The 72,089-nt window shown below is 36.1% G+C and overlaps 4 protein-coding genes across 9 annotated transcripts; 3 read left to right on the top strand and 1 right to left on the bottom strand.

Moving 5' to 3' along the window:
* The first annotated feature begins 1,283 nt into the window (after positions 1-1,283).
* Positions 1,284-5,398, top strand: LOC107793504 (putative pentatricopeptide repeat-containing protein At5g65820). Of its 4 annotated transcripts, none has more exons than XM_075233685.1 (2): positions 1,284-4,163; positions 4,495-5,398. In XM_075233685.1, the coding sequence occupies exon 1, from the start codon at positions 1,422-1,424 to the stop codon at positions 3,276-3,278; it is 1,857 nt and encodes a 618-aa protein (XP_075089786.1). In that variant the 5' UTR covers positions 1,284-1,421; the 3' UTR covers positions 3,279-4,163; positions 4,495-5,398. The 4 variants fall into 4 exon arrangements, with proteins under 4 accessions (XP_075089786.1, XP_075089787.1, XP_075089785.1 ...); XM_075233686.1 differs by having other exon boundaries at positions 1,284-3,676; XM_075233684.1 differs by having other exon boundaries at positions 1,284-3,538.
* Positions 5,399-9,371: 3,973 nt separating this feature from the next.
* On the bottom strand, positions 9,372-14,819 carry LOC107793503 (2-Cys peroxiredoxin BAS1, chloroplastic-like). Its single transcript, XM_016615871.2, has 7 exons — positions 14,461-14,819; positions 12,942-13,016; positions 12,283-12,364; positions 12,085-12,164; positions 11,017-11,142; positions 9,798-9,911; positions 9,372-9,710 (listed from the first exon to the last, which is right to left on the bottom strand). The coding sequence occupies exons 1-7, from the start codon at positions 14,668-14,670 to the stop codon at positions 9,594-9,596; spliced, it is 804 nt and encodes a 267-aa protein (XP_016471357.1). The 5' UTR covers positions 14,671-14,819; the 3' UTR covers positions 9,372-9,593.
* A 10,055-nt stretch (positions 14,820-24,874) lies between these two features.
* On the top strand, positions 24,875-28,900 carry LOC107761928 (protein SEEDLING LETHAL 1, chloroplastic-like). Of its 3 annotated transcripts, none has more exons than XM_075233688.1 (2): positions 24,875-25,953; positions 28,702-28,900. In XM_075233688.1, exons 1-2 carry the CDS (start codon positions 25,003-25,005, stop codon positions 28,732-28,734), a joined length of 984 nt encoding a protein of 327 aa, XP_075089789.1. In that variant the 5' UTR covers positions 24,875-25,002; the 3' UTR covers positions 28,735-28,900. The 3 variants fall into 3 exon arrangements, with proteins under 3 accessions (XP_075089789.1, XP_075089790.1, XP_016435708.2); XM_075233689.1 differs by lacking the exon at positions 28,702-28,900 and adding an exon at positions 27,037-27,458; XM_016580222.2 differs by lacking the exon at positions 28,702-28,900 and adding an exon at positions 27,055-27,458.
* Positions 28,901-32,222: 3,322 nt separating this feature from the next.
* LOC107816179 (transcription factor E2FA) lies at positions 32,223-37,483 on the top strand. Its single transcript, XM_075233690.1, has 14 exons — positions 32,223-32,694; positions 33,725-33,917; positions 34,036-34,086; positions 34,196-34,281; positions 34,354-34,442; positions 34,560-34,614; positions 34,820-34,872; positions 34,954-35,004; positions 35,099-35,147; positions 35,272-35,337; positions 35,414-35,490; positions 35,615-35,846; positions 36,334-36,400; positions 36,478-37,483. Exons 1-14 carry the CDS (start codon positions 32,437-32,439, stop codon positions 36,603-36,605), a joined length of 1,455 nt encoding a protein of 484 aa, XP_075089791.1. The 5' UTR covers positions 32,223-32,436; the 3' UTR covers positions 36,606-37,483.
* Positions 37,484-72,089: the final 34,606 nt, after the last annotated feature.

Consider the following 72,089-nt stretch of genomic DNA (forward strand, 5'->3'; position numbering starts at 1 on the left):
GTCAAAAAGGATTTCAAATATGAAAATACTTTTATAGAAATAAAAAAACGCGTGAAGGAACTTTTGAGGAAATAAAATAGAATCCATTTAAGATTTATTTTTCTTAAGAAGTGATCGCATTATTTTAGGTCACGGAGCTAAAATTGAAAAGGATTCATTCAACCTTACTCTTATATAAAGCATCATATTGCTACTATAAAAGACTACTATTATTTCACACAAACACAAAATTTATTCAAGGCAAATTGCATTCATAGCAAGAATTGCTTTGAGAGAATTAAGTTGCTCTACTGAAGAACCACGTCCAAAAGTTATTTAGGTTTGAGTCAATTAATCTTTACTTATAACCTATATTGTATATTGAGAAGTGTGATCATAGGTAAATAAAACTGAAGAGTTTGTTTTGCTTTCTAGGTGTAATGACCCGGTCGAACGTTTTATGTATTTTTGACCATGTTTCCCCTATTTGATATTTCTCGTATGTGTATTTGATGTTTGATGACTTGTCCGGATGGTTGCTTTGGTTCCGAAAATATTTTGGAGTGAATTGGGACACTTAGTTTCATTATTAGAAACTTAACTTTTTGTTGTCAAGTTCATTATCTCTTATGTATGTTAGTGTTCCCTTATATATAATAGACTAAGTTAAAATTGATGTTACATTGCATATAGGTTGATTTTGAAAAAAATATGTTCATCATGTTACTGAAAAACTTAGATCCCCGAATAACTTATGTAATAGTACACATACAGAAGTTTTGACAATAACGTCATACATACAAATATTATGATACTGTTCAATGTGCTTCTCTTCCGAAACTAAAGAATATCTTTTTTAATTTGTGGAAAAATAATTTTCATTATGTTTATATTTTGTAATTATATAATAAATAAAACACAAGGACAAATATCATAAATATTGGACTATATTTAGAACAATATATTTTCTTGCACGAATAACTATATATTACATTTTGAAGAGGGATATCAATATCAACAACAAGAGTTCTGGTTATGGCCGAGCGACCAAAGCAATAGAAGGAAACATACATAAAAAAAACATCGTCTACAAAGAACTGTTTGCTAAGATATTATCACATTAAATACTTTTAAACTACAATACATAATTATTTAATTAACATGACTAAATTGATCATTTGTATAAGTTCGGATGATAATCTTTCATTTTGAATTTACGTATTATGCTAATATAAGTAATATTTTTCGGAACTTGGATGATTGTTGTATTATTATGCATAAAATAAATATTTAAACTATCACATGTCATACATACTAGTAATATACCAACCACCGTACATACACCATAACGGCGCTAATTGCCACCTCCCTCCACCGTGAACCTCCCACTCCCAGCGTTAATCCCAACCAAATTCCAAAACCCACCTAACAAAACCAATTTGATGTTGAGAAGTATCAGTCTTTTGCCTTCATCACTGAGCCTCCGTGCAGCATCTTCACTGCACATTCTACCGGAAATGGCCTCAAAGGGTAAATCTTTTTTACACTCTGAGTCAACCCTTTTAAATTCTTCCAATAATCATGATGAATTTTCAGCTGATGTAGAGAAGGTTTATAGAATTTTGAGAAAGTTTCACTCAAGGGTTCCAAAACTTGAGCTTGCTTTGCAAGAATCTGGTATCCTGGTACGTTCAGGCTTGACCGAACGTGTGTTGAGTCGTTGTGGTGATGCTGGGAATTTAGGCTACAGATTCTTTGTATGGGCCTCAAAGCAACCTGGTTATAGGCATAGTCATGATACATACAAATCAATGGTCAAGATTTTGGGGAAAATGAGGCAGTTTGGTACTGTATGGGCACTTGTTGAGGAGATGAGGAGAGAGAATCCTCAGTTTTTGACACCAGAACTGTTTATTGTATTGATGAGGAGATTTGCCTCAGCTAGAATGGTAAAGAAAGCGATCCAAGTGTTGGATGAGATGCCCAAATATGGTTGTGAGCCAGATGACTATGTTTTCGGGTGTTTGTTGGATGCTTTGTGTAAGAATGGTAGCGTAAAAGAGGCAGCTGTATTGTTTGACGAAATGAGGATTAGGTTTAGCCCTACCATAAAGCATTTTACTTCATTGTTATATGGTTGGTGTAAAGAAGGGAAGCTTATGGAGGCGAAAGTCGTGTTGGTGAAAATGAGGGAGGCAGGTTTCGAGCCAGACATTGTGGTTTATAACAACTTGCTCAATGGTTATGCAGTGTCTAGGAAAATGGCTGATGCATTTGATCTTCTGCAGGAGATGAGAAGAAAAGGTTGCAACCCTAATGCAACTTCTTATACAATAGTAATTCAGGCGCTTTGTTCGCAAGACAAGATGGAGGAAGCTATGCGGATATTCTTGGATATGGAGAGAAGCGGATGTGAAGCTGATGTTGTGACGTATACTACCTTGATAAGTGGATTTTGTAAGTGGGGAAAGATTGAAAAAGGTTATGAACTTCTGGATAATATGCTGCAGAAAGGGTATAATCCAAATCAGACTACTTATTTGCATATAATGTTAGCCCATGAGAAGAAGGAAGAGTTGGAAGAGTGTTTGGAACTTGTTAAGGAAATGGAAAATATCTGTATACCTCCTGACCTTAGCATCTATAATACAGTAATTCGGTTAGCTTGTAAATTGGGGGAAATTGATGAAGCTGTGCAAGCATGGAACCAAATAGAAGCGAACGGGATCAGTCCGGGGGTTGACACCTTTGTCATTATGATTAATGGTTGTGTTGATCAAGGGCGTCTAATAGAAGCTTGTGATTACTTTAAAGAAATGATCGGACGAGGTCTTCTGTCTGCTCCTCAATATGGTACTCTGAAGGACCTGTTGAATACTTTGTTACGAGCAGAGAAACTTGAACTAGGTAAAGATGTCTGGAGTTGCATAATGACCAAAGGATGTGAGCTTAATGCGTATGCATGGACCATTTGGATTCATGCATTGTTTTCAAATGGACATGTGAAAGAGGCTTGTTCGTACTGTTTAGATATGATGGATGCCGGTTTGATGCCTCAGCCAGACACGTTTGCTAAGCTTATGTGGGGTCTAAGGAAGCTTTATAATAGACAGATTGCTGCAGAGATTACAGAGAAGGTGAGAAAAATGGCCGCAGAGAGAAATATGACTTTCAAGATGTACAAGCGACGTGGTGAAAGAGACTTGACAGAAAAAGCTAAGGCAAAACTGGATGGGAGAAAGAGGAGAGCTCGTCGACGCCGTTGGGGTAGCCATCGTAGGCAGGCTAACACTTTATGATATGAGATATAAGTGAGGAGGATGCTACCATGTTGACACTGTTTGACTGCATATTACGTGGAGGGGGTAGCCCGGTGCACTAAGCTCCTGCTATCTGCGGGGTCCAGGGAAGGGTTGAACCACATTGGGTCTTATGTACGCAGCCTTACCTTGCATTTCTACAAGAGGATGTTTCCGCGGCTTGAACCCGTGACCTCCTGGTCACATGGCGGCAGCTTTTACCGTTGCACCAAAACTATGTAACTCACTTGATTCACCAAGTATGATCAACAAACTTTTAGCGTATTTACTTTAGTGTGCTTTAGTAGAGATGGTACTTGCCGAGCTTCCAATTGACGAAAGTCCTCTCTTTATCTGAAACACATTAATTTGGACTGTCATTGACACTGAGGGGGAAGGTTTGTTGCAAATATCACCAGACTTCTTATTGATGTACCAATAGGGCAAGTTTTTGTTCATTTATTTGTATGTTTCTTTACATAGTCTGTCGGCTGCTCCCTTCAACAAATCTTATTGAACTAATTCTGGGTCAAAGCATGTAAGCTTATTTGTGCGGATAGAAGTGAAACCTATCTAACTTTTGCTGTTCACTGAAGTATCAGTTATATTCTAGTTTGCTCTGTCCTTCAGTCAAGAGAGAAGTCTTACACAAACGCTTAGCAGCTTCCAGCTAAAATGTGCACCAAGGCAACCAAAAGATGTAATTACTACATAGCAAATCTCAGGTTTCATGGATGCTGATAAATTAGATGTTTCCTCAGAGTCATATACCTGGCATAAAAGTTGTTGTTGACTTTATGGATCAGTTATCTGATGTCTTATGCAAGGAACAGCTAAAAGATTATATACATTAATTTAGACGCACTGGAAGAGCAATGCTCCCTGGTAAATTCCTTGAATAGAAATACAAATTGTGTAAAAAGAAAATAAATACAAGAGTGAGATTGATTTTTGTCTCTTTTTCTATGTCATGATTTACTTTGCCTAATATTGTAAAATACCCAGTAGATATATGAGGATATACCCAGGAATAGTATATCTCGAGATTCCTTTACATGATATTGTAGAATATCAGTGTGTATCCAGGAATAGGATTTATAGAATTTATTTTACTTTAGTTTAGATGCTAGTGTAGATTGGGACAGAAAATGATGCTATGTCAGGTTATTGCATCTTTCTTTTCTTGTTTTTTTAGCTTATGAGTTGCTTTTAACAGGTCTTTCAAGAAGAGTGATAACTTATTGAAGACATTTCGTCTGTATTAGGAGCGAAAGATACAAGGACTCGGAAGTTCATTGCTCGTGCCTTAGTCCCAAGATTTAGGGGTGTCTGTGCGAGATGGAGTGGAGGTACATTTTTCTCATTTTTGTTTGCATCAGAGTGTAGCTTGGTTCCGTAGTTTTTTTTTTCCTTTTGATGTGGTTCAGTAGTAATAACAAAATATATAGATATCGATGGAGATGTTTTAATATGGTATCAGTCCTTTTAGTTGCATGTATATGTGCATGTGCAAGTGTTCATGCAATTAATACAGTGATTTGGAGACACGACATGCTTCCCTGCAATTAATATATGTCGAATTGATGCCTTCCTAAAAAGTGAGAAATATTCAGTGCGCTATTTTCTACACCTTGGATCAATTAGAAAGTGAAAGTAGAAAGATACTGTGGAGTTTTTCTTCGTGTAAACTGCATCTGTTTGTTGGCTGTGGAGCTTTTTCTACCTACTGCTTGTGACCTCTTTGAAGAATGGGCCCTATTCTTCCTTGCAAACAAAAGCGTATGTTATTCTCATATTCTGGCAGCATGGATTTGGAGTGTCCACATTTAGCAAATGAGCATCCAAGGCATGGTGGGAGTTCATTCAACAATACTGTTATAAAATTTGTAAATATTCTGTAATTACTGAATCTGATTATGGAATATTGTTTATCAATTAGGGAGGGGGAATAGACAAGATGACTTGGCACCTTTCTTTGGTCAAGGATCTTATTTATCTTTTTTCTCCTTTTTTTGGCATTTTTCTATTTCCCCCAGCTTTATTTAACTACTCAATATTGTAAAAAATCAAAGTCACTCATTTAACTATCTTAATTATGTTAAATGTGCTATGTTAATTAGTCAGTTACGTATTCCAATTTCCAAGATTGGTACAAAACAACAAAAACATAACGGTTAGAGATGATGGGCACGTTAAATTCTTACTATAAATTCTGTTGATTTTCCAAGCTGCAGTGTAGGTATCATTGTATCAACATTCAGTTGTCTGCAACGATTTTATATGTTATAAATTATATGCCATTTTCTTATTTGCATAGTGTTATATTGAAGTTTTTGTTGATCTACTCTTTCCCCATGACTTAATGTTGTCTTTCTTTAATTTTTGAGTATCCCTCTGGTGCTTCTTCCACTGTATCGTTGCTGAGCCTCTTTTACTTTACACTTGTGTTGGACCTCCAGGCCTTTTTAATCCTTCGAAGATGATCCTTTTTCTATGCAATCACTTCACTCCTCGTGCCAAGCTTTGGCAACTACAGTGCAACTCTTTCTGGAGATGAGTTGGAGAAAATATCCATGTCACCTTTATTCATTACTAGTTTTAGTGTACGTGCGTTGGACGTATTTACCGCGTCATTCAATAAAAATTATATGCGCCACACATGAAGTACGTGACTTAAAGAAATTACATAAATAGCTATAAAATAAATATCATAGGAAAAAGTGTAAATTCTTAAAAATGATCACTATTGATCTGATTTAGCTAAGCTTAATAAAGATTTCAAAGGATGAGGAGAATTTATTTTATATTTGGTCTAGTATAAAGATATCTTCTTTTTAAAGTCATTATATTCCGATTTCCTCCATAGTTTAACTAAAGAAATTAAGGAATTAGTAAAGAAAATTTTAACTGAATTCAAAGTTATAATGTTAAGATTTAGAGCCCGTTTGGACATAAAATTTGATGGAAGATTTTTCCAAAAATATTTTATTTTTTTTCGAAATCAGTGTTTGTTTATAAAAATTTTATTTTTCGCTTGAAGATGCATTTTGAAAAACTGCAAAAAGTTGTTTTTCACAAATTTCACTCACAAAACTTCAAAAACAACCCAAACTGAAATTTATGTCCAAACACAACTCTAAATTTCAAATATCATTTTTACTTGAAAATTTTTTTCACCATTTTTTCGAATTTTACAATTCATATGTCCAAACGCCTACTTAATTTATCTTTAAGCATAATGTTTTGTATCGAAAATTGCCGATGACCGAGGAGAAAGAAGGAAGATATCAAACATATTTAGAACGGAAGAATTGAATCAAACACGAAAAAGAAGTAAAAAACTTACCTAGATATTAACTGTTGGCTTTTGAAAACCAAGGAGGCTATCCTCCCTATAATAACCAAGAAAGAATGCAATAGTTGTCCCATAATATGCATACAAACAAAACCTAAATTTCTTAAAAGACAGAAACTCTATTACGTAATATGAAACGAAGAAACAAACCCAAATGTTTAATCAATCATGTCAATACATATAAAAGTTTAAGAAAAATAGAGCGTATTTTGTATTTTAATTAGATATAATACTTCAGCGTCTCTTTTTAAGGAAGTATGCACCGTTCTTTAAGGACAGAAAGAGGGAGTACTCTGAGTCTAGGACAGTTTAGAAAGGGTCTGAGAAGTAGAATTCACTTAGTATTAGAAGGTGAAAACTAAAAGTTAGAGTTCAACTCGGATATTAATGCTGTAAATTTATTTAGCTTATTATTAAAAGAACAAAATTGAAGGGGGAAAAAAAGCATCACGACTAAGGCTGCCCACCAGAAACCAAAAAATCATGCTCTCTTTGATTTAAATAGATTTTGAACGTTATTCTTGAGATTTTAGCCTATTACCTATAAAAAATAAAGTGACCTCGAAATTAAATATTCATCTTAATCATAATCAAGATAACAATTCAATTTTTGTCTGCCTAGATCTCTTTTTTTCTTTACTTCCATGTCGACACCTTTTCATTCTAGTTTACCGTTCTCCCTCAACCATAAAAATATTCATCTTAATCATAATCAAGATAACAATTCAATTTTTGTCTGCCTAGATCTCTTTTTTTCTTTACTTCCATGTCGACACCTTTTCATTCTAGTTTACCGTTCTCCCTCAACCATAAAAATATTCATCTTAATCATAATCAAGATAACAATTCAATTTTTGTCTGCCTAGATCTCTTTTTTTCTTTACTTCCATGTCGACACCTTTTCATTCTAGTTTACTGTTCTCCCTCAACCATAAAAATATTCATCTTAATTATAATCAAGATAACAATTCAATTTTTGTCTGCCTAGATCTCTTTTTTTCTTTACTTCCATGTCGACACCTTTTCATTCTAGTTTACCGTTCTCCCTCAACCATAAAAATATTCATCTTAATCATAATCAAGATAACAATTCAATTTTTGTCTGCCTAGATCTCTTTTTTTCTTTACTTCCATGTCGACACCTTTTCATTCTAGTTTACCGTTCTCCCTCAACCATAAAAATATTCATCTTAATCATAATCAAGATAACAATTCAATTTTTGTCTGCCTAGATCTCTTTTTTTCTTTACTTCCATGTCGACACCTTTTCATTCTAGTTTACCATTCTCCCTCAACCATAAATTTGGCTTCACTTGAAGATGCAGCAAAGAAAGAGAATTTTCAAATACCGACTCTCAAACTTTTCTATGCATGTGTTATGTGTATATAACAAAATGTCTTCTACTCATTTACTTACGCATAGTTATTCGATATCTCTATGCTCGTGGGAGATAATAGATTTGATAAACAATTAAGATGTGCGAACCAAACATATATATTAGATCGATCAATAATTTTTCTATAGAATAGATCATAGGCATGACTTGAAGAAAATCATCAGTATTAACATAATAAAAATCTGCCGATAATACTTCTCAAATAAATAAACAGCCTTAGAGCTAGACTTACCATAATAATTTAGACTGATTGAACTCAAACTTCCTTGTGAAAGCAAAAAGGCGGACTCGCTCTAATATTTTCTCCAAAAAAGTAAAACTTCATGAATTAATTACAAATATATTGTTGAAGTACAAAATTACAAACTTGATCCATTCTTGAAATACATACAAAAATATGGAATCAGTTTGTACAAAGAATTACGGAAGGATATAAATAATTTCAAACTTGGTTCATTCTTGAAATACTGTAATCAATCTCTGCGACATAATTTATGTGGAACCTCCTTGATCTATTGGTGTAAGAAAATAAACAAAATTAAAGAATACACCTAAACCTGCAAGGAATTCAAAGTGTCGAAATAGAATTGATTGGCTAATATTTAATAACAAACAAAGAGCCTCCAAAGCATAAACCTAAAATTTTATAACCAAAAAAAATAAAATTACTCCTAAACCTAAAAGGAGTTCAAAGTGCACGAAATAGATTGTTTGGTTAAAGTTCAATTACAAATTTGTTATATTATGTAGTTTAAACAAGGAAGAATTTGATACACAAAATATAAGTGATTTTAAAGGTCTAAATATTAGGAAAATATTTAAATGAAGACCTAAATATTAGTAAAGTAGCTTAAATTATAATTTTGCCTAATGTGAAATATATTTTTAAAGGGTAAAAAGATGAATAACATTTCGATAGGGACTTCGTGCTTTTAATATAATATAAATATAGATTATTCTTTAACTTGGTTATTTTTATGAAAATTTCCCAAGTGATTTTCACTATTCAAATATGCACATACTAAGACCGCCAAGAACTTGGTACTTCCTAGGGGACATGCAAGTTCGCGTGATGCCACAAATAATATAAAATGAGTAGAGTATCATTGGATTTGGATTTAATTAATTCAACTCAAGATTAAGCCCCAATTCCTTATCAAACAAAAGTTGTGGTTTGAAAGATTTACCTTAATTACTAAATAAAGTGAATAAGAAGCAAGAGATCAAATGTTGAGGAAGAAAGCCTAAGGTTATGGATTTTTTTGACACTATTGTTATGGCAGTAATTGATATAGATTAATGGATGGAATTTAGAAACTTCATAGATAGTAGAAGTTCGAATTTCTGGCTGAGAATAATAATCAACCCATCCTTCTATATGGTGTCATTATTGATCTATGATCTAAGTTCAGAAAATATGGATGACTTGGGCATAGATCAGGTGTGCAATTTATTCGGAAAAATGCTCAAATCTCAAAGCTGCAAGTCACGAAAAAAAGTTACAGAAGCTCTACAACCTCTCTAAACAACAAATGAACAGAGATATTGCACCATCCCATCCCCTTATATGGATGCAAAGTATTCTTTGCTGCCCTTAGGATCTGGCTTCATTGACTTGTCACCAGGCTTCCACCCTGCTGGGCATACTTCATCTGGGTTCTCCTGAACATATTGCAATGCCTGTCGCACGAGACCAAATTAATTATCACTCTAAGCAGCAGATTGTCTAATGATAGTATAATACGGGCGCCCAGATATGTCTATTACCTGAAGTGTCCTCAATGTTTCATCAACACTTCGGCCAATTGCAAGATTATTAATGGTGGAGTGTTGAATAACTCCTTCCTTGTCAATGATAAAAAGTCCTCTCAGTGCAATTCCCTAAAACAACATAAGAAACATCAGGGAGCTGATTCCACTTCAAATGATAAGGCTTTGCTTTCATGCTTATTTTGGAATGCTGAATCCATATGGAAGGTTCAGAGAAATATCTACTGAAAGATATCAGCAATGCTCATCACAAATAACAACTTCAAACATACTTTAAATAATTTTAAAGCAAAACTAAAAGTTGTTTTCCAGAAAGCCTCCTCAGTAAGAGGCAACATTAGAAGTCATTATCTGATGTTTAAGAAAGATGATGCAAAACAGCATAGAAGCAGATTTCCAGTCTGCCGGAATAAATCATAAAAACTGCTGACAGCCATGAAATTCATGGTATCAGGTTTAACAGAATTTAAGGTTAGAATAGCAAGAAAAGGCATAAGCTGTAGTTAAGTGAAATGGAGAAAAGTGCACACAAATCCAATCTAAATTGTAGAGTCTCTATTCTTGTCAACAAGTGCCAGATGTCACTTTAATCACAACAACTCACTCTATCTCATAACTGGTTGTTTTAAGGTATTATAGCAGAAAACATTTCATTAAGGCTCAGCTATTGTTGCTGTTACACTTACATTAGGTAAGGTGTTTGAGATACGTACGTTGGTGTAGGGATGAGTGTGAGACCTATTGAACTCTAATTTGCCTTAAAAGACACATCATTTACCACTATTGGAATAAAAAACAGAATGAATATAAAAGGTTCATATTGCTGACTCCAACTACTTTGGGATTAAAGCCTATTTGACTGATACATCTAGCAAAAAATTACTCGTTGCAGTTAAGTAAAAGCAATAACAGTACATGAAACTCTACAATTTGATTTCATAGTTCAAATTCTACTCCGAAACCCTTAAGCATGTTACCATTATAGATCCATTTTGATGGCACATGCGTGGACTTGATTCCATGATTGATTGCTTATGTCATAAAATAACAGCAGCCCTGCATAACTTCATCCAAGGCACTATTCCCAAACTTATATTTTTTTCACTTATATATCTAGCAGTTCAAAAAACGTAGACAAATAATTACAGGGATATGCCAAAACAATATCAACGAACAATTTTAAAAGCTACACTGTAGGAATCAACAGCAATCATACCTGATCCGGTATCAGTACATTGTAAGATTTTGAAATTGACTTTGTCACATCTGAAATTAATGGATAGTTCAGATCACCAAGGCCACCAGACTTCCTATCAGTTTGGACCCAGGCAAGGTGGGAAAACTACAAGAATACATGAGATCAACAATGTTAGGTAAAAATTATGCTAACGTGACCAGAGACAAAGACCATTACAGTTGAATAATGATATTTACTTCCCCTGTACTGAAACGATTTTTCAAGCATACATGATATCTTGATCTACAAGTAAATGCTATTAGTCTTTCTCAGTAAATTTACTTTAGCTATATTTATTCTTCCTTATTTTTCCTAGTAAACAAAAAATCCCCGAAAGGCAGTTGGCGCACGGTTCAAATATCAGTGGGTAAATGTTCCCCTCGACCCTTCTCAACTTAAGTACCAGGCTTTTGTGTACAGCACGGTTCGAACTCGTGATGTGTGCCTAATCCACACATCACGCACCACGCTCTACTCACTAGACCAAAGCCATGGACATCTGTACTTATTCTCTAGATTGCTTATGTCTTGTCAATGGTGTAGGCGTGTAGCATAAATAGCTATGCCAAGATCAAAATCACATTTCATAGTCTCTCATTGTCGTCAACATCCTATCTTAGGAATTCACTTCCTTACTTAAAATAATATTTATTTTTAACTACAAGTTCTTTAGTAATGTCTTCAGTTGGCATTTCGCTTGTCCTCTTCCAATTCACTATTATTCAACTTTTTCTCCAACTATTTCTGTATACTTCGATAATTTCTAAAGCTAGTTCCTCTGCCACTTCTTCATCTAAGACCTCATAGAACAAAGTTCAAAACAAGTGAAAAGGGCCTTTTTTAATAAGTTAAACGGGCTGTAGAAGAGCAACAGCACAATCTGACAAGGCACAGACCATTTAGGTATCCTAACTCATCGAAAGGTATTCTATTGAAAGTGACATTTACACTACTATATCACATTGGTTCAAACATATCATATGCACAAAACAAAAAGTAATCAACCAATTATTTTAGAAGAAATTTTTGAAGGAAAGAAAGACCTACCACACTGTCTACGGAGACACCCAATATTTCTGTGTTCACCTTCTGAAATTCTTCGTAACGATCACTGAAAGCAGTGATCTCTACAGTAGCAGGAATAGATGATATTGAAAAAATACATTAAGAAACCACCATAATCAGTTAAAATTCATTATAAGAAAGTGAAAGTAGCAACTGAGTTATTTTAGGATACAAGCTAACCTGTCGGGCAAACAAATGTGAAGTCTAGTGGGTAGAAAAAGAGAATCACGTATTTCTTCCCAATGTACTGAGAAAGTTTAACCTGCAGATAAAACATTGTTCAATTATAAAAGCCAAGAAACCCACCCATAATGACTGGATGTGCAAAGCTAAGCCTTGGGATTATTAAAGGGGGAAAGAAGTGAAAAGTAGTTCTAGGACAAAATTGTGACAAAATTTGATGTAACCAAAAATGAACGAGGAAAACATTTTATGTGAAGTTCTACTGCATTCCATTTCTTTCCATGTCCCAATTTCTCGTCTAATTGGGATTCAAAAAGGTTAGCCAACAAGTAACATGCCTTCATGAAGTGAACTTTACTCTTTTGTCAACCAAAAGAATAAGGTATTGTTCAACGATCTCCTAGCAACAAGATTCAAACTCTTGCAGCAAGCCACTGAAATCTCAGATTGTTTTTCTTTTCTTTTCTTTCTTTGTGCTTTTTTATGAAAGAAATGGCAGATCCTTAAAATCAACAAAAAGGGAGAAAGTCGAAAAGAGAAGAGAAAGATTTTCTTTTTCGATCAGCAGAAAAGGGAAACATACACACACATGCAGAGGATCTCAGACTAACAATTAGTATTGCCAATTCATTGAACATTGTTCATCAATATAATACCTTGATGAATTCTTGATCGAAAACAGCCTCAGCCTCAAAGTCTGGTGCTTTATTTCCAACAAGTGGAACTTCACTCTGTTAGGAGAAGAGTCAAAGATTAACATTAGAGAGATAAATCACTATCCAGATACAAGGAAAAAACTCTATCCAGATATAAAGTAGAGCAAAAGTAAATTGTAGGGAGGATGGGAATTCAACAACCTCAAATAGGAAACAGGAATATATGTTTATTTACCTTGGTCTTCTAATGTAATTTATCTATATATTTTTTATATAAAAGTATACTCACTCACATATGAAGCTTTTAAGATCTATCTTGAAACATCAGCACTAATGCAAATTCATTCAGATACCACCAGAAAGATATACTAATCCATCTAATCTAGGCTGTCCGAAATATTAGTCGAGCACTCGCTTCATCTTTTTCAAAGTCCAAAAACACTAGTGCAATGAATACTCTTCATAGTCATAAAATTAAGTCATAAACAAAAGCAATGTACAAGCCTGTATTGATGATATTCTGCAAAAATATCAATTGCACATAGAACTAAATCATTTTCACTTAAACAACGCTTTGGGATGTTAAAGATGATAATTTGTCAGTCTCAGAAATCAAACAGTAAACTCAACAAGTTTACAACAACTTCGATTCTTTGTTGTCATTAAAAGTTCTTACAATTATAAAAATAATCTTCGTTATTACCCTCAATTCTTCAGCTTCATTCTACGTTCAGTAATGCCGGGGTCATTATTGAGTAAAAAAGATAATTTTGTTAACTGTTATAGCATAAAGGGAACACTGATGCAAGTACATTTCCCCTCAGCAGTTAGTAACATCTTACATGGGCACTGATTCGTCAAATACTAAATTACTAATGGACATGGCATGTTTCAAACACTCAAAAGAGGCCATGAAGAAGAAATGGCATCTGGTAGTCAACATTGACTTGACATATTATTTGTGAATTGCATTGTCAGTCATACCTTAATGGTACATTTTCAAGTATAATATACCTCTTTATAGCTTTATTCAAATAATGTGTTTCGAAAACTTAGAAGGCATCTAATTCCTTTTGAAGCTGATATCAATGAGCATTTTTTCATGGTGCTGGTTTCCTCAACAGAATCTCCCCTGCAATCTTAATAGAACATTTATAATTTATCTTATTTGTTTAACTGAACTACACACAAGATCTGCATTTTTATCTACTCTCAACTTCGGTCTTCTAAGAACTACGCATTTTGCTTATGATTATATTTATTAGCAACAAACAACAGTTGACATTTCCAGAACCAAACTCCACATTCAAATATAGAAATTATCCACCTAGAACTAAAAACGCATAGATGCTCGGGAAATTAAATGAAAAAAAAATATCAATAGAAATTCCACTAAAAATTAGAGAGCACATCTCTAAAAAAACATACAAATTCCACTAAAAATTTATCACAACGCAATACAAAAGCATTTTAAAAAAATTCAAGAAAAGAAGGGAAAAGGGGCAAAAATGTAGCTTACAGAGGCGCGAACGAGGAAGGAGCGGGATTTGGAGTGAGAAACACGAGAAGAAACTGAAGGTGGGACACGAGAAACTAAAGGCTTACAGTTACGGAGTCCATTGAAAGATGAAGGAACAGTGGTTGACTGAGAAGGTGAAGGGTTGAAAGCAGAGAATTTGGGGGTTGGGTTTGAAGAAAGAAGAGCAGTGGAAGTAGCACTGCAAGCCATTGAAAATGGACAAAGAAAGAGGTTTTGTGGAGAAAGATTTGATAAAATGGATAAATAAATATATATAGAGAGAGAGATGAGTAGAAGAATCTGGAAGGTTTTTTGCTCCCCTATCTGTTGAAAATGAAATTGAAGGTTTAAGGTGGAGAGACGGTTGGTACAGCCTACAGGATAGTAGTAGCCTTCAGTAGAGTGATTCGTTTGGGGTGGGTGGGATTTGGGGGGGGGGGGGAGATTTTGTTTCACTACGCGTTTGGACTTTGGACAAACATTATTGCAGCAAATAGGAGTATTATTTTTAAATGTCTAAAAATCCTAGTTGCAGATAATATTTGTTATTATATTATATTATATTTCTAACTTGGGGTCCATTTAAATAGTAGTTGCAGAGATATTTGTTTCATATTATATTACTAAGAGATTTCAGAATCAAATGACGAATTTAGGATTTAATTTCCTAAAATACTTACATAAGAATTGTAAAATTTAAAAAAAAAAAGTGAAAAAAAAATTCAAGTGAAAATGGTATTTGAAAATTATAGTTGTATTTGGACATGAATATAATTTTGGGTTGTTTTTGAAGTTTTGTGAGTAATCTGAGTGAAAATTTTGAAAAATAACTTTTTGGAGTTTTTTAAAATTTCAAAAAATTCCAAAATGCATCTTCGAATGAAAATTGAAAATTTTATGAACAAACGCTGATTTCGAAAAAAAGTAAAATTCTTATGTCCAAACGGGCTCTTAGCATATCTGATTTCATCAAATCCATTTAAATCTGACAACATTTGATTTGATCACAATTAATCATATAATTGGATATCCACTTTAACATGTTTTGTTCTATCATGGTAAAATGAATTGTGTGCAATTAGAGGCAGAGGATTTCTAGAATATGGGTGCACCGCTAAAAAAGTGAGGAAAAAATAAAGCACTAAGTGAGAATCGATTCATGTTCCTTTGGATAAGCATTCAATCAGGTGCATCATTCAACATTGTTGAAGCATGGGGCCAACAACTAATATTAAATCAATTTTATAAAATATATACATAAAATACTTATTTTGGCGAAAAGACAATGGGTTCACGTGTACCGTAAAACCGGTATATATATACATAAATAACTTGTGTCGAAAGATATATATATATATATATATATATATATATATATATATATATATATATATATATATATATATATATATATATATATATAGAGAGAGAGAGAGAGAGAGAGAGAGAGAGAGAGAGAGAGAGAAAAGAGAAAAAGAAAATTTACAAACAATATATGATTTCTTTTAATTAGAATTTTAATAAATTATGGTATTTTTCTTAGTAATATTAAAAGTATATGTAAATATTTAATTTATATATATATATATATATATATATATATATGTGTGTGTGTGTGTGTGTGTGTGTTGTTATAGTCTAGAGTTAGTTCATTAATATTTTGTCTAAATAGTTCAATTAGTTTCTTCAAAAAAAAAAAAAAAAAAGCAACAAGCATTCACGTGACCTTTAAAGTTCAATAACAAATGTAATTTTCAAAAGAGATTCAATCCATCCATGATTCTTGCACAGTTACATTACTTTATTTTCGGATATTGTGCAGATTTTTACTCTAACCTCCTCCCTCTATCACCTCATGATCACACACACACACATCACACACATACACACGATCGACACTATTCATCTGCACATCCTCCATCCTCAACTCCTATACATGCCTATATAGTGACTTTTCTAGGAAAAAGAAAAGGGCACAGATATTCATAGCAAGCCACTGATTACATTCACAAAGAATTAAGTAAGAAGGATCAAGATAAAAGTTTTTTTTTTTTTTGGAAGAGATAAAGGTTTAGTTTCGAGTTTTGGATTCGCGCTACGGATGCTGCTTTTCATCAATTTCTTGCAATTGCTGGATCTTCTTTTATATTATTTAAAGCTTCTGCAAAGGTTCATATCCTCTATCTTTATCTTTTCGGTCTTCTAATTTTATATGTATTTGTGTGTTGGTAACGTTTAATGTGATCTTTATCTTATTTAGGATTGTTGTTTTTTTGTAGTTTAGTTCTTTCCTTAGCTTCTTTTTAATCTTGATATTTAATGCCATAGATAATACGTGCCAGTAACTCATATTTAGTTGAATGCCCATTTGCTACTAAAGTTAAAATTAATTATAAGAAGTATTTTAGTATATAAGCAGTAAGTTTTTGATCATTTTATCTTCTGTTGCTTTTTAACTATTTCACTAGTTTTCTTAGAGATTGTCAAGTGAAAAGAAAAAAATTTAATTAATTTTTGTCTTCTCATTGTATTGGTTATAGAATTTGCTAGTAAAATATTTAGTTAGAACTTCTATGTTGGATTCTTTTAAAATTTGCTTTATTAAGGGTTTGAAATAATCTTGTTAATATAAAAGTCTTTGAAGTTTTTTTATTAAGGATTTTTTTTGTTTTCACAAATATTAAGATTTAATATCTTCTAAAGTGAAAGTATGGTGGTATGGAGACCTGAGATTATTCATTTTTTTTTACTACTTGAGACGTGAATGGGATATCTCTAAGGTTATTTTGATTTTTTTTTTAAAAAGCTTTAGTCAACTTTCTGTGAGTATGTTCAATCATTTGACAGTTGGATGAGATTTGTATCTGTACCCATTTTATTTTCGTATGTATCTAGACGTTATTTTCCTAACTCTTATATAGTGTTCTTCAAGGGGTCCATGATCAGCTTTTAATATGTCTTGAAAATATTTTAAGTTTTAAACTAGCTTTAGGGACATGGAGTGCTTTGGTTTGGGACTTTTCTTGGATTTTTGTATCTATCTCCAAGGTTCAGTCAGTATGAATGTAAATATTTTTTTTTAACTTTGTCCCATTTCATTATCTATTTATTAATCCCATATTCAAAATATTTGTGTTAAGATTGGAATCTCTTTACATATGTTGAAATAGGGAGCGAGATGAGTTAGGAACTAATTCAAGACTCGTCGCAAAAGAGAAAGGAAAGAGTAAAATAAATAATTAATTAAAACAATATCTCAGATCTAAAAAGATAAATAAACAGAATACTTTGAATACGCTAGTATGCTTTAGGCGCGTGTTAACCAATCAATTATTGTGATTATGTACACGTTAGCGTGACATAATTATGATTTCCCAAATTAAAGGCAAAGTATGCGTTCGCGCGACTTTGACAAAACAATCTTAAAAATAATAAAGTGTTGTGTATACGTACGCGTGATACGATTCTTAACACACCAAACAAAACGAGTGCACGTACGCATGACTCGTTTCAAGATAATTTCATAATCACGCCATAATCAAGTAATTAAAAACGTTAAAAGGTAAATATACATAGGTTCTAAAAATACGTAATTAAACAAATTGGTTAAGCCAGGTATAATTATTAAAAGCGATCGTGCTAAAATCACGAAATCCAGGAGTGCCTCACACCTTCTCCCGGGTTAACAGAATTCCTTACCCGGTCTTTTGTGTTCGCGAATCATAATTCAGAGTCAAAACTTTCTCGATTTGGGATTTAAAATAAACCAGTGACTTGGGACACCATAATAATTATCCCAAGTGGCGACTCTGATTAAATAAATAATCTCATTTCGAATAATGTCACTTAAATTGGATAAACTCCCTATCCACGGGAAAAAGGGGAGGTGTGATAGCTCTGGCGACTCTGCTGGGGATAAGAACCTAGAACTTCTGGTTCAGGGTTCAGGATTCAGAATTCGAGCTTGTAATGTGATCTATACCTGGCTTTATTGATTTGATGTTATTACTGTATTTTTGGGCCTTGTGCTAATTGTCGCTTATTTACCGCTTTGATATTTTTTAAACTGTATTAAATTGTCTTTTTACGCCTCTCTTCTGAGTCTTCTGAATTTATGGTGCACACGTGCGCGTGACCCACTTTTCTGTTAGAATCATACCAATTAGAACGAGGCTGGGTCAGTAACTAGGCCGGGTAGACTTTCGTGCTCCCAGTATGTTGCCCCCACCTCGGCTCGAGTTGTCCGCGTGAGTAAACCAGGTCTAAAACACTCCCCTTAGGATTTAAACCTAGAATAACATAGCCTCATGCCAAATCCCTATTAGGAATGTTTGTTTGCATCACGTGCATTTGACTTTGGGGACTTAACACAAGGGTTGAGTCCGTCTAGGACAGGTGTACCCAATATAAAAGACCATCCTGATGCATTTTTACATGCTACTTGTGCATATGTTTATTTCGGTTTGTATTTTGACCGGCTTCTAGAATAGGGAAAGGAAACCAAGAAAAACTAAGAGTGAGCTAGGAGAGAGAAAAATTACCCGGTTTATGAAAAATTCAGGTATTTGAAACCCCCGAAACTCTGCCGAAATTTCAAAGAAAAAAAAAGAGAAAAAGAAAAAGCTATTTCAAAATGAGCCAATGTTTTCAAAAAGTCATATTTTTCTTGTTGTATCAAAACTAACAGAACTACGCGAGTCTGATTCTCATCGAATGTGAGATACGTAAGCAACCTTCATCGGGTCCGGCCCCTAATTCAAAAAAAAAAGATTTATTTTATTTCTTCTTTAGAAGTCTCTCTTTTAAAAATTCCCACAAAAAACAAAGTTGGTTTATTTAGTTTATTTTGATCTCCTGAACTACGTAATGATCCGATTCATGTTCAACATGATACGTAGGCAACCTCCAATGGGTTCGATCAAAATTCTTTTAAAACCACAAAAGAGTAAAAAAAAAAAAATGAAATGAGGAAAATGATTGAAAAAAACAAAGAATAAAAAAAAAGAGTGTTAAAGTCAAGATAAAATAAACCAATAAGTCGGGATGAAGCATAAAGCCTTTTAAACTCATTTTAGAAATAAAAATGGCATTAGGTGCATGGCATACAATGTGTGGCTAATATATGTAAAGTGTCTAACTCTAACACATTTGTTGTTTGTCATAAAAGATAAAATTAAACAAAAGTGGTTGGTTTGTGGTTTAAACTGGCGACTCACCCTTACAAGACCCCAAGTTTGATAATTACGATGGGCATGGTGATCTTGTGACCCATCTGAAGAGGTATTGTCTCCAATTGAGGGGAGCAGGAGGCAAAGAAGAATTGCTCATGGCCTATTTTGGGAAAAGCTTGACAGGAATTGCTTCCGAGCAGTACATGGATCAAGAGATCGCCCATTGGCATGTCTGGGTTGACCTAGCCACTTTGTCTGCCAGTTCCAGTACAACGTGGATATTGCTCCTGATAGTAATTCGTTGTCCAATTTGAAAAGGAAACCCACAGCATATTTTCGAGAGCAGGCCGCTAGGGTAAAGCCTCCAATGGATGAAGGGGAGATGGTTAAGGTCTTTTTGTAGGCCCAAGAGTCAGACTACTTCCAAAATATGATGTCCGACATGGGAAAGCAGTTCGCTGAGGCTATTAAAATTGGGGAAATTGTTGGAAATAGTTTGAACATGGGAAGAATACTAAGTCAGGTTGCCTTTAAGGCCACATCACAGGTTGTTCAGAATGGTTAGGGGGGTTTAACGAATAGGACAAAAAGAGAAGAGGGAGACATGATAATTTCAAGCTCGAGGGGGCCGCAGGTCATTCAACCAATCATATATGCCACCCAGAAGCCCGCAAACATTATTACCCGCACTATGATGCTGCATATGCCGTGGCAACGACACACTATATGGTGATAAATGCACAATCATACACCTGGCCACAAAACTACCCACAAAACCGAGCTCAACCTATCAGAAATGCATGTCCCTACCAAGTTCCATATAGTCCCGACAAATATTTTTCCAATGCAATCCTCGCCCAAGAGAGCCTCCCAGAAGGAATCATTTTACCCTTATTGGTGAATCATATTCAAGTTTGTTCCTAAAGCTAACCAGGCTAGGTCTGTTGCAGCCAGTGGCCTTGAACCGGCCAAACCACAAGCCCCCCTCGCACCGAGCTGATGTAGATGTGAATATCACTCTGGAATAGTGGGACATGATACTGAGCACAGTTGGACTCTCAAAAGAGCAGTGGAGGACCTCATTGAGGTCAAGGCAATAGTTCTTAGGGAAGAAAAGACCCATAATGTGACGACCAATCTTTTGCATACTCACAACAAAGGGCCAGTCATTGGAATGATTTGTGATGACAAGGAATTTGATGTGACACTAAAAGCCATTGTAGCCATGGCCATGATAGAAGAAAAAACTAAAAGCAGTCGCCAGACTTGAAAAGTTCCCTATCGGACGGGAGTCTCGGTAGCCGGTCTTACTGTCTTTTCTGCATTTTGGGTTATTTCAGGGTGTAATCCGAATATTTTTACTCTATTATCTTAGTTTCTGATGTAAACCCTTCTATCTTTTTTTTTAAAATAAATAAATTCAAATAAATGAAATTAATATTTCATCATCCATGAATGTCTCTTTTATTAATCTTGTCACCTTTCTTATTCTCTTTTCAGTTTTGTTAATCCAGATTTTAATAATATGACATGCTTGCGGACTTCATGCCCAGATCCTAAAATGATGTCAGACCTTGAAATAATGAATCAAGAAGTAGAATGTGTCGAAGATAAGGCTTGTAAGAAAATAAACAAAGAAGGGACAACAAGCCTAAACCAAAACCGCCCTTACTTGATTAGTTTATGGCATTGTAGCCATTATATCAGTAGAAGTTGAAATTCCTTCTCTTCGGATCATTGTTGAAACCGCATTTGAGGATGAAGATTGAGTCAAGACCCGATTGAAGAAAATGACTTTGGTTGATGAAAAACGATTGACTGCAGTTATACCAACAAAGAATGGCCCGTGCCTACAACAAGAAAGTGCGGCCCAAGAAATTTGAAGTAGGGAAACTCGTTCTGAGGCGTATTCTTTCGCATCACGAGGAAACTTAAGGAAAATTTGCCCCAAATTGGAAGGTCCATACATTGTAACAAAAGTGCTGCCAAAATGGAGTACTGTATTTGGGAGACATCGAAGGAAATGTTCTCGATACAACTGTCAATGCAGATACGGTCAAAAGGTACTATATTTGACACTTTACGCAGCTTTAATGCTCTCTGATTGGGATGTCGAAGGCTTTTATTCTCACTATCCAAATACTATTAACCCTTTGCTAACCCTTTGAGCCAGATGCTTTTTCCTTGGCCACCCTCTTTGGAACCTTTTATGTAATGAGAAAGAAAAAGAAAAAAAGAAAAATAAAAAAAAAACAAAAAAAAGAGAGAAAGAAAAAAAAAGGAAAAAAAATAGAAGCAAAAGAAAACAAAACAGAAGAAAAACAAAACAAAAATCAAAACAAGTTCAAGTTAATTGAACTACGTTCGACCTGATTCCGAAAGGATACGTAGGCAACTTCACTCTAGGGTTAGATCATACCAAAATAAAAATCCATATTCTCCCAAAAGTGAAAATTGGGGCAGATGTTACAATAGTTCGGCGATGATTTCTCCCAAAAGGTTCCAAAGTTGTAATTCAATCCAAATTCTTTTTACCCAAAACCTTTAAAGTCCTTCCGATCAATCGGCAAGAATATTCAAGAATTGGAGGATACGGTTATTTGGATCGGATGCAACCAAATGAGAAATAAAATGAGAGAGTCATGTTGGTGAAAACCCTCATGGGCACTGTAGGGCGATGATGAGTAGAGAAAATAAAAATGAGAGAGTCTTGTTTGTGAAAACCCGCAAAGAGCACTATAAGGCGATTGCGAGAAAAGAAATGAGAGAGATCAGCTAGTGAAAACCCGCAAAGGGCACTGTTGATCGAAAAGAGAAACCACGCAGCCATGGCATCAACAAAGTCCTGAGCAAGATTTTTCGATTTCAAGTCGAAAGTTGTGATGAGTTTCAAAGAGTCAGACAGTTTATACAGATTAGACATTCAGTCCAAAAGTCATGTCATGTTCATTGAAGTTCGCATGTACTCCCAGATAAGTTAGTCTTTCTATTCCCCGAAAAGGATACCTCTTGTTTTAAACACATTCTCTATTCCATTGTTTGTTTGTTTTTTCTTTGAATCCCTTTCGGTCTAACTTTGTTCTAAAAATAAGGCAAAGAAAAGATGACAATACTGATTTACAAGGTTCTCGTTTGAAGCGAGCTGATATATTCAAAAGGCGCCCAGCCTTGGCAAGGGCATCAAGTCGACCCCGACTGGCCATGATTGGCCGATGCTTTGAAATGGAAAACTTTGAAAGAAGCCAAAAGCAAAATGCCCACAAAGGCAAAATAAAGTTGAAAAAAGTTAAGTCCCATACGACCAACCGTCATGGAAAAGTTTGGAAATACCAAAGGTTCTCCGGGGTCAGAAATGCGGTTGGTATTCAGGAAATAATCAGTTGCAGTTGGAATCATTAAAGAAGATGAGCCTAGATCAAGAGATTGAAATAATCAAGGCCACAAATCGACATCCATTGTAAAACTAACAAATCTTTCTTTGTTTAGAACAAGAACACAACGATTTAAGAAACAGTTCGTGAAAAGATGAACACCACCAAGTGAAGTTCTCAAATCCTTGATTTTCTTCCAATATACATGTAAACATGTTATTTTTAGTTTTATTATAGGGAATCAATACCTTATCTTCAATACATGGTACTACATCCCCTGGTTGCATTACTTTCTGTCTACACAGAGTACGACATTCCCTAATAGAATCTTAGAGAGATAAGAGCCTCCTCTTAATTGCCAATATAAGGTACTACACCCCTTGGTTGCATTCCTTATTTCATACATAGGGTACAACATTCCCTAGTAGCATTCGAGAGTGCCACGAGCCTCACCTTATTGCCAACACAGGGTACTACATCCCCTGGTTGCATTACTTATTGCCAACATAGTATACGACATTCCCTAGTAGCATATCAGAGCGCCACGTGCCTCATTTTATTGCCAACATAGGGTACGACATTCCCTAGTAGCATCCCAGAGTGCCACGAGCCTCATCTTATTGCCAACACATGGTACTACATCCCCGAGTTGCATTACTTTCCGCCAACATAGGGTACGACATTCCCTAGTAGCATCTCAAAGCGCCACGAGCCTTATTTTTTTGCCAACACAGGGTACGACATTCCCTAGTAGCATCCCAGAGTGTCGCGAGCCTCATCTTATTGCCAACACAGGGTACTACATTCCCTGGCTACATTACTTTCTGCCTACATAGGGTACGACATTCCCTAGTAGCATCCCAGAGTGCCAAGAGCCTCACTTTATTTCCAACATAGGGTACTACATCCCCTGGTTGCATTTTTTATTGCAAACATAGGGTACGACATTCCCTAGTAGCACCCTAGAGTGTATCGAGCCTCATCTTATTGCCAACACAGGGTACTACATCCTCTAGGTACATTTCTTATTGCAAACATAGGGTACGATATTCCCTAGTAGCATCACAGAGTGCCAAGAGCCTCACCTTATTGCCAACACAGGGCACTACATCCCCTGGTTGCTTTTCTTATTGGAAACATAGGGTATGACATTCCCTAGTAGCAACCTAGACTACCACGAGCCTCATCTTATTGTCAACACAAGGTACTACATCCCCTGGTTACCTTCCTTCTTGTTGACATAGGGTACGACAATCCCTATGATAAAATATTATAAAATATAAAATAAAAAAAATCTCATTTCTTTTTCAATTTTTTATTTTGCAATAGAAAGATAGTTTATTGTATTTTCAATAACTCACAAAAAGTTTCTAGTGCAAACTGGGGCAGAAAATATTTGTTCGTTTTGTTTGTTTCTGATGGCTTGCAGGTTTTTCTGCAAAGTACGGATTGGATGTGCAAAAATAAGATTTCAGCTCTCGCCAGAGAAAGTGGAACGTTTGATCTCAATACCAGCCGAACCAGCTTTGACACTAATGCATGCAGAGATAGGATTTCAAGATCCATCTTCTCATCATTTGATTAAGAAACAGGCCTATGAGAATATTTCCTAGTCTGTTGCATCGAGAACATCAAGTTTCAGTCTAAAGTCAATGGGGGAAAGCGAGTCAAGAATCAAGACAAGACTCGAGATGGCATTTAGATAGGAATTTTATAACTCTTAGATTTCAAGAATATGTAATTTTCTTTGCATTTTGATGCTAACTCAGTTGGACCTATCACATAAATCCAGCCCATTGGGCCTAATATACATTATCCAATCCATTCTCCCTCTACCCGAAGGATTTTCAGATAACACAAAATCAGCAAATCCAGAAATGCCATCTCACTCGTTCCCTTATCCCTTCCCCACTTCCTCACCACACCACTGATACAATCAATACACATTTCCTCAGCACCACTTCTCCATTTTCCCAAAAAATAAACCATGTGAAATCACCATGCAAGAAACTCTACATCTTTCTTCTTATTCTACTTCATCTTTTTCCCTTCCTAAACCCTCCATTTCTCCGCCCAAAGCCCTCAAATCCACCACCATTTCTTTCCCTCCCCACCCAAAACCACCCACCCCCATCTCCCCTCAACTCTCCTCTGCCACTTCTCTCCCCCCACCCCCACCCCCTCCCCCACCGACCACCTCCCCTAACTTCCAGCTCCAAGAGAAACTCCTCTTCTTGGATTCTCTTGGTATAGACTCTTTCCATTGCCTCACTTCGCATTCCCTTATCATCTCCTCTTCCTTATCCGATCTCAAATCAATTATTGACTTTCTTTACTCCATCAATCTCACCATTCTTGATATCCGGCGCGTGCTACACATGTGCCCGGACATTTTAACCACACCACTTTCCTCCATCCTCCGCCCCGCCGTCACCTTCTTGCTCCGGGAAGCTCACGTCACCGGTGACAATCTTCCGTTTGTTCTCCGCCGCCGCCCCCGGCTGCTCACTAAATCCGTAGAACAGAATCTTCGACCCACCCTTTACTTCTTGCAGAGTACTATTGGTATTGAGGATGTTTCAAAGTGCGCAACTTTACTCTCTTGTTCTGTGGAAACTAAGTTTATACCCCGTTTGGATTACTTTCTGAGAATTGGGTTTTCGAGGAGAGATGCGAAAGTGATGTTTAGGAGGTTCCCATCGTTGTTCTGTTACAGTATAGAGGATAATTTGGAGCCGAAATTTGATTACTTTGTGGTGGAAATGGGGAGGGAGTTGAAGGAATTGACTGTATTCCCTCAGTATTTCTCGTTTAGCTTAGAGAAAAGGATAAAGCCGAGGCACAGGATGTGTGTTGAGAAAGGAGTGTGCTTGTCATTGCCTGTGATGTTGAAGTCACACGAATCGCGATTTCGTGATAGGTTGGATGTATGTTGTAGCTCTTCTATGCCGGTGAGAGCTTCTCCCTTTTGGTGTACAAAATTTGATCATAATGTGACATAGACTGTTGAACTTAAAAGGAAAAGGAAAATGGAAAGCCATATTGCCATTTTGTTTATAAAAATATATCTTTGATGATCATTTTATTCTTACCTATTTCCTGGTGGTATAAATTCTTGTTAGTTTTGTACTAGTCTAGTTTGTATATATTCAAATTTGCTTGGGATCGAAGCATAGTTGTTATTTGTGGTAAGTGTTGCGGTTTGATTGGATATGTGGTAATTGATAAGGTTCTATTAGGAGTCGAAGCCAGGTAGCTGCTGGATTCAAAGTCCAGAGTGCTAAACCACTAAACCATAGAACCAAGTTAATTAACTACCTGGTAAGTTAAAAGAGGGAGAGTAAATTTGTTTAGGTAAAAGATGTTTATTATGAAAGGCCAAGTTTTTTTTATTCTTCTACAGGGAGAAGGGCGGACAGTAATATCTATATGTTTGTTAGTATCTATTTGGAAAATTGTTGCCCGTTTATTGTATATGAAGAAACTAGTAACACAATAAGCATGGAGTTGAGATACATGGCAATTCCTTGATAAAGCAATACAAGCAAGTAAGGGTGTTAAGATGCTAGGATGAGGTGTTGATTTTAGGTTTGAAGCATTTGTTTTATTTCTCTTCCCTACAATTCGGCCCTTTCCTTACTTGGATGAAGTTGATAATTTTAGTTACTTTCCCATGTAATGGAAGGGATCAATTCATCATTTGCCAATTCCAGAATTTCTCTGATGAAATCCTATTGCTATTAGGAAGAAAGTTGCAATGATATTGGTCATTGGAGGAAAAAAATTCCTCTATACTTGGCCTTTACATCTGTGAGAAGCGGATTCAGTTAGCGAGTATATGAATATCTTTAATCTTTAGCACTTCACTTTCTCATTTTATTATGGCAAAACTGTTAGGTTATGTCTAATTGCAAACAAGTTGATAGATCTTATTAGATGCTTAGTGAACCATTTTTAAAAATTATAATTGATCTGATCTGTTTTTCTATCATTCCCCATCTTTTCGACCAAATAATATTGTATTGTGTTTTAAGTATCAAACATTGTCCTAGGGAACTTGAACTGGCTGGGAGTAGGATTTGAAAGAAGAACCAGTTATGAATACTGAAGAAGAGGGACTAATCTGAGCTGTTGACTACTTCCAATGAATTACAAATCACTCAGCTACAAAATCAATTTGTTGCGTGGATTGCTTATCATACCATTTATTTTAAAGATTTTCTCAGTCTTGTCATTATAATTCCCTCCAGTTTAAGGTGCGGAGGTCGAGCATTAGGGTTGTAGGCTAGGAGGTAGTCGAGCTTTTTTCTACTTCGAAGCGGGGGTGAGGCTAGTTTGATAGGGTTGATCTTAGACAGCTAGTGGTTAATGTTGTGTTCACATTATCCTTCTGTTTTATATAGCTGCGGGCCTTAACTACTGGTTATTGTTATTACATGTCATTTATTTTTTGTTTTTTATGATGTTGTTACCATTTCTATGATTTTTGTTGACGGTGAGATTTTACTGGGTCGTTGTTCGAGTACTTGAAAGGTTGTGAGTAAGTTTAGAATATAAAGGACACTTTTGTTTCTACTAAGCAAATATGCCAAAAATGACTTGTTGAGTAGTTTTCTTTTGGAGGATATAAACTTATTCATGGTTGTGATCTGAAAATGTTTAGAAGCAAAACATTCTACCTTAGTCGTATGAAATAAAATTTAACAGGTTATAGTGATCCACTTTTCGGGTAATCTCTGGCTGTGTATGACAATTGCAAGGCTTGTTTATGAATAATTCTTCATCTTCCAAACGGCTGTGTATTTCAGTGTTGAAGACCTGTCTCTGCTAAAATGGTTATGACTTTGTGTAGGAAAGTCCAGTTTGAAGTGTTGAAAACTAGACTTCAAAGGGTTCCTACAATCTTCATTCAGAAACTATAGACAAATATAGTCAGATTAATTGATTGGCATTAGACTAAGATATAGTAATTAAGAAAGGTGCAGAATGAAAGAAACAAAATATTTTATTAAATTGAATAAGTAGACTGAATTGTTTGTTGTTGAATTGAATAATTGATGTGCACCACAATAAAAGTAGTCCAGTTTATACTTATTTGAGGTGTGGATTATTGAAATCCTTACGGTGTTAACACTAAAATATTTACTCTAACTAAAGCAATATATATTGTAAATGAAGAAAAACGTTGGTTGTAAAATGTTTGAATAAGATGCAATTAATCCAATTGAAGAACTGGAAAAATTACTTTTGGAAGCAAGGCGTTATCCTCGACTAGGTGGATCTAAACTTTTGTTCTTAAAATAACGAAATGTATATCGGGTGAAATTTAAAAATAGTTAGATTTACAAGTGGTAATTGAAAAATAGTCACAGTTTCAAAAGTAATTGAAATTTAGTCCCTTTTCATATAAAGATAAATCTGAACGAAAATATTGTTCAAAATCCTAAAAATATTTTAGCATAATATACTGGAAGTTCACACACATGTGCACCAATCTCAAGTATATTATGCTGGAACTTTTCATTGTGCAGCAAAATATTGACTAGTTTTTAATGACTTTGCAAACGCTGACTATTTTTTAATTACCAGTCTGAAAATTGACTAGCCTGTGCTATTTTTACATGTATATATGGTTGATTATATTCTTGTACTATTCAAATAAAAAGTCACCTCATTCAGATTTCATTGTTTCTTTCAAGGATTATGAGGCTGGAATACATTTGCAATTTTAAAGGCCTCCTACTAATTGATACTGGGGACGCTGCAGCCAGTGTTCATATATTAATGGAATTTGAACTTAATATATCTTTTTTTAACATTTCATCTTGTAATTGATATGTTTGTCTGACCAAGTAATTATTTGATCATCATGTAATTGAGTATAATTAAGGGGGTATAATTACACTCTCTAATTCTCAGGGGAGAGTTGAGAATTGTTGGTAATTACATCGTGTAATTACAGGATTATTTTTTTAATCTCTTTTCTTTTCTTTTTAATTTACTTTTTATTTCTATTCTTTCTTTCTAATTTTTTTTAAGTATTGTTTTTTACATTATTTATCTTTTAATTCATTATTTCTCATTTTCCAACCTTTACTTCATGTGTTTCTAATATAATTTCTCATATTTTATTTATTTCTTAATTTATTTTTATTTTTTATTACACTTAGCTATGTTATTATTCTCATTTGTCTAAAAATTATACCTCTTAATCTTAGAAAGAATAAGTCATCCACAAACTTGACTTATACTAGTAATTAATAAACTTGTCATGTCATTAGAGTAGAATCTCATTGTTGAATGTGATTAGACTTATATTTTCCTTTTCTTTCTGAATTATATTTACTTAAATTATGTTGAAACTTATTTTATGTTATATTGTAATTTGTAGTAAGAGTATGATGTTAATTTTTTTTTAATTTTGAATTTATGTTATATTTTCAGTTCCATTTTATTTGCTTTAGTAGTATTGACCTATAAATTCAGATTTGACGCCATTCATTTTTCAGTTAGAATTGATAGATTATTTTTTCATAAAATATTTGAGTAATGTTATGGAATTACATTTATAAATATTAGTCTTTCTATCAAGTAATTAGTCTGTGATGTTCTTACAAAATATGTACTTTTAGTTTTTATAATTAATTAAAGTAAAATATTATTAATATGAAAAATGTATGTCATTTATTTTTTTATAATATTAGTGACAAATATCTGATTAGTAATTAATATATTTTCAAGAAATAATATGCATCTTAAATGTCAAATTTAATATTATTTAATAAGTCATATATTAATCTTATCTTTTAATTTTTGATAATTAACTTTATATTTAAAATTTAATTTAACTTTGTAATTACACGTGTACAACCAAATATTACACTTGTAATTACACTGTAATTATACTATGACAACCAAATATGTCATCGTAGTTATACCAATTCCAATTACATGGTGGCTCGCCAATCAGACCCTCAATTTTGGGTTCAATTGTATCTTCTTTTTCTTCCCTTTTCTAGTGGATTAGTCTTACCAGCAAAAATAAATTCAGGATTTAGAGTATGTTGATTCAAAATAAATGTAATCTTATTTTAAGAATGCATTTTTCATATTTTATTTTTGCATATACATATATAATTCAAGCCGAAAGTATTAAACTCAATTGAAAAATAAAAATAAAAAATCGTCCTAAATCCGCCTTTGATTATCACGATATTAACTTACTTACCTTTTAGTTAAAACAATTCCGATATCATGCTTTGCTTAATCTACAACATAAGTTTGGTCTACTACTGTATAGCAATGAAGTTTTGCCCTTTTCTTTAGAAGCTTGCTTTGGCAGCATTGGCTATCGTGGAAAATAATAGAGCAACAACCGGGCGGCTCAATAAATATAGAGGCCTAAAGCAAAAATTTAACGAGAGGCCCTTTTTTTATATAAAAGAAAAAATTCATATATAATTTCATTTAAATTCTGTATTTCTAGTTTTTCATATGCAAAGTTATTAATAATTTTATCTAATCAATTTAATTTCTCTTGAGATATACACGTTGTGAGACTGTATTAAAGTTTTAACTTTTTTTGAGTTATGAATTAATAATCGAATCATTTCTCAATTTATGGTCTAGAGAGTGATTCCCAAAAAGATATTTTTTCTCAATTTATGATCAACAATTTAATCCTACTTTTTTACTATAAAAATTTATACTTTCTCATTTAAAGCACTAAATATTCTTCTAAAATTAAATTAATATATAACCTATTAGAAAAATTTGGGGCCCTAAAAATTATGAGGCACAAAGCAGCTGCTTTAGCAACCTTACCCTTGGGCCGGCACTGTGCAACAATATAAAACATTTATTATGAAGTGGAAAAAAATTTAATGAGATGTCTTCCCACACCCCTCCTTTTTTTCTTTGACAATTTTTAAAATGCTAGAAATTGACATGCGAAGTCTTCTATTAGCGCTCCTAGCACTTTATCACACATCCCTTTCCAAGAGGAAAATTTTATTTCTGACAAATTTTTTTGCTTGTAGGAGAGAAAGATATAAAATGGAAACAAGAAAAAGAAACAAGAGTAGTTAATTTGCTATGGTGTATTATACGTAGTATTTTAGGAACTTGTAACAAATTATCAGTGGCGTTAGTGGGAATTGAACCAATGACCTGACAAAAATTTTGAACCCCCTTAAACACTAAGCTGTGCTTTTGGATTGTGTAAATGAGATTCAAAATATAATATATAAAGGTATAAAACGAATTTTAACTTATATGTACGTGTAATTTTCCGACAAAGGGAAAACCCCTCCCGACCCCTAAATACACCCCTGCAAATTATAATTATAACAAGTGATAATAAAAAAACTCAGTTTATCTCTTGGCCCTACTAGTATTCACAATAGCCACTTCTGCCCACTCAAACAATCAACCTAACATTTGGGCCTATTTGAATTAATCTTAAGATTTAGTGCATAGCTCAATGGTGTTATCTAAATAAGACATGATTGGTTTGTCAATATGTAATTTCTGATCTTGAAAACGCATTTGGACTTTCTTGTAATATTGGCAAAAAAAATCTTGAGGGTAAAAGATCACAAATCTTTTAAAATCCATAACAAAGTACATTGTTGGGAATTGGGATTCAATAATAAGAAATGTTTATAAGATAGTATTTTTCTATATTAAAGTTTTGTTTCATTTATATAGTTTTCGAACATGAATATCAGGAATACATAGATTTTAGTAATTTTAATATAGTTTACGTGAAATTAACATAAACAAAATATTTTGTTAAATAAAGAGATACATCGAGGATAACATATTCCCAAATTCTATTTGTCATTGTTCAAAAATTTCTTTCCTTCTTCAACATATTTGTATGAACAACTATTGCTGCTAAAAATAATTAAAGCAAGAGGGGATAGAAAATCTTTTACAAGACGAAATACTATTCTTAAAATAATTAAAACTTTGCATTTGACATCTTTAAAAGAACACTTTCATTTGCATTTTCATCACATATTATGCTGAAAACCCCTTAAAATTTTGTTCTACAATATTTCTTTTGTTCATATTAGAAACATGAGATTCTAGCTTCCATTTCTAAAAATGGAAAAATAATCTAAAAAAACTTTATGAATACAACCAAAAGGGTCAAATTGGAAACAATGTAATACCCCAAGGGCCAAAACGAAAAACCAAAAATGAAAAAAAAACATTTTGCATGTTAATGTTTTTTTCTCTTCCCTCCACATCTATCCAAAACCAAAATTCCCTCCCTTCCCTCGTTTTCTCCCTTTCTTCCTTCCCTTCCAAAACCCCTTTCCCCCATTTCCACCCCAACCACCCACCCCCTATACCCACTACCCCTTCTCTAAAACCCTTCTCTTCTTACAATCCCAAAAATCTTTAGCTTAAGGGGTATCCATTCCATGTCTTTTGATACAAAAATGACAGGTTCAGATGCACCGCCCACTGGTGTGGCGGCGCCACCGGCTGCTCAGTCGTCATCCACCGCCGTGAACGGCGGAGAGAGGAGTCAGATCTCCCAGCCGATCAAACGATACCTGCCATTTGCTTCTATGAGGCCGCCGTTTGTTAGTCCTGAGGATTACCACCGATTTGGTGGTGTTGATTCTCGGATTGGGTCCCCTACTTTACAGCCTGATGCTATTGTTGTTAAGTCCCCTGTGAGTTGAATTAGATATTTTATGGGGTTTGATAAAATGTAGAGAAAATGGCGTAATTTTGTGTTTAATTGTTGCTATTTTGTGCATTTTGTGGTTACTCGAATTCTTGTTAACCTGCATTATTCGCATTTCATTGTGTGCATAAACTTTGAGCTAATTTATGTGGTTGAATTGTTGTTTGGAGCCTGGTATTGAGTTGGTTAAGTTAATAAATTTGCTTAAAAAACCATATGCTATAGCAAATTGCTTCTTTTTTACCCAAGAGGTCATTTTCCTCTAGTTAGCTGAAAACTTTCGGACACTGCTAGATAAATTTGGTAAAAAGGAGTAAATGAGTCTAGTGAATTTATTGTGAGTTCTACTATTCTGCCATTCGTGTATGCACATGTGACGACCAATTTGGTTACTGAGTTGAACGTGCAATATAGCTGGGTTTGATCTGATGAAACTTCTACTGTTTTTCTTGTATGTGGATATGATTGGTGTCATTCATGTCTTTGAATCTTATCCCGAACTAGAGGAGATTGAGTTGGGAGGATTTGCATTTTGGTTCGCCTTCAGAAATTAGCTCCTTCATTTTAGTAGCAATTAGGCTCTCCTCTCTTGCTTATGTTCTCTAATTAGCTAGCGCTAGTAAACGGAAGCTCTATTATTCATGTCTATTCCTTTTATATGTTTATTCTTTTAGATGTAAGGTTTAGTGCTAATATCTTAGCGGTTAATTTGTTTACATGAAACTGACCCTGCCCAGGCGGGAGCCTTTTAACACAGCGGTCCGCCTTTTACCTTTATTGTTTTAAGTTTAACAAGATTGAATAATACTTTAATATGCCCAAATCAAGAACTTTTTAGTTTGGTTTTGAGTAGTAACCCTAAATCGGACCTTTAGATAAACAGATTATTCTAGATACTCAAGTTTATCCCAGGGAAAATTGAGAGTGTTCTCATAATCATCCCCTCATTTGCTATGTGTTACTTGTTTATCACTTATGTAACTTATTTCTACTTTGAACACTTTATGCCCATGTAGGCACTAAAGCGGAAGGGTGGGATGGGCTATAAAGCAGCTGAGTCCAGTGACTGGACTGCTAATCCTGGGTATTCGGATGTGGCCAATAGTCCACTTGGAACGCCAGTGTCTGGAAAAGGAGGAAGAGCAAATGGACGGTCAAGAGCCACAAAAAGCAATAAATCTGGACCTCCAACTCCTGTCTCTAATGTTGGTGAGGCTTGGTATTTCAAATTTTATTTCCTCTTGATCTATCTATAGGTTGTGACGTTACTAACATGGTTGCAGTGGTTAAATATTTTCTTAACAACTTTTGGATTGCAAATTTGCAGGTTCTCCTTCTCCTCTTACACCTGCAAATTGCCGTTATGACAGTTCATTGGGTATTTAACGATTTTTTGCCCATGGATTGGTTTGTTGTAAATTTATTTATGGGAAGCGTGACTTTATGGTGGAATAAACCCATAGATTGAGCCACTGTCTTCTGTTCAGGTCTTCTAACCAAGAAATTTATCAACTTGATCAAGCATGCTGAAGATGGTATGCTTGATCTTAACCAGGCTGCAGATACTTTGGAGGTGATGTATCTTTTAGCTAGAAGTTCTTTCGATGCATTGTTAAAATCTGATTGTAATTTTCTGATCTTACAGGTGCAGAAAAGAAGGATATATGATATAACAAATGTGCTTGAAGGAATTGGTCTTATTGAAAAGAAGCTCAAGAACAGAATACAATGGAAGTAAGCTAGCTTTGCTTGGATATAAACACATATCTTCTACTTTGACACTGCTTGCAATGATTTGTCATTAAGCATCTGAAGCTATACTGATGTGCAAATTCCATAATTACTCTCTAGGGGTGTTGATGCTTCTAGACCTGGAGAAGTGGATAATGATGCTGCCATTTTAAAGGTATTTGGATATGTTTCCTTAACTTATTTGATTGTTAAGATAGTGCCTTCTCATCTATGTTATGATGGTCCATGTATAGGAGATGTGCACTATTATATCAGTTTTCACCACTTAAATAGAGCTGCAGTTTTATGAGAACCGCGACTTGAAGTAATGTATTATTAGAAAGTGAAACATTCTAGTGAGTTTCTTGCTATTTCTGCAGGCAGAAACTGAAAGCCTTTCGATGGAAGAGCGAAGATTGGATGACCAAGTTAGGTATGTTGTTTGTCAGCTAAGTCAGTAGTTCATGCTTCTTCCTTGAACTATATCATCGTGCTGATGTTTAGATCATTACAGAGAATTGCAAGAAAAGTTAAGGGATATGAGTGAAGATGAAGACAACCAAAAGTAACTTCCTTGTACCTGTCCTCACATACATAGTTGTAACCTAGATTGATAATTTGCTCTTCGCTAACAACAGTTTCAACTCTGACTGAATTAGATGGCTTTTTGTAACTGAAGAAGATTTAAAGAGCCTACCCTGCTTTCAGGTTCATTTTATAATTTATGTGTTTTCTTTTTTAACCACTTCATATCTGTCGTAGAATGATTGCATTTTTAGTGTCCTCTGCTCAAATAACTTATGAATAAGTTTATACTCTTTAATCCTGGCAGAATGAGACCCTCATAGCAGTTAAAGCTCCTCATGGCACCACCCTGGAAGTCCCAGATCCTGATGAGGTAAGTTGAAAGGAAGCAAATCTGAGAAAATATATTACATATTTCTTATAGGTAAAATAACATGCTTTTTCTGCAGGCTGTGGACTATTCACAAAGGAGATATAGAATTATACTCAGAAGCACAATGGGTCCAATTGATGTCTACCTCGTCAGGTATTGCTGGCTTCTTGAGCCATAAGCATGTCCTGGTCCTCTTTCCTTCGTAATACTAACACTTGAAAAGTGTTATCTGACTCTCGTATTTGATATTTTCCTTTTGAACTTCATGATTGATTAGTCAATTTGAGGAGAAGTTTGAGGAGATGAATAGTGTTGAACCATCAATGGCCATCCCAGTTGCTTCAAGTTCAGGCTCAAAGGACAATCCGGCCATGGAGAGATCAACTCTTTCAAACAGTGTTACTGAGAATGAAGTACAAACACAAAATGTTGATCAATTGAGTTCTGATCTTGGTACTTCACAGGATTACGGTGGTGGAATGGTGAAGGTTGTCCCTTCAGATGTTGATGTAAGTGTGCTTGTCTGGAACTTGGTCTTCTTGAAAAGATGATGTGGTCTAAGATAGATATGCTTAAGCGCCAAACAAGGCAAACAATGAACATTGTTCTTCACTTCCCGTTTCAAAGTCAATATGATTACTGCCTATACAGAATAAGAAGCTGTATAAAGCTCAGCAATTACACGGTAAAATCGGTATTCTTGATTATGCTTTCTAGACACGACAGATGTAGTGTTGCCATGTGGTAGAAAACGCACTAGTATACTGCTTGCTTAAAAGAGGAGAAACAGCTAAAAGAAGAAATTATAGTTTCAGTAGTGATGGCCTGGTTTGGCTTGGCACGTTTTTATTTGTAAAATTGCTGCTAAAGGGGTCCCCTTTATTTGCATTTTCATGTATAATACTTGACACATCATAACTTTACATAAAAAATAGAATAGAATTCCTTCATTTTGGTGCTAATTGTAAAAATATAAATGCTTCTTGTTTGTTGCAGAATGATGCAGATTACTGGCTCCTATCAGATGCACATGTTAGCATCACAAATATGTGGGAGGCAGATCGTATCCTTGTTTGTTAGGCTTCTTTCATTTGCAGATCTTGTTTGTTCAATTCCTAGTTCCCTTAACTTCAATAATAGCTGCAGTTGAATGGGATGGGGAAAACTTGCTCCATGAATTTGGAATAGCTGATCTAGGTACCCCACGGGCACATACTCCGTCTGCTGTTACTGATGTACCAACCCCAATGAACGTGCCACCAAGATGAGTTAGGCTCTCGCGGATAAGCTGAATTTGGAAATTCCAGTCTAATTTAGTCAGAAACAAGAAATCACCCGTCTATTTTTTGCTGTTTTGCTCCTTAGATCCCCAAGGGAACTGGACAGTGTACTTATACAAAGCCCAAGGACTGAGACTCTGTACAGTTGCGGAATCTGCTTGACCCCTTTTACATGGTTGATACTTGTAACCAAACAGAACATGCTGAAGGTGCAAAAGGTGGAGTTAAAAGAATGGGAAGGAAATGTTGGTTATTTATCAAATGCTTGCTCTTAACACCCTCCTCCCCCATTGTCTTTGTTTTTCCCAAGCATTTAGGCTATGTGGGAGGTAGAAGTTTTCCTTCCCCAGTAGTTCCTTTCCTGTTCGCAGGTCTTCATAACTCAACACTCATCTTCTTTCTGGAATTTAATATTACCATCATATATTTCAGGTCCTCAAAGGTGCATCATGATACATTACTAAGGGTTTTCCCTTGTTGAGAAAAATTCTACCTTTTGGTCCCTAGCATTCTGTTTTACTTTGTTTTGTACAAAGACAAGATTAGAAATGATCATATTTGAGAAAGTACAAGTGATTCAAATAAAGGAAAACATGAGAGGATGATAGTTTGTTCATATGTTTGTATACCTACAAATCCATCGATTTGTAGGTTTGACATTATGATGATTGAAACTGTTAGAGGAAATGTTACTGACCTAGAATTAGGTCAAGGTTGGCTGTGAAGACTTGCAAGCTACTTGAAATCCAAGTAGACTAAGCAAAGAATATAAGAAATGGAAGCAAAAAATTTGTATAGGTGTTATCAATTAGTTGGATTAAAACTTCTTTGTATTGTCTCACTCATATTAGGTTGTTTTCTAAAAATCTTCTGTTTGTTTAGACTTTTGCATGTTTGTATGCAGAGCACTTGTGTCAGAATTCTTAGTTAATCTAAAAAGACAAATTAGTAAGTATTGAAACGAAACTGCATACCAATGGAGCGAATGAATATTGATGATTGTTATACTCTTATTAGTTATTGAGATGTAGTAGTAGTTTGTCCAACACATTAACGAGCATAACTAAAAAGGATAGAGTAATTTCAATACTCCTATATGAATTTGGATTTGCACTAAAATGTTAAAAACTCAATCGGTCGTTTTGAGCTTTAGCATTCCATTCGGGGGGGTTTGAGACCTTTAATAGCTTCATATGATTTATTATAACTTGCGTATATGGTAGGTTTTGACTTTCGAGAGGTTCAGAGTTGATTTGGAAGAGTCATTCTCAATTCGGAAGCTTTAAGTTTGAAGTGTTGATCAAGGTTTGACTTTTGAGTAAACGACCTCAGAATCGGAATTTGATGGTTTCAATAGGTTTGTATGGTAATTTTGGACTTGGGCGCACGTTCGAATATGAATTTGGATGTCCCTAGAGGGTTTGGCTTTATTTGTCGAAAGTTGGCAATTTGAAGAATTTGAGAGTTCATAAGTTTAGCCGGGAGTTGACTTGTGTTATTGGAATCCTATTTTGGTTTTGGGACCTTGGATAGGTTCATCTACTTGATTGGAACTTATGTGAAAAGTTTAATTGTGATCCAGATTATCTAAGTGTGGGTCGGACGTGTTCGACGAAGTTGGAATGTTTGAAAGTTAAGAGAAAGATTTGATCTTCGATTCTTGGCTTGATGTTATTTGTGGTGTTTTGAGCCTTTGGATAAGTTTGGATAATATATTTGGACTTGTTGGTATAATTAGACGGGGTCCCAAGGGGCTCGAGTGTGATTATAGATGGTTTCGAACTATTTCAGTTGAGTTTGCATTGGTGATGTCAGGTAATGTATCACGTTCGCGTAGAAGAAGTAGGCTGGAGGAGCTTTGTTCTTCGCGTTCGCAACTGTTGGACCGAGTTCGCATAGTGTTGGGCAGGCTGACTCATCGCATTCACGTGAGGTGTCCGCTTTTGCGAGGGTGTGCAGGTAGGCAGGACTTTGGCTTTTGCGTTCGCGTTGGAGGAATCGCGTTCGCACTGCATTGGAGTTCTTTGGTCATCGAATTCGCGACTGAAGCTTCTTGTTCGCGAGTGGGGCAGTGTGGTAGGTCACGTTTGTGCATCGTGATCGCTGGGGCTCTGTCGCGGTCGCAGAGGGTACCCTTGGACAGACTTTATAAGTTGTGTATTTCAGGATTTTGAGCTCATTTCTCATATTTTGGACCCTAGGCTTGGAGAGGGCAATTTCTCATGGAGATTACCACACAAGACTTTGCGGTAAGTGACTTTCACTCATTTATGGTATTATTTCAAGAATCTACATGAATTACTAATACCCAAAATATGGAATTTTGAGATGAAATTTAGGGGTTTTATCTACACTTTGAAAGAGGGTATTTTGAGGAGTCGAGTACCGATTTAGACTCGATTTTGGAATCTAATCATATATTTGGACTCGGTAGGTTATAGTAATCGGATTTCGATATTTGTTCCGAATTTCATGCACGCGGGCTTGGGCTAATTTTTATTAACTTTTTGGGAATCTTCAAAGATCGAAACTTTATGGATTGGGATTGATTCCTATAGCATTGTTTGACTTTCTTAGATGATGTTTGGCTTGGATTCACGTGATTGGATGGTTAGAGCGAGGTTTTAACGTGATTTGAGGTTGAAGACTAGCCCAGATGAGGTAAGCGTCTTGCCTAGCTTTAGTTTGAGGGAATTTTTCCTAATAAATGTTATTGTTTTGCTACATGCAGGGATGATGTATATGCAAGGTGACGAGCGTATATACATGTACCATGGTTATTCATGCTCGGAGTAGATTCTAGATTACTCTATCCCTTGTTTGGTTATGTGGCTCTACGTGTTTTATGCTTTTACTTGATGGAATGACTATGTGAGAACAATAAGCTAAGCTAGAGAAAATACTTAGATTGATGATACCTTATTTTGAGCATGATGAACTATTCTTGAAATTATTGAGATGATTTAGACGTAATCACACGTATATTATGAACACACATATATACTTGTTATTCTTATATTATGCCTTTAATTGATATATGACAACTTGAGTTTCCTTACCAACATTAAAGACTATGATTTGCCTTTTGATGTTTATTGGAGGCTTGATGATTGTTTGGACGATGTATTATTTGTTGGGTCTGTAGTCATATGTACATATCAACATACATCCTACCTAGGGATCATTCTTTATACACATGCATACACCCATACATGGTTATTCTCTGTCCATGTGTATTACATATGCTTATCTGTCATTCATATGTATATATTCCTGCATATGGCTCTCGGTTATGGATGGAGGTTATGGAACGAGGTTTCTGCCATACAATTTTTGTGGTAATGATGTTGATTTGGTACGTGAGTTGTCCGTGCAGCACGTAAGGTGTCCGTGCCGTTGATATTATTATTGAAACGTGAGTTGTCCGTGAAACATGTGAATTATTCATGCGGTTTATATTATTAATGGCACGTGAATTGTCCATGCAGCACATGAGTTGTCTATACGGTTGATAGTATTATTGACATGTGAGTTGTCCGTCAAACACATGAGTTGTCCATTCGATTGTTATTATTATTGACACTTGAGTTGTCCGTGCCACATGTGGATATAGATCCATCTCCCTAGGGTCGCTCTCTCATGTTTCTCTCTTGATGGCATACACACAGGTTGTGAGAAACTGACATGTTTCTGGTTGATTGTGAGGTAGAATCTGATGTGATGAGTTAGTAAGCATAAAGGTGGAAGCTTGGCCATTCAAGTGATTCTTTGTGCATATTCATGCATTTACACGTTTCCTTCATGCATATCATTTACATATGCTAGTCAATGCATTTTGCATATGCACGGAACTTGTTGGTGAGTTGTTGGACACTTAGAGGGTGTCAGATTAAGGTAAAATAGAGTTATCATCATACATTAATATGTTGGACTTATGTAAAGGTTTCATGAACACGACACTCAGAAATGGATCATTGTTATGTATATGCATTTTACATTCATGTATGAGTATTTGAGCACACACTACTTAGTGCAGCCGAGGGAAGAGTTCAAATTCCCGCTACTCATACTCCAGAGCAGATGGCTCATGGTTATCAGACCCCAACAGTTCTACAAGTTGGGGTGTTCGACCCACTATTGCTACACAACCCAGAGAGAGACGCGCGATGTCAGCTGATGAGTTGAAGAGGTTGGACAAGTTCACCAATTTATTTCCCCCTCACTTTAGTGGTACACCTTCCGAGGATGCCTAGGACTTCTTAGACCGTTGCCATGAGATTTTGCACAACATGTGGATAGTGGAGTCCAATGGAGTAGATCTCATAGTATTTCAGATGCATGGTTCTGCCAAGAGGTGGTGGCAGATGTACGAGCAGGGCAGGCCAGCGGGATCACCTCCTCTCACATGGGCTCAGTTTTCGTAGTTATTCTCGGAGAAGTTTTGTTACGACCCAGACCCACCAAATGACCGTGATGGCGCTTAACACCGCTTGGCAAGCCAACAACAGTAATGCGGAAATCAACTCTAACAATAGTAAGAAATAACCTCAAACTTTGCGCTATAACATAAATACTAAAATGAAAATATAACTGAAATCCACCCCAAAATCTGGTGTCACTAAGTACATGATCTCTACAGAGTACGAAATGCAAGGTCTGAATGAAAATACAATAGTGTCCGAAATACATAACAGTAACAGTAAAGATAGAAGAGAACTTCAAGGCCTGCGAGCAAGAAACAATAGAGCTACCTTAAAATCTCTGACAAAAATATAACGACAGCTCCTAACGATCGTTGCTACCCGCAATACCTGAATCTGCACACTAAGTACATGGTGTAGTGTGAGTACAACCGATCCCATGTACTCAATAAGGATCAAGCCTAACATCGGAGAAAGTATGTTACGAGGTAGGCCAATCCACAACTTGCTTCCAATAATCAATAACAAAGATAATAGCAAAATAATGATATGTACAGAAAAGCATCACAGGTAGTAACATGTTTATATCGATCTAAAATACGAGAAAATGTAGACATGTTCAAATATATATCAATCAAGGCATAAATATCAATTAACACAAGGAAATAAGTGCATCTCTGTGCCAGTGTGACCAGAATGTAAGCCCAATACGACAACATCACTGTGATAACCTGGTATCATGTACAAGTACTTCTCAGTCACACTCTTAGCACTATCCTGGTGCCTAGAAAAATGCCCAGAATCATCACACACACTCAGCACTGTACAGGTGCCTCGATACGCTATCGCCTTACCAAGCACAACTAAATGTGCCTCGCTCTCAGGTGATTCCCTGACTTCGGAGGGGCATATCCAAGCCCAAGTGCTAATCAGATCAAAGTCCATGATCAGTAACGTAAAGCCCAATATGGGGCCTCGACGAGCATCGCCTCATAATCAATACCATTCAGCCCAATATAGGGCCTCGACGCAAGCATCGCCTCACAAACAATATTACTCAGCCCACATGGGGCCTCAATGCAACATCGTCACTCAACAATATCTCTTAGCCCGGTATGGGGCCGCAACGCAAGTGTCGCCTCACAATAATATCAATATGGATCAACGGCCCAAATCAGTCATCAATCTTCTCAAGTCTCAATATGCAAACACCTCACAGTACCGATAATCAAAATACTGCACGGAATGTACCATTGTGCCACAACTCAGCTCAACCTCGTGCCACACGAGGACACCAATAATAATTGAGATAATATATAAAATGTGCGAAGAGACATAAGAGACATAGATATAACATGAGGATATAATATCATGACTGAAAATATGACTACAGCTAAGGCAAATAGCTCGATCATGGAAAATAGCCCTATCATCTCAAACAGTCAAGCAAATAGCCTAGACATGATTTATAGCATGAATAATAGCTCACACAATCATTCAAGTAAATAAAACACGGAATCAAAGAGGCATGCTAGGAAATAAGGCATACAATAGTCTAAAATTTACTCGGATAATGAAAATCACGGTGCACGCATATACGCACGTCACGTCGTATATACGACACTCCAACTCATAACAAGTATCATGCCATACATAAAATACCCTCAATCCAAGCCTAGGCAAGATACTTACCTTACTCCAAAATTCGATAATCAGATCCAACGCCTCTCTAACATCTCAAGCCAATGTCTAATGATCCGAAACTAGCCAAAGAACGTGCAAACCAATCAAAATATACTCAAATTCTCATAATTTAACAATTAGAAATAATTCTCAACTCTACACAAAAAGCCAATAAAGTCAACCCCCGGGCAACGCGCCCGGAGTCCAAAAATTCTCAAAGATAAGTATTACCCATAGCACCACAAACTCAAATATATAATTTATTCCCAATTCAATGTCTAATTTCGTGGTCAAAACTCAAAAATATCATTTCTAGGTTTTCTTTCAAAATTCCACAATTTTAACCTCAAATTCATGAATTTACAAGCCTAAATTCATACATGTTCATGAAATATAATCAAAAGTGGGTTTGAAACACTTACCCTCATTAGGTGGGTGAAATGGCTCTTCAAAATCGCCCCATAATCGGCTCCAAATGAGAAAATGAGATGAAAATGAGCTAAGTCCTGATTTGCTAACTTATACACTACCCAGGCATTACCCTTCGCGAACGCGGCATGTGCCTCGTATTAGTGAAGCACAAATAAACTTCTTCTCCAAAACCTTCTTTGCAATCATGGGGTAGGCCCGCGAACGCGAAGCCTTACCAGGCCAACCTTATGCAAACGCGACCATGCCGTCACAAACGCGAAGGCCAGCCTCTAGCTCCATCTTCTTTATCGCGAACACGACCTCCATGTCGCGAACACGGAGTACCACCGCCTCAAGCCTTCCCAAACATGAATCATCCATCGCTAACGCAAAGCACATACGACCACCTGCACACAAATCCTTCATCGCAAATGCATGCTTCTCACCAGTTCGCGAAGAACAAAGTCAAAACCAGCAACCAGCAAAGCACTCAGACATGGTCCGAAATAACCCTGAAACACACCCGAGGCCCCCGGGACCCCGTCCAATCATACAAGCCAGTCCCAATACCTTATCCAAACTAATGCAAGTGCTCGAAATGCCACGAATAACATCAAAACCAAGAATCGACGATCAAAATCCTTCTCTTAACTTTCAAACCTTCACACTTCGCCAAACACGTCTGAATCACACTTGGACATTTCAAATCACAACTAAACTTCACACACAAGTTCCAATCAACTAAATGTACTTATCCAAGGTCCCAGAATATCACCCCAAGTCCGATAACACCAAAGTCCGCTCTAAGTCAAACTTGGCAAATTCAAGAATCTTCAAAATGCAAACTTCCGACTATAAGCCCTGAATTGCTCTCGGACCACCCGATACTTAATCGGAACATACTATCAAGTCCTAATTCACCTTACAAACCTATAGGGACCTTTAAATCCTGATTCCGACATCGTTAATGCAAAGTCAAATTTTGGTCAACTCTTCCAACTTAAAGTTTTCAAACTGAGAATTATTCTTCCAAATCAACTCTGAACTTCTCGAAAATCAAAACCAACTACACATGCAAGTCATAATGCATAAAGTGAAGCTACTCAAGGTCTCAAATCGTCAAACTACATGTGAAAACTCATCGGGTCGGTATATTCTCCCCTACTTAAACATATGTTCGTCCTCGAACGTGCCAAGAGTCATTCCCAAGCTGCCAAATAACTGTATAAGCTCCCACATGCACACACCCATGTTACCTCAATCCGTATAAGCATATCAGCACACCTCCGACTGAAGATCCTTCCTGCGACCTTTGCCCTCAATCCTTAGAACCAAATTCCAACATCCGAAATTCCCTATCAGATCCGATTCTTACATACATACACTGTATCAACCCCAACAATTCATTTCAAAGCATAATTATACACCTAAGATATAACCACATGATGCCACACATAACTCATGTGCCTACAACAATATCTTTAAATCATAATAGTTGCTCACTAGAGAACCCGGTACTAGTAATATACCTCATGACACATAAAAATCCTGTTCCAATCCTCACAATATTGCAATGAAGAAAGAGATGTACAAAATCTTATAACCACCCATAAAATCAATAAATTATGGAGTTCTTTCGCTCGACACGAACCATTGCCACATTCTGAGCTGATTAGTAACATTCCTTTGCCAAACATACATTATACTAATCGGATTGCACTGATTCCAACCTCATCTCACCCAGTACAAGCTGCTCGATTGGCAATACACATCAAACACCATCTAAAATCTCATACACCCAATCCATACTCCAAACAACCCACAACTCGACCATTACAAATATGGAAAGGAAAACCCAAGTATAGAACTATCGAGCACGCATAACAGATACAACAACCAAACAAAATTCTATGAATCTATCCCATATAGAAGAACCAAAACACATAAAATAAGTATAAGGAATCATACCTAACATCTTACCATTTGCGTTGTGCAATCCGATCCACATATAGTATCATTGCAGCGTGGAACCTGATACGAATATCATACATATGGTGGCGTGCTACCCGATCCAGACATAATAATTTGTACGGGAATACGTATCGAGCCAAAATGCTCATACTCTCTAGACACATGTACATCAACAACAAGCATGCCAAGTGCATAGATATAACTCTGGGGAGATAGAGAGCATAATACGCTGCGAAAAAAAGGCCAAGCACGAATAAGGTGCAATAAACAAACTAGCATCTCAAGAGCCATCTTGCTCATATAACACCACAAGCCTACACAAGACCACAACATGCGTGTAAATAATCAAGTCGCCTCATAACCCACATAGCATAAAAGGTAACACAGTAAATAGAGATGACAGGAATAACATCCACATGCCTGAAGACTCATCCATAGACAAATGCTGTACTGAATAAACAGATCCGATCTGGTGTAGAATATACATTTGCATTAGGCCTACCAATGGACCTCTAAACCAACTTCGATCATCTCAAAATAGGTAAATATCCTTTCAATATCCACAATAATCTTATTCATGACACATACAATCAACCGTCATATTATGAACAATTTTCTATAGTCCGCAACAAAACAAATAGTCCTCCTCTTAGACATAAACTCTCCAATATGCGATAGTACCAGAATCTCCATACCCGATCTCAATCTCCCCCGCTTAATTGACTGACACGTCAGACCTACACCATCATCCCATGGGGGATACTCCCACAACCTTCCGCACCAAGTAATAAAATCTGAACATCAATAGCTATCAACCATGCTATTTTTGTAGTGCTAGTCAACCATCCTTAAATCATTACACAACACATCTTCCACAAAATACACCATTCTCAGGCGGCACTAAGATAGTGCTAGCATACTCTGATCATTTAAAATTTTTCCCGATGCCTCAAACTCATGACATTCCTGTCCAAACTGAACTATAACCTTGACCTGTCAATCCCAATTTAACACTGCTCACTGCACCTATCATGTTGTTATGCGAGAGTAGAAGAATTTTATCATAAATCCCGAATCACCAGTAGAATAAGCACTTCATCGACTAGAAATCTTTCATTTAACTCATTTCAGGAGATAAATTGCAACATGCAACCAACTCACCGTAACCGAAGATGACACAAATCTCAAGTCGTGGTTAAAACTGTCATAAACTCTTCGGTACCCATCTGCACATAATCGGACCATCAAAACTAAGTCTTCTAAATCAACCTAATCATGTAGATTGCCAAGACGACAAGCTCTTACCACAACACCTGTATAGTCTCAACATACCGAAGGAACCATACCTTAAATCTTGAACCTAAAAATTCTTAGGCATCACATCTTAAATCTTGAACCCACTAGAATCATTATTGAGAGTCGCTCACTCTGACCTGGTCCCGAATAGATAGCCAAACAAGCTAAATGGCTAGTGATCCGTTAGTGCACTCCAAAAGAAGCAACCTCATCCTGAAGCAACCGAGTACATCCTCTCTCCTTGCATGCTATGCCCACAACGAATGCCAAACCTGAGTGGCTACACAATATCCATATATCAATAAATCATGGTACATCATGCATCTATCAAATTCCCTTCTCAAATAATCCTTGAGGTCACCCTTCTCAAATCATAGCTAATCCGCAAGCATATCCTAATCCAGGAACTTGAACAACACATAACTAGGTGATCTAAATGCCACTAATAGAGTACCCTACTTGGCCTTAAGCCACAATCACATAACCCAAGAACTCGTAATGACCACTCCTTTATAACTACCATGATCCCACACTGTTACCCAACTAAATTTCCCATAAGCTCATGCTGCACCAACCATAACACATCCTAATTCATTAGCTCAAAACCATCTCCCTCAAGCGATCCCAACTCACATTATAGTACATACATCTCACCTGTGCAGTCTCATATCAACATCTTCTCATGGCCAGCTAAGTGCACAACCACTAAAGGCAATGGGGCAGGACAAAAGTAGGGAAGGGCAGGGCCTTAACAGAGCAGGGCAAGGGATTACTTAGACGGGGCAGGGCGGGTCAAAGCATATTTTTGAAAAATTATAAATAGGGCAGGGCAGGTTGCAGCGCAAAGGTTTTAACTTCAAAATTTATCAAAAATAAACTCATACTTTTTCATTTTTCAATACAGTGTGCTGCCTATAAGTTTAGTATACCTCATTAATTATAAATTTAATGTGTAATAATTTATAGCATGGATTATGAATTATAATTCATAGTTTACGATGTAGTTAGAATGCTGTGTTTTCACTAGGAACGTGCAAATGGATTGCTTATTGGTGGAAGTATCAATAATTTTTTAATTTATTATTTTCTATTTTTCATTTCTTACTTTGTTATTTGATCCTTTGTTTTTCCTTGCAAATCTTTGAAATGATAATATTCCCCAATTCTAATCCAAACTTTCATGAATATTTACTGAGTCAAATGATATTATTTTGGTTTGATTTTTGTTTTTTTTTTGTGTGTGTGTGTGGGGGGGGGGGGGGGGGGGGTTATTATTTATTTTTATAGACACACTCTAATATCTTTTTCAAGTGCTTGTAAAATATTCCCAAGTAAATATACATCTTATGAAGTACATGGTTAAGTTTCCTTCAGTAAAATATTATAATTTGGTTGTTTATTAGAGTTTCCTATCTTTTAATAAGTTTCAGATTTTACAAATTATTAAATTCTATTGACTTAGTTTGCTTTTACTTTTGCTCGAATAGAAACTAGAATAAGCCCGTCCAAATAAGTAAGAACATGAAAACTTAAAAATGAAGGAAAAAAAATAAGTTAAACTAGGTGGGGCGGGGCGGGGCTAAGCGGGACAGGGCAGGTTAAAAAAAGAAAAGTTGTTAAACGGGGCAGGACATGTCAAATATGTGGTAGGGCAAAGCTTCTCCCGCCCCACTCCTCCCCGCCCCGCTCTATTTTCCATCCCTATCAACCAATATGTAATCAATTAATCATCCCAAGTCCACACTCGCCCACAGGCTGCAAGAATCTGTTCCACTTTATCGGTGGCTAACCAGAAGGTCAATCATCACATCAAATCTCAAGACTTCATAGCATACCATGATGATAATAAGATTTCACGTTCCCTTTGTAGCCCAAGCAAAATCCTTCTCGTCAAATTCGAACTTTCAAATTGCAAGAAGTCACCACCAAAATCAAATGCACAGACTTATTCAATTGTCCAAAATGACCCATATCATACCAAGCTTTCTTAAAGCATCTGGCTATTCTACCACAAAATCCATAACAACACACTCCCAATTTCATTCCGGTATAGTCGTATGCAATACCAACACTCAAACTATTCTCAAAGCATGTAAGACCTCGAACTTGTAGGAAACACCAACACTGGGGCTGTAGTCAAAGCAGTCTTGAGCTTTTGGAAGCTCGCCTCACAGTCCTCGGAATATCTGAAAGGAGCACCCTTCTGGGTCAATCTGGTCATAGGTGCAGCAATGGATGAGAAACCCTCTACGAAACGGCGGTAATACCCGGCCAAACCAAGAAAACTTCGAATCTCAGTGGCTGAAGACGGTCTGGGCCAACTCTGAACTGCTTCAATCTTCTTTGGATCTACCTTGATCCCCTCACTCGACACCACATGGCCCAAAAACGCCACCGAATCAAGCTAGCATTCACACTTTGAGAATTTTGCATACAACTTCTTCTCTCTCAAGGTTTGGAGCACAATCCTCAGATGCTGCTCATGATCTTCCCTACTGCGGGAGTACACTAAGATGTCGTCAATAAACGTAATGATAAATTAATCAAGATATGGCTGGAATACACTCTGTTCATCAAGTGCATGAATGTTGCTGGGGTGTTGTTCAGCCCAAATGACATCACTAGAAATTCGTAGTGACTATACCGAGTCCTAAAAGCAGTCTTTGAAATATCTCGGATCCTGAATCTTCAAATGATGATACCCTGACTGCAAATCAATCTTCAAGAACCCTTTGGTACCTTGTAATTGATCAAATAAGTCATCAATGCGTGACAATGGGTACCTGTTCTTCATTGTGACCTTGTTCAACTACCGATAATCAATACACATGTGCATAAAGCCATCCTTCTTCTTCACAAACAAAATCGGAACACCCCAAGGCGACACACTAGGCTAAATGAAACCCTTATTAAGTAACTCTTGTAACTGCTCCTTTAACTTCTTCAACTCCACTAGGTCCATACGATAGGGTGGAATAGAAATGGACTGAGTGTCCAGCAACAAGTCAATGCCAAAATCGATATCTCTATCGAGCGGCATGCCTAGAAGATCTGCCGGAAATACATCTGGAAGTCTCTCACTACCGGAACTGAATCAATGGTAGTAGTATAAATGCTAACATCCCTCACAAAGGCTTGATATGCAATACACCCCTTTTTAATCATCCAGTGAGCTTTTAGAAGGGACACAACCCTGCTGGGAACATAATCCAATGTACCCCTCCACTCTAACCATGGCAAACTTGGAGTAGCCAATGTCACAGTCTTCGTGTGACAATCCAAAATAGCATGATAGGGCGACAACCAGTCCATGCCCAAAATAATATCAAAGTATACCATACTGAGTAACGATAGATCGACCCTGGTCTCAAAGCCACCAATAACAACTAAACATGACCAATACACATAGTCCATAACAATAGAATCTCCCACATGCGTGGATATATAAATAGTAGAACTCAAAGAATCACGAGATATATCCAAATACGGAGTAAAGTAAGACAACACATATGAATAAGTGGATTCCATCCCAAAAAGTAAGATAACACAAACCGGAACCATCCCGAAATTCGAAAAAGCATAGAATCTGGCATGGCCTCCCCCTTTAGGGAGACCTCTATTCGCCTGACCCCCACCCTTGGCTGGCTGTGCAGGTGGAGTGACAACCATGGCCTGTGAAGTCTGTGGACCTGGCTGAATCCGTGACGCCTGAGTAGTTTGTGGAGGTACATACCTCCTGAGTCAGGGGCAGTCCCTCACCATATGGTGGGTATCACCATACTCAATGCAAGCTCTCAGTGGATGTGGCTGCTGAAACTGGCCCTGGCCTGGTTGGCTAGACTGACCGCTGAAGGCACCCCCTGCAGGAGGTGCACTAGAAAGTGGCTAAGCAAACTGTGCAACCTGAGACCTCGAAATAGCCGAAGCACCACTAGAAGCTGGAAGTGCTGAATGAACTGGACGACTCACATAGCCTCTACCATGACAGGTAGTAGCTGCAGCGTGGCTACTACTAAATCCTCCAGTACCTCGAGCCCTTTGGCCTCCCTGTTCTCTCTTTCACAGCCCCATATACCCTCTAACCTCCGTGTAATCTCTACCACCTGTTGATATGGGGTATCTGTCTCTAACGCTCGAGCCATGGTGAATTTAATACCATAGTTGAGCCCCTCGATGAATCGGTAGACTCGCTCTTTGACTGTAGGAACCAAGGCAGGTGCATGTCTGGACAAATCATTAAATCTGATAGCATACTCTGACACTATCATAGTACCCTGACGTAGCTGCTCAAACTCTACGCGCCATTCATCTCGAAGGGTCTGGGGAGAAAACTCTCTCAAAAATATCTCTGAAAACTGAGTCCATGTAAGTGAAGCTGCATCGGCTAGGCCGCCCTCCTCGTAAGCCCGCCACCACTGATACGCTGCTCCCGACAACTGGAAGGTAGTAAAAGTAACCCCTCTCATCTCTACAATACCCATGGTACGGAGAATACTGTGGAATTTCACTAGAAAACCCTATGCATCCTCTGAAACTAAGCCACTGTAAGTAGGAGGATGATACTTCTTGAACTTCACAAGTCTAAGGTGCTCATCCTCAGATGCCACTTCCCTAACGTCGGGCTAAACCAGAACAACATGCTGTGCTAGCATAACCTCTGGGACCTGATCAATATGGACCCACCGCTCTGGAGTACGGGCCGCGGGAGTCTGAGCTCCTCCCCCATCCTGAGATGTGGCTGGTGCAAGTGGAATCAACCTCGCCTGAGCTAGAGTACCGAACATGCTTAAGAACTGTGTTAGGGTCTCCTGAAGTGTAGGGGTGGCAATAGGCGCCTCGGTGCCGGTCCCCCAACTGGAGATACTGGAGGCTCCTCAGTCACAGCTCGGGCAGGTGCTCTAGCTGCACCACGTGCCCCTCCTCGGCCTCTGCCCCGGCCTCTCGATGCTTTAGTGGGGGCACGAGTGTCTTATCGTCGGATCCAGCATTGCGTGTCCTCACCATCTATGAGAGAATAGAAAGTTAAAGATTTTGATTTCAAAGTCAACCAATTCACACGATAAGGATTCAAAGAAGTGGATTTTTCCTAACAGTTCAATAGCCTCTCGAAGATAAGTACAGATGTGTCTGTACCGATCCGCAAGACTCTACTAAACTTGGTTATGACTCGTAATACCTATGAACCTAGAGCTCTGATACCAACTTGTCACGATCCCAATTTCCCACCTTAGGATGTCGTGATGGTACATAGTCTCTAAGACTATGTAAGCCTAATATTTAATAATAACTTAACAGAAATAATCAAACAAGAATATTAAAGTAAGACTGATAAACTCATATAACCTTCCAAAATAGGATCTAAACAACAGTTCTCCCAAAATCGGTGGAATTGAGTCATAAGGTCTACAGAATAATCTAGAATGTCTACTACAACACTGTCTGAATATAATATACAACAAAACAAAAAGATAAGGGAAGGTGACTCCGAACAGGTATACCTTGAAGTCTCCAAAAATAGCTACAATCAATCACTAATGTCCAACACGGGTAGACGTACCTGGATCTGCACAGAAAGATGTACAAAAGTATAGTATGAGTACATCACAACTGTGCCCAGTAAATATCAAGCCTAACCTCGGTAGAGAGTGACGAGACCAGGTCAAGACACCAACTAGGACATAATAAACAAAACGAAAATATAATAACGATAAGTAATAAAAAGCGGAGAAATAACTAATAACGAAGCAGGTTAATAACGTAGACTAATGACAGAATTGTAAGCATAGAGATAACAAGAAAGAAGAAATTAAGAGAACCACAATAGTCAAATATGGACAAAACTGATAAGGCAAGGAAGAATAAAAGTAACAAGAACTATTCTACCAATAACACTTTTCAACATGAGATGCACAACAAGAATCACAACCGAGGTAACACCTCATATACAACAAGAATCACAACCGAGGTACCGCCTCATATTCACATTTCTCAATTTCAATCACAATCTTTCTTTATACCACTGCGTGAGCCTTACATTTAGATAGTTTTGAAAATATTTTTTCTAAAATAGCTACACGCACTTTAGCCCACCTTATGACACCGCGTGGCTTCAATTAATTTCCTTACTAGCAACACGCACATAAATCCCATCTTATGCTGTCGCATGCACATTTACCCCTATCCTTATACCTCTGCATGCACATCAATATCACAACACAATATCAACTCTCACCACAAGTGTTCATATGCCACAACTTGCCAAAAATCAACAATATCAATATTTCCACAACAATAGCCCATGTCTCAACCACAATGTGTACAAGAATATGAACAATAACAATGAATGTGAATTGCTCATCAAGAAAGATATCTCAATAATTAACAACATCGCCTCAATATGATAATGGCTTTCACAACTTCAATACCAATAACTCAACAAGAAGATATTTTACGAAATAACAACTTCAATTACAAGTAATTCAACAATTAAAGATGTAACAAGGCAATAAGGACGACAATAAATTCAACTAGGCATATAAGAACAAAACAACAAGCAAGAGGTAGAACAAGTGTTAACAAAGTCAAATAAGGCATATAAGGATAGGCTAACACATGTAAGAGTAGATTAACAATGAGAGTTAAAACGTGATATGACAATTCATCTAAAGGCATGGAAAAAGTATAAATAACCTAAACCGGTCAAATATCACATATAACTCGTGTACCCACTCGTCATCTTGCGTACATGACTTTTACATAGCACAAATAGCATAATCAATCCCAAATCCTAAGGGGTAGTTCCCACACAAAGTTAGGCATGATACTTACCTCAACTAGGCCAACTCAACCCTCGAAAATAACTTTCCCCCTAAAATCCGTCTTCACACGGCTCAAATCTAACCAAAATTGACTTAATATCATCAAACAATACAAGGGAAAACAATTACAATAGATAATGCTATGATTTTTATACTTTTCCCAAAAAGTCAACAAAAGTCAACTCGGGGCTTGTCCGGTCAAAACCCGGGTCCAAGAGTAGATTTCGACTATCATAACCCCACGAGTCCATATATATGATTAGTTTCAAAATCCAAGTCCAAATCGACTCTCAAAATTTAATTTCTCATTTTGCAAAAACTTGACAAAATTTCCCAATTTTTCCTCTTTGATTCACATAAATTTAATGTTAAATCTAAGATATAATCATGAAATATAGTTGGAAATTGATTAGAATCACTTATCTAATGTTTGTAGATAAAAATCCCCTCTCCAAATCGCCTCCTACCGAGTCAAGGGTTCTAAAATGAGAGAATATGTTAAAAAATCCCAACTCCCAACCCTTTTGATCAGTTGCATATGTCGCAATTGCGAAGGAATCCTCGCAAATGCGGCCACAACCTAAGAAGAAGTCGTAAATGCGACATTGGCTTTGCATTTGCGAAGCTTGTCTTCCTCGCAAATGCGACACTTTTATCGCAAATGCGAGCTACACAATTTCCTAAACTACACTGCAATTGCGAGTCACGTATCCTTCTAAGTTCGCAACTGCGAACTTGGTGTTCGCAAATGTGACAACAGAGGCATCGGCACATTAGATTCCTATTTTCACTCCAAAACATTCTGAAACATATTCGAAACTCATCTGAGCCCTCTGGGCTCCAAACCAAGTATCCACACAAGCCTAAAAATATTATACGAACTCACTCGCATAATCAAAAATACAAAAATAACATCTAGAACTACGAATCAGACACCAAAATACATGAATTTCAAAGTAAAGTTCAAGAACTTCTAGAATTGCAACTAAACGTGAGAATCCTATTAAATCAACTCCAAATGATACCAAATTTTGCAGACAAGTTCTAAACAGTATAGCAGACCTATTCCAAGTTCCAAAATCAAATTCCAGACCCGATAGCCAAAAGTCAACCTACGGTTAAACTTTTAAGTCTTAAATTGCCAATTTTCGACAAAATAACACAAATCAATCTACAAACTTCCGAATTCGATTCCGGACATACGCCCAAGTCCAAAATTACGATATAAAGCTATCATATTCATCAAAATATCATTCTGGAGTCGTTTTCATAAAATTTAACTATTGGTCAATACTTCTAACTTATGCTTCTACGTCAAGAACCAAAGGATCTAAATCAACCCAAAATTTTTCTGGAGTGAAACGAATCAATCCCGTAACTCATAAAACCATAAACACACATGTGTGAAGCATCAAAGGGGAAATGGGGCGCAATTACACAAAATGACTGGTCGGGTCGTTACTAATTAGGACCCAATTAATCATAATGAGGAGGTCTAAAGACCTGAGCTAAACAAGTCCCTAGTAAACAAAATTGGAGGAGATTTATGCTAATCACTCTATAGAGTTAGAAAACTAATATGACATGGAAGGAGATTCCTCTACCAGAAGGAAACTTAACTTTAGCAAAGACAATTTAGAACTAGATAATTTAACTAGTTATTATAACTTATCACCTAGATGCACTAAGGCCTCATTTGTTTGCACTTAATGAAGTTCTAAATCGTAATCATTCATATTTTAGTTATTAAGTGTGTTTGTTTTTTAGATTTGAATATTAATCATTCATGTAACGACCCGATAGGTCGATTTGAGTACTAGCTCCCCTTTTCATGTTTCAAGACCTTCCATAGCTTTATTTGATAAATTATAACCTGCATACATGGTCCGTGTCAATTCTCGAAAGTTTAAATTTATAACTTTAAAGAAAATGTAATTTTGACTATAGGGCAAAAGGGGACAACTTCGATTTTGCAAAGACAATTCCACATTTGCGATGGTCCAAGTGTTTGTATTTGCGATCATTGTGTCGCATTTGCGACATCATAGGAGCTCAGGCACTGATCGCATTTGCGATTAGTGGTTCGCATTTACGAATATCGCAATTGTGAACATCGCAATTGCGAACAAGAGTTTGTAATTGTAATACCTGCAGCTGCGTAAAGGATCGAGATTTTGGTACTTAGATCATTTTATACCATTTTTTGGGACCTAGACTCTATAGAAGTAATTTTTGGAGAGTAATTTCTTCTCAACGTCATAGATTCAGGTGGTTTGTAGAGTTTTTCTAAAGGGAAAGCTGTGTTGGATTGTTGTTCTTATTCCGAAAAGAGGTAAGTATCGTGGTTAACTTTGATTTAAGGAAATTAGGACATGATTGGTCTATTTGCTACGTGATCTATGTGTGAGGACGATGTATATGCAAGGTGACAAGTGTTTAAGCATGCAGGGTATATTACTTTATTTTACGTCTTTATTTATACCATATCCTTACTTATTTAATGTTATTATTTGTTAGATGATCATACATGATATATGTTTTACTTGATGTATGTGTCATTACTTGTTATATGTACTTAATTGTTACATGTTCTAGCTTACTTCATACTTTTAGTTATTGTACGTCTTTATTTGTTACGTGCTCTTACATGCTATTAGATAGAGTCTTTACCTGTTTCATGCCTTTACTTGTTATTGCCTTTATTTGTTTCCTGTTTCACTCTACTATGTTATATTTGATTGCCTTAGAGAATTATGCGTTTTAGTTCCCTTTTATGTTATGTTGTGAGATTCGCTGTAATTTGTTGTTACTGATATATTAGATCGGGTTGCATGCCGCAAAAATATTATTATATATTGGATCGGATTGCGCGCCGCAACAGTATTATTATTTTATATATATATATATATATATATATATATATATATATATATATATATATATATATATATATATTAGATCGGATTGCACGCTGCAACAATATTATTATATATATTGAATTGGGTTGCACGCCACAACAATATTGTATATATAGTGGGATAGGGTTGCGTGCCACAATAGTATTATTATACATATATATTAGATCAGGTTGCGTGCCACAACAATATTATTATACATATATATTGGATCAAGTTGCTTGCCGCAACGGAAAGGATGTTATGTAATTGTTCTTGGATGTTATGCTCCAGTATTGTGTTATTTTATGAGGTTGTGATGTGGTGTTATTTTACGGCCCTTTGTTAGCTACTTTTATTTCGTTCGTTATGTAGTTATCCATTTCTCTACACTATTATTGCTTCTCTGCTTATTACTAGTACAGGTTTACAATGAGTGTCTTATCATAGCCTCGTCACTACTTCGTCGAGGTTAGACTCGATACTTACTAAATACATAGGGTCGTTGTACTCATACTATACTTCTATACTTCGTGTGCAAATTTCGGTGTTGGTCCCAACAGTGTTCAGAGGTGATTGCTCGAACCATTCTCAGTAGACTTGAGGAAGTGTTGCTTGGCGTTTTCAGACCCCAGAGTGCCCTTCCTATCTTTTAATACTATTTATTGCACCAGACAATATTGTATTTTCAATTAAGACTTGTATTTAGCATTGTTAGTGGCTCATATGCTTGCGACGCCAGATTCTGGGGATAGTCTTAGATAGCGATGTTTGTACATCTATTATACGTTTATGCTATTTCATCCTTTTATTATTATTATTGTATCTTAGTTGTTAAACTGCTTTAGTTGTTATGCTAATGTTGGCTTGCCTAGAAAGTGGATGTTAGGCACCATCACGACCCCATGGTTGGGATTTTCAGTCGTGACAAGTTGGTATTAGAGCCCTAGGTTGCATAAGTCTCACGAGTCAGGAGCAAGATTAGTAGAGTCTTGTGGACTAGTATGGAGACGTTTGTACTTATCTTCTAGAGGCTATAAGGCTTTAGGAAACTTTGCTTTCTTTCTTCTCTATTGTGAGACTTTGTTCTATCATTAAGATTGAATATTTCTTGTCTTATTCTCTCACAGATGTTGAGGACGAGTATATCATCCATAGCTTATCAGGAGACGGAGCCCTAGATTGCAGCCATAATTAGGGGTCGGGGCAGGTTCAAAGCAAGAAGTAGAGGAAGAGCTCAACCTAGAGCACGCGTAGTGGCACCCGTTGTCGAGCTTCAGATATAACATGATGATGAGATCCCAGTTCCGACAGAGCCAGTGGAACTAGCTCAGGTCCTAGAGGGGTTCATTTCTACCCCGTGCTTCAGGATGCCTTAGTCTGCATGGTTGGGTTCATGGAGATTATGGCTCACACCGGTGTGTTTCGTGTGGCATCGGCTGTTTCTCAAGCCAGGGGAGGAGTTCAGAATCCTACCACTCATACCTCAGAGTTGATGGGCCATGGTTATTAGACCCCAGGAGTTCTACCAGTTGGGGCGGTTAGGCCTATTGTTGCTACACAACACGGGGACAGACCCATAATGTCAGGTGATGAGCTAAAGAGGTTAGACAGGTTCACCAAGTTGTTTTCTCTCACTTTAGCAGTGCACCTTCAGAGGATCCCCAAGACTTCTTGGACCGTTGCCATGAGATTTTGCGTAACATGGGTTAGTGAGGTTCAACTGAGTTGATTTCATCGTATTTTAGATGCATGATTTTGCCAAGAGGTAGTGGGAAGTGTATGAGCTAGGCAGGCCAACGGGATCACCTCTTCTCACATGGGCTCAGATCTCAAAGTTGTTCTTGGAAAAGTTTATTCCCTTCACTCAAAGAGAGGAGTTGCGCAGTCAGTTTGAGCACCTTCAGTAGGGTAGCATGACCGTTACTCGGTATGAGACTAGATTTGTTGATCTGTCACACCATGTCGCTATCCTGATACCTACTGAGAGGGAAAAGGTACGGAGGTTTATACAGGGCCTTACATATGGCATCAGACTTCAGATGGCTAGAGAGACTGAGATCGAGATTCCTTTTACTCAGGTTGTGGAGATCGTCAGGAGGATCGAGTGCATTAGAGGCCAAGAGAGAGATATGACCTTAGACAAGAGTCCCCATTATTTTAGAGGATTCAGTGGTGACTCATCTGGAGGCAAGGGTTCCTTTGGTATAGGTCATCCTATCAGGACGGTACAGTCAGCCCTACATGTCACACATGGTAGATCTAGTAGCCACACTGCTTATGGGTCTCATTCTGAGCAGCTAGAATTCAGTCACCTTCAGGTCCTATTAGTGCACCACCAACTTAGAACTATTATAATAGTCATTCAGGTTATAAGGGTCAGCCTCAGATTGAGCAACCGTGCTAGATGAGCAGATTCTTTGAGTGTGGAGATGCGGGTCATATTAGAAAGTATTATCCCAAAATGCATGGCAGCGTATCATAGCAGGGTACTTGTTTCATGATTCCAGCACTAGTTTCTTCACCACCCGCTCAGCCAACTAGAGACGGAGTCAGGTTGCTTCCCCATCCGCTCAGCTAACTAGAGGCGGGGTCAGGTAGCATGAGGTAGAGGCAGTTAGTTAGAGTTAGAGGCTAGCCAGTGAGAGGTCGTCCTAGAGGTGGAGGCCAGGTTGGTGGGGCTCATCCCCGTTATTATGCATTTTCAGCTAGGCCTGGGGCGGAGTCGTCTGATGTTGTTATTATAGGTATTATCTTAGTATGTCATAGAGAGGCTTCTGTGTTGTTTGAAATGGGTTCTACATATTCTTATGTGTCTTAATATTTTGCTTTACATTTGAGTATGCCTCGTGATTCTCTTGATGTTCTTGTTTCAGTGTCTATATCGGTTAGAGATTATATAGTACTTGATCAGGTGTAGAGATCTTGTGTCGTTACAATTAATGATTTTGACACTAGAGTTGATCTTTTGTTGATAAATATGGTGAATTTTGAGGTCATTCTTGGTATGTATTGGTTGTCCTCGTATAATGCTATCTTGAATTGTCATGCCGAGACTGTGACTTTATTCATGTCGGTTGCGTATACTAGAGTGTAAAGGGACCCTTTGTCACTCCACTATCAAGGTGGTTTCATATTTGAAGTCTCGACATATCGTTGAGAAGGGGTATCTAGCATATTTGGCTTATATCTCGGATTCTAGTTAAGAGGTTCCTCCCATGGATTCAGTGCCAATTATGAGTGAGTTTCTAGAGGTGTTTCTTACGGATTTGCCGGGTATGCTACCCAACAGGGATATTGACTTTTGCATTGATTTGGTTCTGGGCACTTAGCCTATGTATAAGAGTTCGGAATTACGATACCTGCAGCTGGGTAAAAGATTAGAATTTCGGGACTTAGCTCATTTTACAATATTTTTAAGACCTAGACTCCATAAAAGCGATTTTTAGAGAGCAATTTCTTCCTAACATCATATATTCATATGGTTTGGAGGCTTGTTCTAAAGGAAAAGTCGTGTTGGATTGTTGATCTTGTTCCGGAAAGAGGTAAGTATCGTTGTTAACTTTGATTTGAGAAAATTAGAACATGATTGGTCTATTTGTATGTGATCTATATGTGGGGACGGTGTATATGTAAGGTGACAAGTGTTTAAGTATGCATAATGTATTATTTTATTTTCATCTTAATTTATACCGTGTCTTTACTTATTTCATGTTATTATTTGTTAGATGCTCACACGTGATACATGTTTTACTTGATGTATGTGTCCTTACTTGTTATATGTCCTTAATAGTTACATGTTATGACTTACTTCATACTTTTAATTATTGTACGTCTTTATTTGTTACATGCTCTAACATACTATTATATGCTATAACAGAGTCTTAATATCATAAAGATATTATACATTCAAAAAATTATGTAAAAATGATATTTCCTCATTACTCTTACACTTTTAACACTAATCACCATTACCACTGCTATTGCTATCCCCCACCATTATAGATTAACATCACTATTATCAGTCACCACCACCATCAACCACCATTATTAACTACTACTGTCATTATTATCTACTATCCATAAGCACCACTATCAACCACCACCACCACCACCAGCCAATACCTAGTCGGCATCCACAACCACCACTGTTATCCATCATCACTACTAACCACCATATAATGTTAAAAAATATTTTATTATGTAATAATAGATTAATTAGTACTATTTTATTTGAATTTATACTTATTAATTTTTAAATAAAGATAAATTTTACTTATTCAGATGTAGAGAAAACAAACAATCTTAATTATTCAGTATTTAGATATTGATAATACATCTTAATATTCAAATGTATAAACATATTCAGTGTAAGGCCCCGTAAATATTTTCCTAAAAACCCGGATTCCGTGATGCCAAAGTAGGCGTAAAGGTTAATAATGGTAGAAATTCTTCGCGGCGAGCTTGCGAGCTGCTGTTCGGACCTTTTTGGATAGAACAGTGTGCTGGAAGTTGAAAGAAAATATTGTGCAGAAGTACGCAATTCTGCGGCCCATTCTGCGGCCGCAGAACCACTCTGCGGACCGCAGACTGGTCGCAGAGTGGGACCGATTTTTGGGGCATTTTTGATGCCCAATTTTGCGGTTATTATGCGACCGCATAACCGTTTTGCGGGCTATATTCTTGTCGCATATCCCGCCTTGAGTTTTTTCGGAGGAAAGTTTTGCGGTGCACTATGCGACCACAAAACCGTTCTGTAGGCCGCATAGTGACCGCAGACCAGGTCAATTTCTTTCCAGCTCTGGCACCCATTTTCACGATCATTTTGCGGACAGTATAACCACTATGCGGTCGCAGATGCGACCGCAGAACCTGTTCTGGAGCTTTAATTTTGGGATTTTTAAACCCGACCCTATTCCATTAAAACACACCCCATAGACCATTTTGATCATATTTTCTGATATTTTTAGAGTGAGACAGAGGGTCCTAGAGGGAGAAGTGATCTTCATCACATTGTTCTTCAATTCTCACTTAAAATCTTGAAGATTATCAAGAGAGGCACCTAGGTATTCTTCCTAAGAGGTAAGATTCTATCACCCAAACATTTAATTTCAAAATGTAACTAGAATGGGCCATTAGAAAGGTAATTCATGGGGATAGGAGTGCTTACCTTGCATGTATGTATCCTTGTAGTATGTGGGAAGATTGTGAGCTAAAAATGATAGAGAGTGGGTTGGAAAATGATGGAATATTTCACAAAAGAGCCTTAAAACATTGATGCACACCTAGTGTTTGATAATATGCTCAAATGAGTTAAAACCATGTTCATCTTCCTAATTTTGGTTCAATTTTTTTATATTGCTAAAATAGATTGAAGTTGCTAATAGTCCGGAACATCTTAGAGTTTTAAGAGGATCAATTGAGGTATGTTGGCTAAACCCTCTTCTTCTTAGAATCGAATCCCACGGTGTTCATATAATTGGAGCAAGTCCTTGATCATTATTGAATTGGATTTTCCTAATGTGATTGTGTTGAAGGATGTTTGTTCAATATTTATGCTAAATGCTTCATTATGTCATCTTGCCATTTGAGAATATGTTCAAAATGTGAGATATGTGTTAGGAATATTAAGACTTTATGTCAAGATTGAAATAAAAGTTATTTTGCCAAATTGTATAAAAGGCCTCTTTGTGCCTAAGATTTCTCAAATTGCTCATATGCGAAATTAATGTCTTGAATGGGAAACCCTATTGATGTTGATAATGATAATGATACTTGAAGGTGGAAAAGGGGACTCGAACTATGAAATACGGTAAAGTGCTAAAAATGACTTTGTAATTGTAATCACTATTGCCAATGAATTGAAAATATATGAAAGAAGTTTGATGTGAGATGATTGACCGAAAAAGGTAATGTCTCAAGTGAGATGGCCTAGCCGATCGGGCCGAGATCGGACTCCGTGTAAGAACACGGTGGTATTGTGGATGAAACTGTGGTAATGTCTTAAATGAGATGGCCTAACCAATCGGGCCGTGATCGGACGCCATGCCGTACAGATGGTCGTATTGTGCCGAAAATTGTAATATAATTGTGGTAATATCTCAAATGAGATGGCCTAGCCGATCAGGCCGAGATCGGACTCTGTGTAAGAATACATGGGCATTGTGAATTGTGGAATATCGGTGCTAAAGATCACCCAACCTAATAATATGAAAATTGTCTTGAAAACGTATATGATCCTTAACTTGTTGTTTTACTATTATTTGAAGTCCTTATTGAATTCTTGACTGTTCCTCTTGTATTATTATTCATTCTATTGAGTTGGTGCTTAGCTTTACATACTAGTGCTATTCGATGGTACTAACGTCCCTTTTGTCGGGGGCACTGCCTCTTTAAATTGATGCAGGTGGTTACATAACAGACAGTGTTGATCACAGATAGTGCTGCATCCTCTTCTCAGCGGACTCGGTAAGCCCCATTTCATTCTGGGGTCATGTATTGTACCTTTTATTTATATTATGGTCACTTTTTGAGGTATAGCCAGGGCCTTGTTGTCAGCACCGTCTTTATACTCTTTATATCTTTAGAGGCTCCGTAGACACTATGTGGGTTATATATGGGTGTTGGAAATGTTGAACAAGTACATGTTGTGGTTGATCACTTGTTCCACTCAGACTATAAGAATCTGTATATTTTGAGACTAAAAGGCTAAATGTCTAATGAAACAATTTAACATTGTATGAATAAGCTTCCTACTGTATAATTAATGAAATCACGTCTTTTCTTTATCATGGGTGAATTGGGTAGAAAGTATCTAACAGGCTTGCTCAGTCGGGTTCCCTCGGTTGAGCATCGGTCGCGCTTCCCGAGGTTGGCGCATGACATTCAGACGTTTTAATCTTAATACACATATTAATATTTAAATATATATTTAGATTCAGTTGTTTTAATCTTAATGCACATATTAATATTTAAATGTATATTCAGATTGATACGTCTTAATCTTAATAAAAACAAATGAGGCCTAAGGTCCTCAAAAGATGGCAAATCTAGAATATCCCCTAGGGGACCCAAAAACTCCTTACCCTAAACTTGGATACTTAAGATGGTTCATATACTATCTTGGAATGCCAGGAGTATCAAAACAATGGGTGCACTTGAGAGACTCAAAAGTCTCAAGAGGTCATACCACCTTTCATTTAGTATTCATCAGGAGCCTAAAAGGAAATCAAATACCTAGTGAAATACGAGCTGAATTGGGGTCTAATCATGCCTATGGTAACATCTCTAATAAGATATGGCTCTTTTGAGAGCCTAGTCTTAGAGTGCAAATCTTGGAAGACAATGTTCAACAAGTCACTTGTTATATATATATTTTTTCTCATTGTACTGAATCTGTCTATCTTACATCTGTTTTAATTACCTGGTGCAACAAATTAAATATATATCAATGGTTAGAGGAATTCAATCTCACTAAAGTTACCTATCTTGCCAGAACTGGTTCTGAACCAAATTGGAAGCAGAAGAAAGATAGTAGTAGTGAAATGGCTGAAACACCATTCTCAATATGTGAAACTTAATAGTGATGAAAATTGTATAGGGGAAAACTGTGTGGGATTAGAAGTAGTGCAGTCCATTTGATATATAGTAGCTTATAGCCCTAAATTAAAAATAGGCAATGGTACAAGTAACTAGTTCAGGCCCTACAATATGGACTGGAATGGTCTAAATAACATAATAATTACAGAAACAAATTTTATACTACTGCTAATTAACACAATTGCTGGGAATTATAAAGTACATTAGAAGATGGAAATGACTGTTACATGGATCAAACGGCTAATGTTTCAACATAATATTAAGTAATTGTAATCAAACATTGTCGAAAAGAATTAAGCTAACCAAGCTAACTCATATTAGCCACACTCCTATAAGCATAAGGAGGAAGGCTTATATCCTCTCCCATTTGTAAGTTTTTATTTTTGTTTTAATAAAATAAGTCTCAGTTTGGAATTTGGATGATCTCTTGGAGGTACAAATATTTATGGAATTACTTTATAGCATCATTCGACCTTGTTAAATATTGTAGCTATCATCCTTATTGTGTGTTTGTATTTAATTTATTATGTTTAACAATTAGGTATTAGAAGTTTATTTTTCTAATGGATTTGAATATTATGTTGCTCATTAAGGGAAAATAAAACTCTTATCGAACTTTATTTCTTTCTCATCACTCGAATGAAACCTTTAATTAATGTTGAAAGAATTTCAACCAATTACTATATCCCTTGCTCATTGTAGTTAATGGTTAAAAGTAGAGATGACAAAATGGTTAAAAGAAAATACTTATTCACCCATATTATTCATTAAAAAATGGGTTGGATAATGAACTTTTTAAAAACGGGTCGAATATGGATAAAAATCATATTATCCATTTAGAAAATGGATAATCAATGAATAACTAATATGTTTAACTTTTATATTTGTAAAGCCTCAAATTGGGGGTTCCTCAAGTTTGAGAGACTAGAAATTCTCCCAAAAGTGATCATATTCAAAAAGCCATGGATAATATCATATCCATATTATCTACCGAATAACCCATTTTTTACCTGTCTCAAATACAAATCGAATCAGATAATTTATTAATTTTTTAAATTACTTGTTTTGATCCGTTCATATCCGATCTGACCCGTCTTTTGACACCCCTAATTAAAAGCAAAGACATACTTACGCGCACTTAGAAAAAAGCTTTTGTGGTCCATAGAAAGATGGCCTAAAAAGTAATTTGACTGAACGGTCTTCTCTGGGGTCTATTTGTTTATTTAGTCGTCTTCGTCTCTTTTGGTTCTGCCTCTTCCAATCACAGGAACCACGTGTTCCACTTGCATTTTTCTTCTTAGTTATTGCTATTTATTATTTTTCTGTTATGTGTTATGATCTACATTTATGATGAGAATTTAGGATTTTATCCCAAGAAACTTTATATTAACTCAAATTTGTTATGAAATATAGCTCAAATTAACAATATAGAACAAGGAAAAACAAGTTAAGAGATATAGAGAGAAAGGGAGGAGAGATTCTTATTTCTTTTTCAATTGTGTATCTTTTCCTATCTATTACAAGGTCTTTTTATATGTATGAAAAGTGAAGAATCACTATTGTAAAATATGTCATTGAACATGTCATTAAACATTTGAGAGGAAGATCATGGGGGAGGTTATGGAGTTACAATCATAACTCCACAAGTATTAGAGTAGTGTGAGTTATGGAGATAATGAAGAAGAGTAGACATCCACCATAATTTAATTTTTCTTATAACACTCCCCTTGGATGTCCATAGATAATGTGCCTCGTTAAAACCTTATTAGGAAAATACTATGGGAAAAAATAATCTTAGTGAAGGAAAAAGAGTACACATGTTTAGAAATACGCATTTTGGTTGCCTCGTTAAAAACCTTGTAAGGAAAATCCAGTGGGACAAAATCTTGTAAGGGAAAAAGAGTACCACGCGTATTAACTCCCCCTGATGAGAGCATCAATTCACATCCTTGAGTCTTCGCATCCCAATCTTGTACACTAGTTTCTTGAAGATTGACGTCGGTAGAGATTTGGTGAACAAATTAGCGATATTATCACTTGAACGGATCTGTTGCACATTGATATCACCATTCTTTTGAAGATCATGTGTGAAAAAATAACTTTGGTGAAATGTGCTTTTTCATTTCCTTTTTTATGAATCCTCCCTTCAATTGGGCTATGCATGCTGCATTGTCTTCATACAAAATTATGGGTAGTTTGTCACACTTCAAACCACATTTGTCTCGAATAAGGTGTATTATAGACCTCAACCATACACATTCTCGACTTGCTTCCTGAATAATTATCTCAGCATGATTAGATGAAGTAGTCACAGTTGATTGCTTAGTCGATCAACAAGATATGACAGTGCCTCCACATGTAAACACATAGTCTATTTGAGATCGAGCTTTGTGTGGGTCAGATAAATAACCTACTTCGGCATAGCCAATCATTTTTGGCTTGAATTCATTAGAATAAAACGATCACATATCTAGAGTTCACCGAAGATATCTAAATATATGCTTAACACCATTCCAATGTCTTCTTATTGGGGAGGAGCTAAATCTTGCTAATAAGCTTACTGCAAAAGCAATATCTGACCGAGTATTATTGGCAAGATACATCAGTGCCCCAATTGCACTAAGGTATGGAATTTCATCACCAACGAGCTCTTCATCATTTTCTTGAGCTCGAAATAGATTTTTATTTATGTCAAGCGATCTCACAACTATTGGGGGTACTCAATGGATGTGCATAATCCATGTAAAATCGCTTTAAAACCTTTTCAGTGTATGTTGATTGATGGGCAAAAATTTCATTTGTTACATGTTCAATTTGTAGGCCAATTGCCATACATCTATTGCGTATTGAGGTACTTGCTTTATCAATTGTTAATATCTTAGCATGACTTGAACCAATAATTGACGGTCTTGTATAATATGATAGTACACTCACATACAAATAGATTGTTTGAAGAACAAACTTCAAAAAATATCTGCATTTGCATAACCAACAAAACCTTGACAATATTTGTTAGAATAAATAAACATATATCAATGATTCCTAGTATTCCAATATCTTCATATATGAATAAAATTATATCTCACTAGCATATTGTTATACTCATGGTCCTAGCAAGATACATTAGTGCACCAATTACAATAGACACAAAAATAAATTATGTACGTCATGACTGCTCTAATCCACATAAGGATTTGTTGAAGCTTTATTTAATAAATTTCTTGAAAACCTTAATATACTTCAGAATAATTTAAATCTTCAATGATTTCCATAATACGCATATCAAGTTTTTCATGTGTTGTCAGATTAAAACCTAAATTGATTATATCCACCACAGGAGAACATGTATCTATATAATCAATGTCAGGATATTTAGAAATCTTCTTGTGACACAAGTCGTCTTTATGTCTATCGACTTGACTTTTTTTTCCGCACAAGAATACATTTATACCTCCACTGACTTTATACTTTCAGGTGTTGGGACTATCCGTCCAATTTTACATTTTTCATGTGAAGTCAATTTTTATTGCGTATTTCTCATTTGACCAATTATTTATCTGTCCAAATTTTATGACAGATTTGAGCTCAAGATCCTCGTCAATATTAATAATATTGAGCACTACATTATATTAACAACATCGTCGACGATCATTTTGCATTTCACTCAATAAATATATAACTTACCGAGATCTCAATAGTTTCAGGTACATGAGCCTCTCCCATAAGGTCTTATAAAGTGTTATGTCGTAGTGCTCTTATAGAACACTTGCCTCCTTAGTATGACCATCTTTATTATTTGCTCCTCTGCTTTTTCAAGAAGTTTTATCTTTGAAACCGATTGGTATATTACGCTCTTGCGTGCCATAGACTCTGTCCCTCATGAACTTTATTCTATTTGGAGTATTAGTAGCTAAAATATGACATTTAGCTTTAGGTCAGCAAATGCGTTTGGCAATAATTTGTAAACGAATTATCACTTGAACTTCAAGTTCATATTTGCTTGTATGAGGATCTATATGTATTCATAATAATTCATTCCACGTATCACTTTTTCAGCTGCCCATTTTCTCCCCCTAATATTGGGATCACCAACACATTTTCCAACCTTCTTTGGGAACTCATCTTTTTATATTGTGGTGGCATAATTAAATTATATAGCACATCCATATTTCTAGATAAAAATTATTTGGGTCCTGACCCTGAACCGATTGTGATAGGGAGAAATTTTCATAACTTGGCTAGATGCGTACAAGTACTGCTGTATATTAAATAGTACATCTCAAACCAAATTTCGTTTTGGGAGTTTTGTTCTCATAACCAATGGTTTAGCTATAATTGGAGGTATATAATTTCTCCTAAACCAACTTGAATTTAAACCAGCATTATCAAGATAAATCACCATAATTTATATTCTGGAACTGTGCTATAATAATTTGAGCAAGCAACCTTGCAAAAGTCAAACTACAAGTTGATAACAAATGCACATGTGACTATACAATAGATGCATCTATTAAAATCATATTATAGTAAACGGTCCACATGGCAGGCGATTGGGCCCATATATTTATCACCTTTTATTCGTTTCAGAAATCAAGAAACTAAATCCCAACTTTAACTCATATATCATGAGAATAAGCAGCGCAAGAGAATTCTTGAAGAATCTTCTATTTCTTCAATATACGTGAATTCTCAATTAATTTTTGCATCATAATTGAACCGGGATGGCCAACCGGTCAAGTCAACTATTATTTGTTTCAGTAAACCTCTAGTTTACTTGTGGCATGCGATTCAATTATCAAGCTTATACTTGTGCAGTACAAATAAAAAGAAAGTCAAGTAGCCTTTCATATTTTTTCGGTATGATTATAGTAATTTGAAGATATTCAATCTTCCTTTCATTTATAGTCTCAATATGCCAACCACTTTGACTAATATATTTGAAACTCAAAAGGTTTCTTTTGAGACTTTCTACAATATCAATGTCATGAATAATTTTATTCATCCGGGTAGTAACAAATTAGTTCTTCCGGAGCTCTTAATTGATCTTCTACTATAAGATCTTTTGTCATACCATCCATATGGTGAATGTCTCATTAATGGAGAAAATCATATCATAATAAATTGTCATGGTCAAAATCATCATAAGCAAAATTATTTCTTTCTTTAATTTTTGCCTTTAATAAATTTTATAAGCCATGGCAAAATATCTTTGGCGTATCACATATATGCGACCAATGACATATTTATGTAACCACACAATAATATTTATTCTCTTTATTTCACTCAAACCTCCCTTATAGGTGAGTTGAGTGGTATTCATCCAATCATGCATTGCATGTCTTTATTCATTACATATTTTCACATTCACCTTCATGAATGAGTCTGCATTCTCAATGTTTATCACAAGTCACATTCTCTTTAAAGAATGGGGTATAATCATAGCGACGTGCTTTATTATTTTTCCATACCAATTTGATGGTAAACATTGTCTTCACCTTTTGAAGGATATATTTTGAGAACCATTATTGTTCTCCCTTTTTATAATTACCATAATGATGACTATTATTATTTTTTCATTTGTCACACCAATGTTCATTCGTCAACCACTTGTCTTCATTTAGATTTATTATACCCTGCTACTATATTCACTTCAGGGAATGAAACATATCCAGTGGGACGAGATTTTTATTTAAAGCACATTATTTTGCCTTAATCATCATTATATTATCAATACGGTGCATTATGACTCACCCAATATCTTACCCTTATAAAAGCATGTTAAGTCATAAGGCATTGGGACTCTAACCCAAAATCTTATTATCATGGTGCACCACCCTCGTGGTGTTCTAGGACTTGAAGACATTTATCATAACAACACAACTTCCAATAACTCTGCTTTACTAATATTTAAGAGAAATATATATTGCACTTCTTGAGTTGCTCAACAAAAGACTTTGTTAAAGACTGTATCCTTGAGTTCTAATGAGACGGGAAACTAAGTGGGGGAGGATGAGTGTTGAGATATAATAAAAAAAGTCACTAACATATTTACTATAAACAATAAAATACGTAAATAAGTGTAAGGTAGCTGCAAGAATGTTGTGAAAAACAAAATGTACAAAAAGTATTGTTGTTGTTCGTATATAATGAAAGTATGTATATTTTCATTACAATTCCACAACACAATTAACATACAGATAATTTAAAACATACACTGTTAATAAAATACCAAAGTAACACACTAGCCTTACGGAATAAAAGATACTACAAAATTATGTTATCACTGATAAATTATACAAAAAAAAATATTATAATGTAAAAAGGTTCTTTGGTTGCTTACTTATAAAGAATAAACTTTGATCATAGTCAAATGTATACAACAAGCAGAACTAAAAATATGCATGTAAACTCTTATTTCGAATATTAATTTGAGTATAAATGAGTAGAACTCAATCCTAACCAATACTTTTATTTTTATTTTGTCAAATCTCTCCTTCTTAATCATTAATTACCAAATTTAAAAGCCCTGTTAGTAGGAGGCTTACTTAAAGATACTTGCAACATATCAACAATTAATTGCTACAATGATTTCCACATATAGGACTTCGGAAATTAAGTTCCATTCATGTGATATAAAATATGCTATATTAATATGTGCTTCTGCAATACAAGTGTAGTACGAAGTTGTGTGCGTACGGGATATTAGAGGAATGACAAGTATAAGATAATCATACCATCTTAAGTTTCATTACTTACCATACGTAGTTTCTTTTTATATCTAACCATGAGATGATATGTATGGCTTCTGATTGTAACCTTTTCGGATGTAGGACAAGTTTTGTAGATATATATACATTTGGTTAGAGAAATATAGCTCAAAGTAACAATATAGAACAAGGAAAAACAAGCTAAGAGATATAGAGAGAAAGAGAGGAGATATTCTTATTTCTTCTTCAATTGTGTATCTTTTCCTATTTATTACAAGGCCTATATATAGATATGAAAAGTAAAGAATCACTATTGTAAAATATGTCATTGAACATGTCATTAAACATTTGAGAGGAAGATCATAAGGGAGGTTATGGAGTTACAATCATAACTCCACAAGTATTAGAATAGTGTGAGTTATGGAGATAATTGAGAAGAGTATACATCCATCATAATTTAATTTTTCTTATAACAAAATTCTTCTACTCATTATTTATTTTATAATAATAATTTGTATCAATTTACGTATACCTCAATTAATTCATTAATACCCGTATTTTCTTCTATCTTCTCTTCACGTGAATGAAAAGTTGAGAATGATGACAGATAAAATATATTTTGGTAAAACTGAGCGATAATTAGATGAAAAAGATTTAAAGGACGATGGTAGAATCTTAACCAAATAGCTAGAAAACTCGTAGTATTGCTTTTCCCCGTGAAATTTGTATACGGTCAAAATCGAGTTTGCCCTTCGTATGATTAATCGAGATTGGAACATAATAGACCAAGGTTTAACTTTGTGTAATATCGAGCCATGATGCGAAGTTGGGTAGCCAAACTCGAGATCCAGATACAGATCAAGATCGAGATCGGGCAAGATCGAGGTCGAGCAAAATAGAGACCGATCAAGATCGAGATCGCGTAAAATAGAGACCGATCGAGGTCGAGATCAGCCGAGATCGAGGAAAGCTTATCGAGCCAAAAAATATAAAGCTGAAATATCCGCAATTGGGCGAGAATCTCAACGGAAATCACGGCGCATATCAATGAGAGGCCAATTAATTAATCTATCATGGGATTCCTTGCTGTATTTAAAAATTATATTAAGAATAGGATTTCTCTACTATATAAAGGGGGGTCTGATCATTTGTAAGGGATATTCAGATTCATAGAATATAAAGTAATATACTGCCTTTCTTCTGTTTTGGATATTTAGTCACTTTGTACTTGTATCCGTTACTCTCCATTCAGTTTGAGGGCGATCAAACTTGAGGGTCTAGGCTAATTAATTTATTCGGTTTGCATTTATTTTTTTTACACTTAATTTCGATATTCATTTATATATTTTTCTAATTTGTACTAAGTTATACTACGTATCCTTAGAACCGCGTATAAATTCAATTGTTATCTGCTTTTCGGGTAAACAATTTGGCGCCCACCGTGAGGCTAAGGATAATAGTGGTTATTTGATACAAATCTCTGTAAAATATACTACTTTACACTTGCTTTTTGATGTATCTTTGATTTTAGGCTAAAAATGACGAACTCTCAATTAATGCCCCTATATATCGACAACGAATCTGGCCATCAAGGTGAGAATAACAACATGACGCCCGGGGATGAAAGGCCACCTGCTGAGCCCGTTAAAACTCGGGCCGTGGATCCAATTGG

This window comes from Nicotiana tabacum, chromosome 2 (genome assembly GCF_000715075.1).
Source record: "Nicotiana tabacum cultivar K326 chromosome 2, ASM71507v2, whole genome shotgun sequence".
Lineage (NCBI taxonomy): Eukaryota > Viridiplantae > Streptophyta > Magnoliopsida > Solanales > Solanaceae > Nicotiana > Nicotiana tabacum.

Coding starts and splice junctions, on each gene's coding strand:
- LOC107793503 (XM_016615871.2), bottom strand. CDS start 14,670: ATGGCTTGCAGTGCTACTTCCACTGCTCTTCTTTCTTCAAACCCAACC. Junction 13,017..14,460: donor CCTTCCTCGTTCGCGCCTCT/GTAAGCTACATT, acceptor TTCTCCTAACAG/AGTGAAGTTCCACTTGTTGG. Junction 12,165..12,282: donor CACATTTGTTTGCCCGACAG/GTTAGCTTGTAT, acceptor CTGCTACTGTAG/AGATCACTGCTTTCAGTGAT.
- LOC107761928 (XM_075233688.1), top strand. CDS start 25,003: ATGCAAGAAACTCTACATCTTTCTTCTTATTCTACTTCATCTTTTTCC. Junction 25,954..28,701: donor GTTGTAGCTCTTCTATGCCG/GTGAGAGCTTCT, acceptor GTTTCTTTCAAG/GATTATGAGGCTGGAATACA.
- LOC107816179 (XM_075233690.1), top strand. CDS start 32,437: ATGTCTTTTGATACAAAAATGACAGGTTCAGATGCACCGCCCACTGGT. Junction 34,615..34,819: donor ATGATGCTGCCATTTTAAAG/GTATTTGGATAT, acceptor CTATTTCTGCAG/GCAGAAACTGAAAGCCTTTC. Junction 35,338..35,413: donor AAGTCCCAGATCCTGATGAG/GTAAGTTGAAAG, acceptor CTTTTTCTGCAG/GCTGTGGACTATTCACAAAG.
- LOC107793504 (XM_075233685.1), top strand. CDS start 1,422: ATGTTGAGAAGTATCAGTCTTTTGCCTTCATCACTGAGCCTCCGTGCA.